The 55,211-nt window shown below is 35.0% G+C and overlaps 2 protein-coding genes and 6 long non-coding RNA genes across 8 annotated transcripts; 7 read left to right on the plus strand and 1 right to left on the minus strand.

Moving 5' to 3' along the window:
* Window positions 1-14,501: 14,501 nt before the first annotated feature.
* Window positions 14,502-23,092, minus strand: syt4 (synaptotagmin IV). Its single transcript, XM_055051234.1, is given in 6 exon segments — window positions 14,502-15,759; window positions 15,972-16,092; window positions 19,977-20,300; window positions 20,387-20,583; window positions 20,586-21,002; window positions 22,857-23,092. Coding segments are annotated over 6 exon segments (1,413 nt in total). The 5' UTR covers window positions 22,891-23,092; the 3' UTR covers window positions 14,502-15,439.
* Window positions 23,093-24,937: 1,845 nt separating this feature from the next.
* On the plus strand, window positions 24,938-25,394 carry LOC129373165 (uncharacterized). The gene is made up of 3 exons (XR_008607321.1): window positions 24,938-25,022; window positions 25,117-25,226; window positions 25,346-25,394. It is a non-coding gene; the product is annotated as an uncharacterized LOC129373165 (long non-coding RNA).
* A 118-nt stretch (window positions 25,395-25,512) lies between these two features.
* LOC129373325 (uncharacterized) lies at window positions 25,513-26,236 on the plus strand. Its single transcript, XR_008607348.1, has 3 exons — window positions 25,513-25,580; window positions 25,730-25,783; window positions 25,886-26,236. It is a non-coding gene; the product is annotated as an uncharacterized LOC129373325 (long non-coding RNA).
* Window positions 26,237-32,311: 6,075 nt separating this feature from the next.
* Window positions 32,312-33,029, plus strand: LOC129373164 (uncharacterized). The gene is made up of 3 exons (XR_008607320.1): window positions 32,312-32,381; window positions 32,506-32,603; window positions 32,975-33,029. It is a non-coding gene; the product is annotated as an uncharacterized LOC129373164 (long non-coding RNA).
* Window positions 33,030-38,174: 5,145 nt separating this feature from the next.
* LOC129373297 (uncharacterized) lies at window positions 38,175-40,219 on the plus strand. Its single transcript, XM_055051176.1, has 5 exons — window positions 38,175-38,292; window positions 38,402-38,458; window positions 38,563-38,640; window positions 38,754-38,807; window positions 38,925-40,219. The coding sequence occupies exons 1-5, from the start codon at window positions 38,176-38,178 to the stop codon at window positions 39,279-39,281; spliced, it is 663 nt and encodes a 220-aa protein (XP_054907151.1). The 5' UTR covers window position 38,175; the 3' UTR covers window positions 39,282-40,219.
* A 4,216-nt stretch (window positions 40,220-44,435) lies between these two features.
* Window positions 44,436-44,966, plus strand: LOC129373322 (uncharacterized). Its single transcript, XR_008607346.1, has 3 exons — window positions 44,436-44,529; window positions 44,643-44,779; window positions 44,891-44,966. It is a non-coding gene; the product is annotated as an uncharacterized LOC129373322 (long non-coding RNA).
* Window positions 44,967-49,086: 4,120 nt separating this feature from the next.
* On the plus strand, window positions 49,087-49,502 carry LOC129373162 (uncharacterized). Its single transcript, XR_008607319.1, has 3 exons — window positions 49,087-49,185; window positions 49,280-49,329; window positions 49,425-49,502. It is a non-coding gene; the product is annotated as an uncharacterized LOC129373162 (long non-coding RNA).
* A 3,081-nt stretch (window positions 49,503-52,583) lies between these two features.
* Window positions 52,584-53,203, plus strand: LOC129373323 (uncharacterized). Its single transcript, XR_008607347.1, has 4 exons — window positions 52,584-52,659; window positions 52,744-52,846; window positions 52,984-53,037; window positions 53,125-53,203. It is a non-coding gene; the product is annotated as an uncharacterized LOC129373323 (long non-coding RNA).
* Window positions 53,204-55,211: the final 2,008 nt, after the last annotated feature.

The raw sequence follows: 55,211 nt of genomic DNA on the forward strand, positions 1-55,211 counted from the left end.
GAGTAACAAAAACTAGTGACAGACTGGTACAGAGTGAGCTATATGAAGAGAAAGGATGCACAACTACTCAGATGTGTAAATGTCTTGGTTTTATCGTGTTATATAGAAAGTCACGTCTTTGCGCATCTACGTCAAATTTGAAAATACCACAATACGTTCAGTAATTAATTTTTGAGTAAGGTGAGTTAAAGGCTCTTACTGATGATTATTGAATGTCTATACACAGCACAGTGTTCATCTGATAAACTGTTGTGCTTTAAAACAACTGGATTCCAAAGAGGAGATTTTACACGAACTCTGAAATAAATAAATAAATAAATTAAACAGTTTGTCTCTTCTCATAAAGGAAAAATGTTAAATGCTTAAATTTTGGTGGTACATCACAAACAAGAGCAATTACATATTTTTTAAAGAAACTTTCTCATGTGCACCTTGTGAATTATAATAACATTAGTTGATTTATTTATATCTCCAATGAGAAACACTTACCCAAACATCTTTAATCCTGCTGGAAGAAAATTGACTGATTATCAGTTGTATTTATGCTTAAGAGCAGCAAATTGACTTAGGAGGAAGAAGGGAAGCAACTAACACACTGATGTAGAAAAAAGGTTCATTCTACTTAGAAATATTTAAAAACACAAACTTTTTTTGATAATTTTTGCAGTCAGGAAGCCACAAATGTCAATGTCCATGTGTCTTTTCAAAGGCTTCTATATGAACATAATAATCCTGCAGAACTGATGTAAGGTGCCAAACAAAAGATAGATTAACAAGCAATATTTTTTTCTCTGATGCCATGTACTTTTAAAATAAGTCTGAAGCTCTTACTTACATAAAAACCACAATAATAACATGTATATGTATTTCTTTAGCTGTATGATAAAGTTGTAATTGTACAAGGACAGAGTATCAGTTGATCCTCTGAATACTGTAAGCAACTTGAGGCAGGTTTTAGAATACATAAATATATTACAACATTGAGATAACAAGCAAAACTAATGCTAGCATGTGTACCAATTTTCAGAAATTCCCCAAAGTCACTGAGGCATATAATTACCAAGGTTTTGCTCAAAGAATCCAATTTCTAAACCTAATGAAGCATGAGGCCAAGATAATATCACAAACGAGGAGCTGAAATCGCAGCCCATCTGGACATCGAGATGCAATTTTCACACTGTTTATTGCTGTGTGTTCCCAGAGGGCATCACTGAACAGGCTAACCATCTTCTAATCTTCCAACATTATCAGGATGTGGAGCCTGTGAGCCACTAAATTCTCACATAAGCTGAAGACTAAAATCAACAGAAAGGAGTAAGAACAAATATGCATTTTTAGAAAAAGATGAGAAAAGAGAGATGAGACAAGGAAAACAAGCACTGATTTCTGCTTGTTTCCATGGCAATTGGCATTTTTCTCACTGTATTTGCATATTCGCATAATAATACACACAACCTTTTATTCAATCTCACTCAATCTTATTTTGATTCTACCAGCACTTTTGACAATGTGCCTTGAAGTTTCAATGTAGCTCAAAGATACACTGTTTAGAGGCTATATATATATATATATATATATATATATATATATATATATATATATATATATATATATATATATATATATATATATAGATCTATATATATAGATATAGATATATATATAGATCTATATAGATCTATATATATATATATATATATATATATATATATATATATATATATATATATATATATATAGATATATATATATATAGATCTATATAGATCTATATATATATATATATCTATATATAGATATATCTATATATCTATATAGATCTATATCTATAGATCTATATATCTATATATAGATCTATCTATAGATCTATATAGATATATATATATATAGATAGATATAGATATATATCTATATATAGATCTATATATATATATTAGATATATAGATATATAGATATATATATATAGATAGATATATATATAGATCTATCTATATATCTATATATATCTATATAGATCTATATATATATATATATATATATATATATAGATCTATATATATATGCTACTAATATGTGCAACATATATATAACAGGGTGTCATGAAGACAGAAAGTAGATGGTTGATTTATTTGACAATAAAAGAACATATATTTTTGCAAACGTTTGACTGTAAGTAGAGGTTGTGATATCTCTTTTGTGACCAGCAGACTCTGTTTATAGTTCACTTTTCTCTCAAGTTTTAAAATGAACTGCCATTTCTATTTGAATGTCATCCAATTATAAACTTCCATGCAAAACAACCTTTAAAATGAAAAATAATCAGATAAATATTTGTTATTTTGAAAGTACATTTTAGCTCTTCCATGCTTCACTTGGAATGTGGATCTTTATGTAATTAGAAATTATGTATTTATTCTATATAATTGGGGAAAATGACACATTTTTCTTGCTTGAAAAAAAATTATAAATACTAAGTCTGAAATTTACTTCAAATCTACCTGCCTTTATGTTCATAATTCAGCGAGACATCTTTTGGGAATAAGGTACAAAGATAATCTATTCTTATCTTCAATAAAAACACTGAAAATCAACAAGGTTGACCTAATCCTCCTCTGAGAGAATAACTAATGTTTTAATTGGCACTTTTCACACAGAAAAACATGAGTTTATTCTTTTGAAGCGTGTTCATTCTCTCTTTTTATGGCATGTCAAACAACAGAGACGTGGTGCTCCAGTACACGCTGACCCTGTTTACAGCCATGACAATTATCATCCAATTTGGGCAATTTTTGAAAGAAATGAAGACATCCAATATGAACCCAATCAAATAAATTTACGTCATGAAGTAAAAAGGGAACAAACAGCATTGGAGGCGGTGAGTGATCGCTGAGTGTTTGTGACTCAACCATGAGCTCCTGATGCACAGCATGCAGAGCAGCTGAGTGGTGTGCAGATGACTGTCTAATTTGGCTGTGTTGTCTTTTTTTGTGTACAAAATCCTGCTGGAGTTGATGAAAAAGAGCTTCATACCAAGAACACAAAATTAAAACATGTCAGTAGCAGCCTTTGCTATATCATATGGTTATTGGACATTCTTTACAACTTTTCAATGGCCTGCTTGCTTCTTTCCATGGAAAAAATAACAACATAAATGAACACAAAGAGAAAATTGAACAATAAGTTCGCAGAGAAAGATGTAAGAAAGTATGGCTTCATTCGAATCTATGGATTTACATCTTGACTGTGTTGCAATTTGATCTTCAATATGCAGATGAAGAAACAGAGTCAAGAATATAAAAAATATAGGCAGTTAATCAAAAGTGAAATTTTATCTCAAACTGTTTTTTATGAGCCGATCAAAAGTTAAAGATGATTTTTAAAAATGTCTGCCTACTGGGTGGATGTGCTTCCCTGGGGATGTTTTAAAACTTGCTTTAAGTTTTGAAGATGCTACACAAAAGGTAGATTTACAATTTACATCAATTATTGTAAATCTACCTTGCCATGTTTCAGCAAACATTTTCAGTGAGTTTTAAATCAGGGCAACAAGTAAAATGGTCCAAAAGAATGACTTCATGAGATGGGAAGAGAAGACGTCCTTTGTCAGATGGGAGTTATGAACTGCAGCATTGTCTTGCTGAAACATCACCAAACAAAGACCCTCAGTCTTAGTCTCACCAGGCCCTGCACAGATTATGTTGAGATAGAGTTTTCCTTTTCACTGTCAAATCCATTCAGAGCAGGAGAAGTTTCTGCAAAGTAACTGACTTCAAAAAAATCAACTGTCCACTTTCGTTACAGGAAAAGCTCGTGGAATTGGCTGGGATTCCTTAGAAAGAAAAACTTTTGCCAATTCATAATCACAATTATGATGCTATTTTAACAATTTTAACATTTACCAAACTGGCACCTTTCAATCACTTAAAGCCATTTCAGCAGATCATTTTCAATTTTTCACTCTGCAATGAGTTAGCATAAAATGCTTGCATTAGCAAAACAGAGCTTTTTCTCATCTTAAATACCTCTTAGCAGCATCTATTTCACAATTTATAATTCATTCATTCATTGCTTACTGGATAGTTTCATTTGTTTATTTGTTGCACTTTCTCAGTCCCTTTAGGTAAAATCACTATTTCAGATTAATGTCACTAAGAATTATTTCTAGTTTGTAACAAGATATTCGCTTTAAGATTTTTTTTTTTTTTTTTTTTTTTGCACAGCTTCTATTGATACAATTTCCAGCATTCGGACTGTTAGGAGAGCAAGCAATGAATCTTTATTGTAGTCCTTCCTTGTGGTGTCCCCAAGGTGGATTCAGTTACGGCTTCCTAAAGCACGCCCTTGAACATAAAACCACTCTAAGGGACCTCCTTATGTGAAATTCATAAATGTTTAATGCACTGAAGAATAGCCCCTATTATTTTATGTATTACTGTAGGCCCCTGCTATCAACAGAGAGCTCTGATTTCACAGTCGGCTATGTCTTAAATTAGCCTTATGTTTTAAATGGGGATCATCCTGATTATGTCCCTAAAATACAAATCTATTTGTTTCACCTCTTAGTTTTTGCTGGAAGATGTTGCCAGCTTTGTTGCCCTATTTTTGGAAAGTTCAGTCCGAAAATAAATTGATCCAACCAAGGAGCCTCTCTAAAATTAATAGGCAGTTTCTACCTTTAATAATGTAAATAAGGTTCTAAATAAATAAAGTCACCGTCAGATGTAAAAAGACCAATCTAATTTAGTAATTCAGTGGCTGGCAGTGTGTCAAAAGTTGAGCTCTGAGTTGCTTTCATCAGCAATTTTCCCTGAATAGTTGCTGAAGAGCAGAAAAAGAGTCACGACTGGGGAAACGTGTTCATCCAGCCAACTTAGTTTTGTAATTAAATTATGATCTAGTAAAACCTTTGGTGTGTGGGAGCCTGGCTTTATTGACTGAAAGACATTATTCAGGGTTCATCACCTCACAATATTCTCTGTTAGTAACATGATGCTTGTGTTTCTGACAGTATCATGACCTCCAGCATCAGATCTCTGGAAAAGCTATGTGTTCCATATCACCATTATTTGTGCAACATGTAAAGCTAAAATGGGTTTTGTCAAAGAAGCGCTTGAAGTTACATAAATGATTTAATTTCTTTTTCCTGGAGACCTCACAAAATATCTTCTGATTTCCATAAAATTTCTTGGAATGTTTTTTAATAAGCACTGATTAACTGAGGAAGTAGAGATTTTAAATATCTAAGATTTAACTTTAAAGTTACAAAATCAAGTAATTTCAACTAATGTATTGTATATATTGTATTATATTGGAACTTTTTCAGTTTACCATCAGGATCTACTAATGCTACCCAAGCACATGGCTTGCTGTCCACAAAAAGACTCCATATTTTAAGAAGTTTAGGTGAATAATTTTATAAAGAAGGGCAGAAAATGATTGAAAGATTAAAAAGAAAGCAAGGTTTTGGCTTTACCTTCTTTTGCTTAAGAATAAAAGTATGATATTGGCTGTGGCTTTTGACTAAAAACTTGAGCTACAGTAGATAACCTTCTGTAGAAATAACCAAGACATATTAAGAACATTCCTTCTGAACTCTTCCACATTTAGTTGTATTTTGCTCCTAATGCAGGAGAGTCAGAAATAGTAAATGATTGGGAAATCCATATTAGTGAATCAACTTATCTTTAACAAGAACATACAGTCTTTGCACTTTCGGGTTTCTTTGTGCAGCAGTTTTCTCCCACTAAACCCCACAGCAGTTGCCTATCAATTTCCCTCCTGGAGTTCTCAGCCCAGACCAATCCTCTAAAATCCAGGTTAACTGGAGAACAATGCATGGAGGAGAGTCGATCAGTGGTGTCAGCCCGAGGTTTTAAATTACAAGAGCCATAAAAGAAATACAAGCAGTCAACCAGAGTCGATTTGTCAGCTCAGTTTCCTCCCACTTAGGCTAAGAGTATTGGCTTGGTAACAAAAAGAGAAAGATAGAAAATAAATATCTGTAAAGCTAAGAAGGCTGAACAGTGTTCCTCCACAGTTCATTTCTTGAGAGAGCAGAGCTGCTGTAAGCCAGGTGATCAAACTGGAAGCCAATTCTTTCATTTCAATGCAAATGTTGTGCAGGCACTCGCAGCAATGTGCAAGCTAATAGCCTGTTTAACACAAGCACAAATGTGTGCCTGTTCTCTGTGGGAGCCAACATTATGGTCAGATATTTCTCATCAGCTGCTTCCTTTATGGATGGCAGAAGATTTGTCTTAGCATAAAAGAGGCAGCAAAGCAGAGGAAGTCAGAGCGTACGTTTAAAACTTTTGATGTTTTGCACAAAGGGGAAAATAAAACTCAGCTGTAAAAAGGATTGTAATCTCAATATTAGAGAAACTTCAGATCCTTTATAATAATTTATTCATAGGCCATTCAGATAAAAACAAATTTGATCAAGTAAACTCATAAACCACAATGGGAGCTGGTCATTTTTCTCCTTCCATGTTTCATGTTTTTCTGAATCCTATTTAATTCATGCACAACATTGGTTGATCCAAAAATGGATCAACCAATGGATAACATTTTACAAATATATTGTTTTTCTAATTAATACATAATGATTTCAAGTGAACATTTCTGCAAATTTTCCTGGTTAGCTAATAAATAAAATCATTTACACTAGTATGTTGAGCATATTTTTGTATAACTGTGTCCATTTGGTGTTTTATTGTCTGTCCTGTGTAACTCTGTGTTGACCTATAATGGATCGGTGAAGTTATGGCCCTCCCCCAATGATCGCTGCTAATGGGAACCAGGTCCTTGCAAAGACCAGCAGGGCGTTTGGGTTTTGATCATGATGTATGATCCCTTTGAGCTCCCACACAAAAAACACTGCATTGTGTGTGTTTGCATGTTTGTTTGCGTGAGCATCTCCATAGTAAGAATTCACAAGACATATTTTGTGAACAAAATCCTTTGTAGTTTTTTATGTGTGGATCAGAAAAAGCTGGTTGCAGTAATGTGCTGAAAAATCTGACAAGAGACAGAAGAATGAAAAGAATGAGTGACACTGATGGAAAGAGGTTTGATCTGCTCTGTGGTTTTGTAACAAGGTGGAAAGTGGGTGTGTGTGCATGTGTGTGTAGAACACTGATACTGGCAGGAAGGAAAGATATCTATTTTCAAGAAGTGCACTCAGAGCGGCTAACAGAGAGAGATAAATAAAAATGAAGAAATGCATGATGTTAAAAATGTAAAGGCGAAGGTAAAGCAGGAAGTAAAGTAGAGAGTGTGAAGGAGAGATCAAAACAAACTGCCTCCTGTTTTCAACCGTTTTCCCAAAGGCCGTAAAATGCATCTTAACAGCTTCAGAAAATTGAACTCGTCCACCTTCTCTGCAGACCATCAACAACATTTTCCCCAAGCCTTTACAACAGATTGTGGAAGGAAAGGGTGATGAAATTGAAGTGTCAGGCTAGAAAATTTCATGAAAGAAACTAATTTGTTTTTCAAAGATAAATGTCTATATTTTTGTCATTCGATGTCAATTTCTTCAATGATATCAAAAAGAGTTTAAAATTAAGAGATATTTTAGCAACAGAAGAAACACCAGCTTTAAACAAGGAAATGTACATTGTACTTTATATTACCTGGATTTATTCACCTTCATTTCATCCCCATAGACAAATTATTTCTCAGTGTACTTAATAATTGCATGTAAAATTATCTCTCTTTGTAATCACAGAAAATAGTAACATCAAATGTAATTTGGAAATTCTCAAATATAATTTTAATTCTTTCCAGAAAATATGTTTACAAATTGTGTGGACTGTGTTTCTTTTCCAGTCTTGCTAAAAGAGGGATTTTATATTATTAGATATTACAACCTGTAGTCAAATCAAGGGGCCATTTTTAAAATCAAATCAGTGCTTTTTCGAATATTTTTTTCAGAAAAATATCAGGTGTAAGAAACAAAGTGACAATAGTACCAAATGATGAAAATGACTGCTCAATTATATTGTAGAGCAAACTCTACACAGTACAAGTTGAATGATAAAGAAATAAAACAATTTAACTTTGAGAAATGATGACCTTGTGGAAAATCAGTCAGAAATGACCGTGCTATGAAGAGACCTAAAGCAGAGCTCTGGATAGCAAGTTTTTATAAACTGTTCCTTGAACAAATGACTTCAGTAGATTTGATGCAGAGGAAGGAAGGCATTCCATCCAGATTTTGTGCCATGGTTTTATTTGGAGGTTTTATTCTGAGGTTTTTTCTTTGAGGGAGGATATGAGAGAGTCTACTCAGGCTAGCATCAGCAATTTTGTCCTGACCTTAGTGTCTGGGGATAACAGGTTCGTTCCCTGAGGAACTCCAAGTGTCTTTTCCATGCCCTGCAAAATGTCCTTCCAATGGGCTAGAGTGTGTGGGCAGAACTAGACACAGTGTGTATGGATTCATATTGAGATGTTGCACTGCTGACATTGAGGTGACAGATGCTGATTCATGCAGTTTCTCTGACTAGTTGAAATTTGTAGACGATGCAGAATTTTAAATGGCAACAGTCTGGCACGGTTACACACTAAAATATCTCCGTATGGTTCCACTTGTCTTACATATTTGACACAATAAAGGCATCATATTGATTTGACATATTGTATATTGTTCTATGTATTGCTTTCTACTTCATCCATCCAGTTTGTTTTACTTGAAAGTCTGTGTTATTTGTACTTCAACAGAAACAATTCTGCTTCTCTCTGATTCCTGAGGTGTTTTCTCTGCAGGCAGAAAGCATCAGGGATGCAAAGTGAACCCAGGAGACCACCTGCTGTCATCACGCACAGCCTCATCTTTTCACTCTTGTTTCTCCCCTTTTTTTTTCTTTCTAAAGGGCTTCGCATGCTTACACAGTAACAAGTGCATTCACATTTTTTCTCTTTCCACCAAAATTTAATTGCCCCATCCCTCTAGGAAGCTTGGAGACAGTTTGTTTAGAGCTGAGGACAGTCAGACAATGAACAGCTTCCCAGTGCAGTTAATGCCAACCATTTTTTACAGTGGACACTTTCTGCTCCTCCTCTGTTCTCGAGCGTTACAGAGCGAGTCTCCTGATCCTCTCCACTATTGCTCTGCGTCTCCAACAATCTCCAGACTCTACACTGGAAGCACCACGGGACAGCGTTGTCATGACAGCGAAGGTGAACCAAAGACGTGTGGAGAGAAAGGCGTCGGCTTTTAAATCTTTCTGTTTGTGCATTTAAATCACACCCAGACACAGCGGACTCTTGCTGTCTCTATTATTTTTTGCTGCCACTCTCAAGGATACGCACCTGTGGCCTTCAAGCTGTTGCTGTGGCAACAGACATGCACACTCGCCTTGATTGCTCTTTGGTTGTTAAGTCTCAGGTTGAGCCTTGATTGGCTGGAGCGGTGCAGGCCATAATGCTGTCTGCATTTCTCCACTGTTAGAAAGAAGACGTTCACAATATTCATGTCAAATTAAAAAGATACTGTATGAACAATGTGATGTATTTGCAGTCATCTTCAGTCATTTATAATGAATTGTATTGTGTCATATTTACATATATTTATTTGGTTGTGTGGCATAAAATATCTTTGATTTAGTTTTTGGCATCATTATTTTTGTCCTGTTTTAGTCCTTTTAATATTTTATTTTCCCCACTGGAGTGTTTCTGTCTCCATTCTCTGCTTCCCACCTGTATCACTTGCCTCTCGCTCTAAATTCGATCACCAGCTTTGTGTCTTTCCATCATCTCACCCAGGACATACCATCCTCAACTATAATTGGGGGCTTAAACTTATTTTTTGTCATCAGTAATCTGTTTGCAAATCCCTCTTGTGACCTTTTTACCCAGCCTGCTTGGTGCTCTTCAGACATGTCACATGTCTGCCTGTGAAGTGAAAACTGAGAGACCTGTCTGCAAGAGGACTTAGTTTTTGTAGAAAACGAAATAACTAAGTAAGAACACGCCAAATGAAAAAAAGAGTAACAATTATGTTTGTAAGCATGAAGACGCAACTTCAAATTAGGAAACTTCTCTACTGTCAGATGTCTGAGAAAGATCATGACAAAGTTGGAAGTTGGAAACTTTTTGCAGGGTGAAAAAAACTTACAGGTTTACATCTCAATGCCGCTTTGTAGACAAACAGCTGTAAACGGGATAGATGGATGTTTATTTCGCTTTGACTTTGTGTGGATAGGGTTGAAGTGTTTTCTTATGGGAAGTAATGAACAAGAAGGTTACTGAAAATGTTTTCTTTCAGTGAAAAAATGTTTGGATCTGAGATTCGTCATACTAATGCTAGTGGCAATTAGAATTTCACATAATAAAATCAACTCCACTGCACTCTCTGTTTATGGAGAATAAAACATATTTATGCTAAATGGTTTATTTCCTAAATATTTTCTTTCCTATTCGGCTTAATGACAATGTGTGAATTAGTAATATGTATACTTGATTAATTAAAGTAAAACTGAGAGGGAAAAAATCTTGTAAACTAATGTAATGATTTTTCTTATAGATTAGCAGAAAGGATCCATCCTCATGTGAAAGATGAATATTTAATTTATTCTATGGATTTTCTGTCATTTTTTGTCAAAATATGCTTAAGGTGGACTTATCACAGCACTAATCAGTAGGCAGGAAAAGCTCCCGGTTTTCTTATGTGACTAGTGTTAGCACCCACTGTTTTTAGATCCACTTAATGTTATGCTCAGTTTAAACCACACGATTTCCAATCAGTGTTGCTCCTGTGGTTTTTCTAAAAACACTGTAAGAATCTGTAGACAGCTTGATTTCAATCTTAAGGAAAACGAAGGCATCATTTATGAACTTCCTGGCATTGTGGGTAGCATGCTGTGCAGACCCGGCTTGGAGCTGCATTCCTTTTGCTCACCTGTCATCTCTGATACATTGGCTGCAGACATTGATGGCATTTTTGAAAACAGCTTAATCTGAGGTCACTCAAATTTCAAATGTATCTCAAGCACAATTTCCTTTCTATTCTAAAACTGATAATAATATGACTTGTCAATTGCAGCTTATGGTGCCAAATCACTTCAACCATAATCCTTTTGTTATCAATGTTTTACTTCTCACACCTTCTGTATTTTTGAAGACAGATATTTTATTTTTAAATCACTAAGTTATATATTATAGCATACGCGGTGTCAGAATCTGCTAATTTCCATTCTAACTAAGCACAGAAGCAGCTGAATAATTCTCCTGTGCAGGGCTGTTAATCACTGAGACTGCCTGCTGTTTGGCATGAAAGCTTGCAGACATTCAGCCTTTCACTAAATAGAGCTGGCTGCCTCTGCCAAATGATGCTATGTTCACATCTTTTAAGCTATTTTCTACTTGTTAACTCTACCATACTCTGAAATTAAATATAACACATTTTATTTAGTCCTTTTTTTCCACATGTAATCTTCTTTAACACATGAAGCATATAGGACTCCGTCAGAAAGTAGCATTGATTTCTCCCTGTCAGCCGTTTTCCCTGTAATGGCATCTGTTTCCCTGTGCTCCCTGGATCTGACTCACAACCAGCCCCAGTGACAAACTAATGAGGTAATTAGCTCTGCTCTATGAAATAATGTGAATATGAATTCATACAAAATGATTGTGGAAATTGTAAAAGCAAAGATCAGAGTTCTTTAAGACATCCTAAAATATTTTTTTTAGATTAGTATTTTTGCGTAAGTAAGCACACAGCACACACTGAACACATGTAAAGGACTCAGTGACAGTAATTGTCTACTTGGGTGGAAGTCTTTTGCATGATGACTCATCCCCACCATCCCCACAATGCACTGGGATGAATCTCAGACACAGAGAGAGACGGATGAATTTAAAAAGGAGCTCACTGGAAAATTACAACAGCTCTGGAGGGAAGGACAATCATGGCTGTGACTCAGTCAGTACTGAATCTTAAGTGTTAGCCTCAAAGTTGATCTTCGAGGCTAACGCTTATTTTTGGCACATTTTCTGGAAATACATTCCTGGTTCTAATATTAAAGCGACGGAAAGCAGTTGCACACATTTGCATTTTGCTCTGCTGGGTCGTAACTCGGTTGTTGGCTGAGCTTTAAAATTCAAAAAGAAGAAATGAGGAGCTGATCAAATTAATGGCATTTAAGCATTTAAGCAGGCTGTTCATCAAATGAGCAGAAGGTTAAAACTGTTTGCCCTTCCCCAAAAAAAACAACAAAAATCTACATGGATTAGCTAAAAATATTACTCTAGGAATGCAATTGTTTCCTCTAAGTTGGTAGGAACATAATGTTTTAATTTATGTTTCTTTTGGAATTGTCAAATAATAATAGATACATCTAAAATATATGTCATTGTCAAACAATCTGATATATTAATGTCTTTCTTCTTGGATCTCAAAAACAATTCATATTGAATGAACAGCACTGTCCTGTTCAAAATATGGCAATAAATCTTCCAAAGTAGCAAAATGTAGTTTTTTTTTTCATTATCTGTAAACGACCCTTGATGGATGGATCACTTTGACAATATCCTCTTTAAAGCCAGGAAATTGCACTGACCAGGAAGTGACAATATGTAGATAGGTGTAGATAGGAATTGCCTGGGTCCCATTACACAGCCATGTAATATGGTTGTCCTAAAAGTTCCTCAATCAGAAATAATCTACATCTTACACAACTATTTAAACATCTCTCCATCCATTTTTATTATTTCCTTACACCTGTTGAATTTACCTTTCTGCTCCTGATGTTAGATAATTGCTTACAAATTGATGTGCATGTTGAAATGAGTCAGAGGGTGTCTGTTGATACGTCCGATTTATTTCAGTGTCTGCATCCCTGAGGATGCTCTTTACTTTAATCCCAGGGGATCAACAGCTAACTGCCTTCTGGTCAACCACATTTCCACCAGCACTGCTTCTACATACACCTGACTCACTGACAGTTGTCAAAGTGTTTGCGTGTAAATGATGCCAAGATGGCATTGAAGCCACTCAATAGTTCAGAAGACACAGTGCCCTTTATTTCCACTGTGTGGTTTTCAATCCGACTGTGAATATGTCATAACTAACAGCAAACTGTAAACATCTTGACGGTATAATAAACTCACAATGCAGGGTTTGAAATAGGAAATGGAAAAAATAACACTTGGTCATGGTTTGATGTGAAACGACTTAAACCTTTCAAAAGAACCAGAGGAGTTTTCGGAGTATGCCACTGACCCACGCCTCAAAGAAAGGGTCTGGTAGGAAGATAGGAATATATATTTTTTAGCATTATGAAATGAATGTTGAAATCTTATGAGTTTAACACAGAGGAAAAATGCTGTGAAATGATGATGATTTATGGCTTATATTAGATTTTAATCCCAACTAGAACTTTCTCTTCTCGTCGCTGGACACAAGATAGATGATGTAATAATCTATGCAGTTTGTAGTGAACAAATTACAACATGCAATTCCTTATTGATGATAGTTTTATTGCTGAAAGTCAAACCTCCCTGTCAGCCACTCAGAAACCTCAGCTGGCAAAATAGCTGCACAATTCAGTGAATAACTATAAAAGAAACATTTGGGACTCTGTTGTTTACAGGGCAATTACCTTCTTTTAGTGCCAATTCTGTGTTTGTGTGGAAGGAAGTACCTTAGAGAGAGCACACTAATTTACTGCTCGCAGTTTAGAGCATTCGGGCTATTGTATCAAAAGATGTCTGAAATGGAAACAAGAATCAGAGTGGAGGCAGAAAGAGTGAGAAATTCTGAGAATAACAGGAAAAGAACATTCTCATTTTCTAAAGTCCGCTATGAAGCATCTGATGCAACTCTGTGCAAGTCCAAAAATAACGAAAGTCGGAGTAAGATGATGATGACGAAAAAAGATAGGATGAGAGAAAGACAGGAAGAAAAGATGCTGAGACAACTGTACTTTCACTGAACCACTTAGCTGATATTAAATTCAGTCCCAATGACTTCATCCTGGAGCACTTAGACTCAGAGGTTATTACATCATCGACCTGGAAGTGGTCCCCGTGATGTCATCTTTGTTATGAAGGTTGATACAAAGTACAAAATCTGTACAGATTGTGTAATCCATTATGGATTTAAAAAGACCTGATGTGAAGTTAAGTACAATAGATCCTGAGAAATAATCCTGTAACTACATAAATGTGAACTCACACAACTGTATTTCTATCCATATTAGGAGTTTGCATTGTCTTCTGTTTTTTTGTTTTTGTTTTTGTTTTTTTTAGTAATTGCATTTATGCATAATCCAGACATTTTCCATAACCTAAACATTACTACTATATGTCTAAATCTCAAAGAAGCACTTCTTCTTCTTATGGGACCCAGGCTTTAGGACCCATAAGAAGCAGTCGTCCCCCATATATAGTGATCCTAACAGTGTGTGAAAAACAAGACTGCACACAGAAATGCATGCACACTTTTAACACTACAGGGAGTAAAGTTCAAATAAAAACGTCAGACTCATGATTTTTTTGTCAGAACTTGCCATATTTTATATTAAGTTACATACATTTACATTTCAGCTCTCTTTGTGCTCACAGTAACAGGAACAAAACACCTATAGTAAACATTATGTGACTTCCATCCACACACTCACAAAGCTACATCACTGCATACATCCTCTTCTGGAAAAAGACACATACAAACACGCTCACACACATAAATGCCTCCGCAGCTACTCCACTGTCCCCAGTGCACTCAGTCTGTTCCAGTCGATTCGTAAACCACCTAATTTAGGCTCGTATTTCTCTCTCAGTCATGATATATGAAATAACACTTAGACCTAAACTGAGGTTTTGCAAATCAGCAAGAAAAAAATAATCAGTGTGATAAACAAAAACCATATTTTAAAACGAAACATTGGCATTATAAAATGATCTTTAATAGTCCACCTTTGTACAGCAGTCTTGGTTCTTTCTGATATTCATATGATGGTCTATTGGTTACTATTTATAAGAGGAAGAGCTACAGAGAGACGTAGAATGAGCAGAACTAGATGTAGAAGAAAGAAAAGTGTAAAAGCAACATTTGAGACATTCCGCGCTGCAACCTTGGACAGTGAAAAGTTGTTGTTGCAATAATGATAATGTTGCATGTTTACACAGGATTCTCAGTGGCAGTCTTTGGGATTGTTTAAAGCTTCAACATCCCCCACCTTCCAACAGAACACTACAGATAACTGGTTTAATGAATGATTGCAACGTGACATCAGTTGAAATGTGATTTCCTCTATATAAAAGTCCACTCCCTTTTTTTTTTAAATAACCCTTCACCTAACCCACTTCATTCCCAGTTAATGTCCAATCAGTACTGGCCAATGGGACGCCACATCCCTCCAGTCCTCAATTCATCACTTTCAAGGTTGTATCAGTCCAGCTATGGGTAACAAAATCAACAAAACCTCAGCTGTATTATTCCTCTGACATGGTATGCCATTTGGCAATCTGGCGACGCGGGTGGTCGCAGATCTCTCTCCAGTGCTCACCGGCCGTTCCTGCTGCCGATGTGCCCAGCACCAGACGGCCAATAACGGTGTTGAGGTTGCGTGAAGTGCCATTGTCTGAGTCCATCAGAAGCAGCTCTACGCTGGTGTCCCTCAGGCCCTCTTCGGAGGGCAGATCAAACACAAAGAGCTCGTTAAAGACCGGGTTGGGAGAGCATTTTTTCACGTGGGTCTTCTTCTTGCATATGCGCTTCTTTCCTTGGTACATATTCACTTTGACGTATGGATCTAGAGAAAAAGGAGCAAAAGAGCTGTTGATAAATTGCAAAGAAGCAAGAACAGCGTTGGAAAATATCCATCTTTGCAGCAGCTGACTAGCGCCCTGTTGTTCCCCAAACAAAAAGTTTGGTCAAAGAAAGTCTTCCTGCAAACTTTCTTATCTGTTTCTGCAAACAGGTATCATTTTAATACTAAGATGCTAAGATAGAAAGTCTACATACCGGTAGGGCCATTGTTTTCAGTCTTGGGAAGATGCCGAGCTTTCAGGACTACCACAGTCAGAGTGTTGGTGGTGGATTGGTAGCACAAGGACAGCAGCAGTTCTCCTCGACCCAACGACTTCTTTATGTAGGGATTGGGAATGATTAAAAAAAAAATCAAAGGTGATGGAAAAGATGGAAGGTATGAAAATGAAAAGAGGAGATAAAGGACAGGAGAGTTTTGGTTAGCACTTTCAAGCAAGACTTTTCCAACAATTTGAAAACCAAAACAAGGGAAAATTAGTTTAATTCGTATTAGGAAGTAAATCCACTTATCTTGACATTCATGTCTCTATAGAAAATAACATTATAACTACCGGTGAGTGTGAGTGTGTCAGCTTCCCTTTAGCTGCCAAAAAAAATCCTACAGGTCGACCAATAGTCTCAAGCAGACCCCTGAAGTTGTGTTGTGACATTTATTAAAAGAGCTGTGAGGCTGTCTCCATGAACCACAAACTGCAATGCAGTCTGAAACCTTTCTACCAGAATTACCAACTCACTGATGAGTCCTATGATGAACAGACTCTGTGTTGCATCACCTGTCCAAATCGAAAATATACTTGTGCTTTTTGTGCTTGTTTTTTAAAGGCACGCCCAAGTAGACGACTATCCAGAAAATCCATTTTCCACTTGTAAATTTGTATGAAATAATTGCTGACTGTCTAGTTTTTAATGTGTGGAGTATTCAGTTTGTTTGTAGTTCATAAGAACTATTTGAGCTACTGTTCTTCGTTGTTCTATAGTTACGTTCTTACCTCCACTAAACACACTCATTCCTACATGTAGACTTGGTAAATAAGATATAATAATTACGTTTGTGAGTTTTGATTCCCTAGAAATACTGATGACTAAACAGTCCTCCTGGTAGTTAGCTTAACATCAGAAACATTAACAAATACTGTAATCTGGTTTGTGGGAAGGAATCCATTTTACTGCTAGAAATTTTGATTTTTTTTCTAGAAACTGTAAATATTGGTACTTTATAGCTAATGCACACTTATACAAATTCAATAACCGACAAGTAAACCCGTGCTGTTGTTTTCACTGTAGACAACCCATCAGAGGTAAACGACATATTCATTTTCTTTTATGTGATACATTATCAGATCTCAATAACAACATGTTTTACTGATGAATCCCTCATCTTTTTTATTTGCAGGGCGTTTCTTTCCCTTCCTCTCCACACACATCTTTATCCACACCCAGTAGACGGGCGCCTTAGCTGCTGCCATCACATCTAAACTGGATTTCCAACCCCTGAACATTGTTGCCATGGAAATGAAAATTTAACAAAGGCAACTTCTATCCCTGACATAAAATTTCGATCCCAAAATACAAACATGTTTGCTTTCATCTGGATTACTAAAACAAACGTTTGTTGTTTCGGGTCTACCTTCATCCTCTAAAGGAGATTCTGCTCACTGCATGCTGTCTTGACTCATTGCACTCATGTGTGCTCCCATCCACCCACACAGAGCAGAAAGACAAAATACCTCCCCCACAATGAGAATCATCACATTGCCTCCAAAGAGCTGCATTCCACCAGCTATATAACATGTTGATTAAAATCGCTGGATGTAAAAACCTGCTTTTGGCAACTCTGCATTGATTGGCTGCACTGCTGTGCACCCACGCCCAGTCACATGAGGCAATGGGACACATAAGCCCCACAGACAAAGAGCCACCACCCTCCTAGCAAAGAAATGCCTCCTGTCTTACAAAACATCATGTAAGAAACTGCTATGATGCCCATTTTTTGTAAATTTGATGATAAACTACTGAATCATGCAATTGTTTAGTTGCATGTATTATCTTTTGTGCAGCAGATTTGTAGAATTGTTCATTTTTCTCATCTTAGAAACAGACCAGTAAGATATGCACAAAATAAACATCTTTTGTGAAACACTAATGGGAAACATCAGTGAAAACAAGGATTAAGTTAATTAATATTTTTTTGATGGTGAAAAATATGAAGTGAAAATAATTGAAGGTGGACATTAAAATCAATCTTAAGATTCTGACCCATATTTCTCAGCCCTTTCAAGATTTCAGGATTGTATTTAATTAATATTATTATCCTTAAAAAAAAAATCCCTTTCTCTGGGTGTAGATTTATCCATTCAATTATTCTAAAATGACCATGGATCAAATCTGTTGGAAGAGTGCAAAAATTGCACCAAACATATAGTTGTGATTACAGTTATACTAGACATTCTTATATTTGGTCAAAAATGTAAATTATTATTATCTAAATACATTTTTGTTCTTATGAATAAGAACAAAAATGTATTTTACTAAGGCCTATTTCCTGTCATAGTCTTTGGAGAGCTACGGTTCCTTAAATGAACTCGGCAAAATTCATGACATATCTTTATACGAAAAATTCAATACACAGGAAATGAGATGTTATTTCAATGTAGTTCTCTCGGATGCCAGGAAAAGGCAGAAACAGAATCCAATAGTCGGCTCTCCAGAGATTTATAATGAGCTCAATACATTACAGGGAAAATAATAAAGTGAAGAATACATTATTTTGTTCCCACTCTGACAGTATTAGTGTCCTAATTATATTGTTCTGTTTGGACATAAGCATAATTAGGCACATGACTATGTATTCAAATGTAGACATTTTCTGGAGAAAATTGCAGCAATGAGTCTATAGAGTAACACACTTGAAAGTGTTACTTCAAGAAATCAATGGAGAAATCAGGTGAATTTGGGCAAAAAGAAGAAAAAAAACTACAGAAAAAGCTAAAGAAGAAAACTCTGTGGCATTTTAATTTGTCTGAACTGAATGCAGCACATCCCTCAGCAGCAGTATCAGGTTTCAAATCCATACCTGGGATGTTGCAATAGATCTGTTTAGTCTCTACGGAGAGATAAGCCTCCTGTTCTTCCTTTACCGCTGACTTCATTTAACATTAACTCTTTGTTACCAAAGACAAGACTCTGACAGTGGAAATCCTACAGAGTATCTGAATTAAATAAAATGCCACTTATGCTGAATGTTTCTAATTTAGGATGAAGGTTGACAGTCTCTTGCATCAAAAAAGCTTTGGAGGAATCATTATAGGGTCATTTGCACAAAGAACAATTTCATTTAATCCAAAAATATGCACCCGTGCAAATCTTTATTTTAATAAATGACAAATAACTTAAATAGTTACTCAAATAGTTTTCAAATATGATTTTAGGGGAATCAATTTGGTTTGATTTTGCCATTTTCCACCAAGCTTCTTTGCTGCAATGATTTTTATGATGAATCGCTAAATTTGGATTGCATTATCTAACTAATGATTTTTTTAAAAAACAACTTCAATGACCTTCATATCTATTTTCCTAAATGGTTTAGTGCTGTTCAAGTCTGAGGCCTGAGTGGGAGGTGGCTGGGTGGGGGTTGGCCTGCAGCATCTGTCAGCAGTCAGCAGGCAGAAGAGGAGGTGAATCCTGGAGAGACTGTCAGACTCTTTCAGCAACAAACAACCAAACGATGAACGGTTTGAATTGGGTGAGGAAAACCTCCATGACATTCGGTTAGATGAAAACTAGAAGATGAACTGAAGAAGAACATCCAAATCAGGAGCTGTTTCTGCAGTTCGTACATTCCCTCCCACAACCAAAAGCTATTAATGTTAAATATAAATATCCCTTAAGTATGTATGAGTTAGGATGTGCTGTGGTGGCACAGGGGTTAAGCACAACCCACAGTTTGATTCCTCTCTTTGCGACCTTTTCTGCATATCTTCCCTTACTCTCATAACCCACTTTCCTGTCAATTAACTGTCAAATAAAGGCCACTAGAGCCATAAAAACCTTTCTTAAATAAAAGTATGGAAGAGTAGCTGTTTGTCTTATGATGAGTTCAGGGTGTCCTCTGCCCCTCGCTCTCTGACTACACCCCACCCTATAAGGATTACATGGGTACATAAAGTATGAAAGTACTTCCACTTTTGTTCCACATCTTACCTTAACATTCTTCTTGATAATCTCTCTGCTCATCAGGACACGCCCCTCCGACAAGTCGATTCCAGACAAAGGTACGAGGGTCTCTCCAATGACCTCGTCGCGAGAGAACCGATCAAAGCTCAGGACCATGAAGTGAAGGGACAGCTCGGACACTCGAGCCAGTGGGATCCCGTAGAAGCTGAAGGTCTCATCGAAAGCCGGGTCCAGAGTCTTCCGAAGGACTCTTGTTTTCACCCTGTGCTTCTTCTCCGGCAGCAGGGTCAGCTTGATGTAGGGGTCAGACGTAAGTGACTGCTCATCGGTTGGAGTCAGACCATGGGCCTCCTGGAGAAAATGTATAGATGTTAAGACAAGATTTTAGCATGAAAACACTCAGAAAGTTCCCCTAAATAAATATGAATGTGTGTTACCTTGATGTGAACAATGAATGCCTTCCTCTCTTCCTGGTACTCAAGAGAGAAGTGGAGGGTCCCTAGACCACCCTCCTTTTCGTCTGCCTGAGGCCTGTCGACAGCTGAGGTGGGTGCCTGGCTCGACGGTGCGCTGGATGGGGAAGATAGGTCGCGCCGTTCCATCGCACCAGGTTGAGTGAAGCCTGTTTGTGGGAGGGGAGCTCCAGGTCTGGGGAGCTGCGCACCGTCTGGTGGTGGTGGTGAAAAGGTTTGGTGGTAAAGTTTCCGTTCAGATCCCGCTTCTCAAGATCAAGGTGCAGGGCTGATCTGGAACCATTTGGAGTTGTGGCGGGTTTACCAGTACTGGGACTCATTGGCGTAGTTTGGCAGTTTCCATTGACATCTGTTTTGGCGGTGTCATTAGTTGTTGAGGTTGTGGCTGCCGCAAACTTCTTTTTGCCGCTCAGGCTCTCTGGGTAGATGTCCACGCCTTTAAGCATGTGCACAAACTTGTAAGGGGGCGTCTTCTGGGACTTGGTGGTGTTTTTGCGCTGGCAACAGATCCAGGCGAAGGCTGATGCAGTGAAGACAAGGCCGAAAACACTCACCACAGCAACACCCACAGGCACTGCCACTGTGGAGGAGTTTGGAGAAAGGCAGAGGAAGAAAAAATGAAGAAAGTGAAAAGAAAAGGGTAAAATTTAATAAGAAAACACACTTTGAAACAAAGCAGCATCTGCAACACGAGCCACTATGATTGTACTGTTGCACTAAAGCAGCTGAATAATTCTTCTTCTTCTGACACACCCTGCAGCCTGGAGTCAAATGAGGATGAAAACAATGCAATCTGTTCAACAAAGTGTTGTTTTTGTATTCCAGATTTGCTGGTAATACATGAACAGAAACTGCCAGAATCATAAATGGATGACCTGTGACTCCAGAGATACGAAAATAAAGATAATGGTTGCTCAGAGACATGTGTGAATTTCAACAGCTGGGAAGGTCATTTTATTTTACCCCACTGCCATTTTGTACTTTTGTTCTTTTGGTCATATCATAGCTGACATTTTCATGTATGAGACAGAGTAGCCTGACATTTGACCTGAGAAATTTATTAGACTTTTTTTGCACAGCTTTTTATTGCTTTCTCAGAATGAATGAGTCGCTGCTGGTTTTCTAAAATAGCAAAGGAAGATTTCACAATATGTCATTTGGAAATGATTATAGTCATTTATTTTCCTTCCACTCAAAAGCAGGGGTAATTTTGACAAAATGCTACAGGGCAAGATATTACCACAATTATAACCACAGTCATTTCTCTCAAAAGCCTTTATGTCTCACATGGTATCGCTATGGTGACGTTGAAGGGATATTTGTCGCTGTGTGCTTTCTTTGTTTTGTGTGGCTGAGCTCTGTCTCCAAGGCCGTCGCCCTCTCATGCAGCCAGATTTAATGGCTTGATTTCAAAAGAGAAAATGCAGTTCATTTCCCACAATTAGGAGGGCGACCCGGTGCAAAAGCACTCAGATTAACCCATCTAAAAAGAGAGATCAGATTGAGGCGCGGGGGTGGTGACCAATCACTCAGACGCTTGCCTTTTTCCTCTGCCTACAGCTAATGTGTTAGATCATTTATTCAGGTTTTTTTCACACATAATAGACGCCATGGCATGGTTAATGTGATATTAATGTGACAGTGCAGCTCAAACAAAATTATGACAATAAACAGCTTTTCATTCTACATTACACCTGTATTAATAGACTCTCCGGTGCCATATATATATATATATATATATATATATATATATATATATATATATATATATATATATACATATATATATATATATATATATATATATATATATATATATATATATATATGTGTGTGTAGAAAACTAAAGAGAGACCTTCTGGATAATTTAAATCGCACCACTTGTATTAATATTTGGCCTGTACTCCTGTGTGGGATGTTTTTTGAGGCTGTAATGACAGACAGATGGACGAAACACTGGGAGGGCTGTAATGCATGAGGACATAAAAAATAATAAATAAAACAGCTGTAATTTTCAGGTTGTACTTCTACTAGGAACACTCTAAATCTGTTAAATTCATAAAATCGAAATTGGTCGATTTTTTTTTTTTTTTTACTTTCATTAAATAAAAAGTAAATATGCACTTTTATTAATACCGTCGGAAACATAACGAGTATTTATTAATTTACCAAGGATAATAGGCAGCATTTAAAAAATATATGTTTGTAGATTTTTTTTAACATCGATTGACTTTAGAAATGTAATTTTCATTCATTTGTACATACTCAATTGTAGTCTAACTCAATAAATCATCTCAGTACACAATTAATGATTATAAAATTAGCTCTCAGTGTTTAAAAATGACGAAGTTTTAGTCAGGGATTAACGTGCATTTTAACTATTGTTAATTCACACCACAGACAGACTGACTCCATCATCAGGGTAAAGACTCACCGGGCTGCGCTCCGTCCTCCAGCATTGGGGCCATTATCGCTGTCCAAGGTGCTGAAAGCCGGTCTGTTGCCTCCTTAATTGTCTCACAGCGAGATCGATCTCGGGGTAAATCTCGTTCTGATTCCGTCTAACAATACAAAGGCTTGTTTTTGTTTCTTCTTCCCAGGGAGAAGGATGCTCTGTTCGCTCAGCTGCTGCTGTTACTCTTTGATGCGTGAGAGCGTCTCAGAGCGGCAACACCCCGCTCTCTCTCCTTCCGGCTGCTCGTTTTCTGGGTCTCTCTCCCATCTTCTGCTCGCATCCTCCCTCCGCCCCTCCCATTCCGCTGAGCTCATCAGTGCTGACGCAGTGGTGACGGAGGCTGGCTGCGCAATCAGAACCCCCGGTGAAACGGCACAAAGAGCCTGCCAATGGCGCCTGATTGATTTTTAGGAAATGAGCGCTGTCAACCTGTTTCAGCATCCTTCGCTTCCTGTATGTCGGTTTGTCTGTTTTGCTGAGATAGGACGGAAATAAGACATTTCCTGATATGTGTTTATCTAGTCACTGAGCTTCTAATTTGGAATTATCCAATTGTATGTAAGCTAAAAATCCAACTTCATTCAAACACTTACTTGCTTAAGTGTATTCGTATTTGATCTGGCACATGCAAATATGAGCTGTCTCCCATTTTTGCTTCAACTCACTGGCATCCCATACATTTCAGGATAATTGTCCAAGTTATTTTTAATGTTTCTTCTTACCTTACCTGTCTGAGCTGCTGCACCATTATACAACCCTCAGCTCACTCTGGCCCCCTGATCAGATGCTCCTGATTGTGACTGAAATAAAAGGGAAACTCAGAGAGGCCTGAGCTTGTGCTGTGGCAGTCATCATTTTTCATGCTACATATAGCAATTGTATTATGTGGTTGTTGTTTTTTTTTTTGTTTTGTTTTGTTTTTCAACTTCATGGCTGGTTTAAAAGTATTTTGTGTTTTAGTATTATATATGTGTCCTTAAAATGGCATTTATAATGTTTATTTTGCAAAGCAATTTTGTCCTTTTAAGTTAAGGTGCTTTTGAAATAAAGTTGAACACCAGATGTTTTTTATTTCGAAGTGTATTTACATCAATGTCTTATATTTTATCCTTTCAGGTTCAGAGGATAAAATATTGGCTAGGTTTTGTATCCACTATGATGAGCTATTTAGTCATTTTCTGCTTCTATTTTATACCTTTAAAAAAAACACCCATGAACTTAAATCATAACACACAGTTTATTCTCCACTGTATGCCATTGTTGATATTGAGTGTGGTCCCTGCTTCTGACTATGTTACAAAAATGTTCAAGTTCTAATTTAATAAAATACTGCCCCTTGGTGTTCATGGGAAAAAATGCAGGAATGTTAAGAGGCTGCACATTTAAACTTTGTGTCAAAAATTCTGAGCCAGTTTTTCTGTGTGGAGTTTTCATGTTCTTGTGCACAGTGGGTTCTATCCAAATACTCAAGCCACCATTCAAAACAGGCATAATATTTCGACTTGTGTGGGAAATAACAGGTAATAAATTGCCTGTTATTCAGATATCACTGGAGATGCCAAAATCCTTTAGTTCATATTTTCATCTGTTAACATTATTACACATTGTTGCGAAATTACCATTCATTTGTCAAGGTCAGAGGTCACTCTTACTTCTAAATTTATCTCCTGTATATCTCTTTCTTGTCCTATAAGCTGAATCATCCACAGCCTTGTTCTGATTTTAAAAACTCTCTCTGAAGAAAGGTTGATATTTTAAGGAATAATTGCAATTAAAGTTAAGATTAGATGCAACCTACTTTTTTATTTGCCTGAATTTTAATTACTTTGGATTAATATAAACTGGATCAAAATGAACTTTACCTTGCTGGATTTGATGTAAAAGTGACGATTGTGTCTACAAATTATTAATGGATTGTATTTGATTGTGTGCATTTTTGTGAGTGTTCAGCTTTACTTTAAGCTGAAATGTTATGTAATATGGAAACGGAAAGTAACTGAGAAAAGAGGAACGATAACCAGCTGTATGCACATATGTTTTATAAGCTGAAGTAGAAGGGCTGATTACACATAACTTGCAGGGAGAGAAAGGAAATAATAAAGGATCATTTTTACCATTCCTTCTGTTAAGTGACTCTATAATCAGGTAAGATATTTTCTTCTTTCAAAGATTAAATTGTTTAATTTACTATTATTATTTTTATATGCCATGGAAATGTATTTATTATTATCTTTTACAGATATAAAAAAAAGAATGGTTGGATTCCCATTCATCAAATCTGTGTTCCTGATCCTACCGCTGTTGTGTTTGGTTTGCAATGCAGATATACCGTTATTAAAAAGAGGTCTGGTAAGTTCTCTTTTGGGGTTAACCATTGTTCTCCAAGCAAAATCATACACTCATTTGTATTTTCATTATGATTTTTATGTGCAGTAATTACAACAATCTTTCTTTGTGGTACATTTCAGGTCAAAACAATGGACAACCTTCAAATAATGTTAGAGTCAGCTGTTCAAGGCCAAGTGAATATAATTTATTAATTGTTGGCAGATTCTGGATGTTATTTTAATAGTGTAAAGTTTGACTTTGTTGTGATTTATTATTTTTTTTTCATTTTCTCCTTCAGAAAGAAAACAAGACAGAATCGAAGCAATGTCAAAACTTTTGGATGAAGCAAAGTATTTGACAAATATGGAACAATTGGTATGTATGTTTTGATTAACATTTTTGGGCAGAATCAAATATATTCTTTCTTAGTACTTTCATATTTCATATTTTCTTTTAGTTTTTATATGATTTAATGTCATTTGTTGTGCATTGCCATACTAATGTATGTATTTGGTCAATTTCAGAAAATATTCTTGCAGGACCTTCAGGAAGCTGCAGATGAAGCTCGTGAATACAAGGTAGTTCTTTTGCCACTTAAATAGATCAAAACTTAATTTGTGGTGAACAAAAGCAATTTTTTAAAATTGTGTTGATGTTTGTAATTTTTTTTCTTCCCAAAGACGCTTGTAAAGTCCAGCCTTGAAATTCTCAGCAAAGTCCATGAAGAGAACATGAAAGTACTTCATCCTGAACTTCAACAAATGAAAATGTCACAGGATCCATCAGTTTATCAAACTTTTCTTGCATTTGAAAGCCTTAAAAAAACAGTGATGACTTACTTAGACCTAAAGGACAAAGTTTTTAGTGGAGGAGCAAAAGATACTGCAAAAAATCTGCATTATGTTTTGAATGTTTTAAGATCACAAGAACTTGATGATGGACTGTAAAAGTTTTGATCTCTGTTGTGATTTTTATCTGTGCCTAGAAGCTTCAAATTTAGTTTAGTCATTCTTTCCCATTGTTGGGGTGATTCTTAGTAATATATCTAAAATGATAAGATAAACTTTTTGTTTTCAAACATTATTAATAATAAAAGCTTTTGCTTTCATTACTGAATGAATTATGTTGATTTTCCTAATGAGTCTACAATTAATAAAAAATGTTTCCATCAAACTGGTCTTATGTGAAGTATTGTGTTGTTCCTGACTGCATATTTGTATTTTTCAGAAAAACTTAGTGCAGCACAGATTCATATCTTTCTATTTAAGGAAATGAGTCTGCTGCTACAGACAAGCTGGTTACATTTTAAATGAGACAAGCTGTGTTCGATGTGAGTTAAGCGTCTCTCCAGTAGAGGTGTGGTTAAATCATCTCTGATGACTCTCTGACAACTCAAAAGTGGAAGTAAAGCTAAACCGTTTTGTTTAAAATTCTGAATGTAACAGAATAATTCACCAAGTCTGACCGGCTTCTTCTTCTGTGCTGAAGAAAAGCATCCACACTGCACGATGCTTCAACCACTATATTCACATTGCCCTGGTCAATCACATAACATCCCAGCAATGTTGGCAAAAAACAAAAAATGTCAACAGATGCATACATTGGCAAGGTACTGTACACAAACAGTGTTAGTAGCAGCAGCAGCATCGTCTGAAAACAGATTTGTGGTGTCTGGTTTCAAGGCCACCAACAGTCTGACAGATCAACTGATTCTGGTCTGCAGAGGAATTTTTTTTACAAAGGTCAGATGACAAAAATGTTCATTGTTTTACTTTCTGTGCTTGGCAGAACAGTGTGATGAAAAATCAAACAAGTTTAGTTTTGATCTGAACGACTGTAGCTTTAGTTGCATGTTAAGCATTGTCCGATCAATCTGCCAGCTTAGTTTTAGGAGCTAGTACTCTATTTCTTGTTGAAAAGTTTCTTTAGTTTATTTTAGTTTTGTTTTATGTCACTGTAGCACTAGAAACTACACCAAAAGTACTGAGTAAGATTTTGTGTTTTTGCATAAAGGAATTAGCTGGCACTGTTTCTGCTTTCAGGATTGTGACACATTTCTTTTTCATTTGATGTTTCCTTCAATGTTTCACAAAAAAATTCTGGGTATATTCCAGAATCGGAAAAAGGCTGGGTCAGACCCAGACGCAGAGCTGTGTGCTCCAATCAATTCAGACACAAGCAGCCCTGGCTGGGGGAGGAGACAAGAAGAGTATTAAAATCATCTTAGAGTCCAAGTACTCTTATTCAACACCTTCATACGACAACTTAAGGTATGTCATAGAAATCCACTCTGTAATGTTGAGTGTTGAGAAGATATCTATATTCTATTTGCCACAATAATATATGTATACTGTATATCTATATCAACAGTATGTATGGTGTGATGCGAGCAGCAGTCATGTTCAGAAACAGGAAAGTGGTTCATGTCAGGAGACTGGTCTTCATTTTTACTCTGCTGGGTCTGCTCTGCCCTGCAAATTCATGGATAGACATGGACCAGCTGGTAACATGTTTTCTTTGTCTTGTTTCATATGTTTCAACAAATGCATGCATTCCTTGTAATCTTGCAATATTCACTTTGGATTTGCAGAGAGAGATGAAGAGAATGTTGAGCTGCTGAAACGAGAAGCATGAGGAGAAGCGTGAGTAAGACACACAAAGTAAATCTCTTCGTTTAGATTCCTACAGCAACAAACTCATGTGTTATTTTTCAGGTTGATAACGTGGTAGAAATATCTTCAGTCCTTTGGTTCTTGAGAAGTCAAGACGACTACTGGATTGTTCCAATAAGATGCTCGAGAATGGGAGGCGCAAATTTCCAGAAATTGCTCAAAGCATCCAGAGTGTAAAGGATTTGGTGTTGGCTTCCAAACGTTTTGTGCATAAAGCCCTTCAAAATCAGGCTGAAAAAATCAAAGACTATAAAAATAAAATATCACAACTGGAAAGAATTATGATGAACCTGAAAGAGAGGAAATCTGAGCTGTAAAGCTCTTCTTGGTGATTCTGACTATAGAATTCCCCACTGAAATAAATGACTTTTTGTGATTTGAAAATGTCTTGCCATATTAAATATTTCTAAAATATTTGACTACTGTTCCTGCCTGTTTTCTTGTTTACACACACATATGAAAGAAACAAGTAAAATTATACAGTACATTTATCACACCCAATAATTCTGTGGAATGTTCTTGTTGAATTTTACGTGATCCACAAAATCAGGTTTTATTGTTTCAGTGTTTGCTCCATAGAAGGTTTCTTCTGTTTTTTTTTTTTCCTTCCACAATTTAATGTTTTACAATCTGACAAATATAATTCATATAATCAATAAATAACCAAATAGAATCTGTCTAACATGGAGTTGATTATTAGAAAAGCAAATATTAAATTACACTTGAATGCATTTCCACCTGTATTCTGTGTCCGAGATAATCGTATTTGTACGCAGAATGTTCACATTAGCCTACAACACAATAAAAAAAGAGTGTTGTTATCCTGGTTGGAGCTAGTAATAGAAAAAACAGTCTTGTACTAACTTGGGCTGGAAGACCACTCAGAGAGGAAGAAGCAATTTCCCCAAATGTCAAATAAAAAGTCTGATCACAGATGCAAAAGCTCTCAGGGTCAGAGATATGATAAGGCTTTCTGCAGGAGGGACTGGTGCACTCACACAACAGAAGAACTTCATTAGAAGAAGGACAATAAAAACCTTACATTTTTCCAGAATGTAGAAACTGATGTTATTTCCAGTAGCAATGGTTTTGTCTTATTTAATGTCAGAGGGTAAAAAAATACATCTTTTTACAGCTGTATTTAAGAAGAATACTTAGTCTGTACTTTAAAACAAGTCCTTCTCAGTGCTTTAAGATATTAGTTTGAAGTATCAACTATCATTTCTCTGCAGCCTAACTTGAAAAATGAAACTTGACAGTTTTGTGTGGTTATAAACACAAAACATGCTGGGACAAATGTGAAACTGTAAGGAGAGGAAGTAACTCCAAGAGGATATAAAAATGGTCGCGTTATTCCATCCAGTTCAGTTTCTCGTTGAAGAAGAAGTGTGACATTTCAGGTAAGTGTAAAATACAATACTACACCTCTATTACAACTACAAATTTTAACAATTTTATCTATTTTAAATTTACCTTCGAAACAGAGATGGCAGTGATACTTTGTATCGGAAACAGAGGAGCGTTTGGCACCAGAACCATTAAAGGCTTGTTCCTCGTTTTTATTCTGCTGAGCCTCTTTTGCTCCACAAGATCACAGTTTGACAAACAGCAGGTACATAATGTTTTGACTAACCTGGATATAGAAAAAAGTTCAATACTTACATTTTTGATGCAGTCTACTTCAACAACTTAACTAAATATATATTTTCACTGTTGATTTGCAGACTGAACTCCGTGAAACAATTCGAAACACAGAATCACTCTTTGTGAACCTGAAGGTTAGTCATAATGTTTTTATGCTTAAAAGTAACTTTATTCTTTTACTTTACAAGACAGTGGAAGAACTGACTATTTTGTGCACAGCTAAAAAAAAAAAAAATCATGAACTCAGTTTGTTTTTGAAAGGTTTCGGTTGTATTTTTGGTCAATGACACTAAATCAGATTTGTTCGATGTTCATGCTGCAATACATAAAATTGAAGGTGCTATAATTGTGTAATCATAATTTTTAAGATCTTAATCTTGATGTGCTAAATGATAAATCTATTTTCTTTCTCATCAGAGTGAGGAGTTCCATATTGAAGATTATCCTCTACTAATAGAAGAAATCAATCAGAAAATAAGAGAACGTGGGACTTTCTCAAGATTCAGGAAGAGGAGCAGGCTAAACTATAACAGAATAACAGCATCATTTAGCCTTTTGTACTGTATTTGTAAAATCATCCCAAATTATGTCTTAATAATTCTATCTTATTGACTCTCACTCTATCACTTATGATCAAAATAAATCGAGTGGACCTGTGGAGGTTTGAATGATGTCACCAGATGTTTTGTGGCTTGTTGGTCTCTGGAGTCTAAACCACTAGAAGTTCCTTCATTTTCAATCTGATGACTGATATCTGGACATTTTGTGGTTATGGTCATGTGACAAAAGTGCCCATAGTTGTACTTTCTGTATAAGACAAAAGAATGTCAAAAATATTGAATGCCACATTTTAACATTGTAACATTATGACAAATATTCTGAGAAAAATAGGAAATAACTAAACCTTTTTGATTCTGTTTTAAATTAGTATCTCAAAGTGCATAGGACGAGTTTGTGTGACCAGTTTTTCTTTCCAAGGCAGCACTGCCATCTACTGGTTGGTGCATCTATCGCTTGTTCTAATTTCCCACATTTCTTTTTAGATATTGTGACAGAACAAATAAGAAGCACTCTGTACTTTTACTCCACATGTTCCTAAGAGCATAACTTGAAACATTATTGAAAATGAAAGCTGATTGGTCTGTGAGGCTGTGAGGTCCCAGTTGTTGTTTAAGTCAAACCATTATCACATGCCACAGCAACTGTTTATAGCAGAAACAAAAGAAAAATAGTTTCAAACTGAAACTGCTGAGGCATTATTCATTTATTAGTTCTCACTTTAGCACAAGCTCCTCTTTTCAACAGCAATAATACTTGTTACAGTTCATTTTAAATTCAGGTAGTTTAATTAATACACATATGGCTTCAGATGTATATACTCAGCTGATATACCTTAAAGTGAAATTATTTTAATTTGTGGGTGTGATTTAAGGAATCACAGCCACAGCAACTATATCTGATGTCAGACCCACTGGAGGATTGTTTATGTTCAATACAGATCGCACCTTTATAATTAACAAAAATTACCTGGAGAACAATTACCACCTCTAAAGCAATCCATCATTTTTATCGTGTTGACTTTATTAAACAATTGTCAAGTTGTTTTTGTAACTTACAGGCTTAAGTTTTTGGTAAATCATATGAGGATATGAAAACTACATAACAAAAGCTTTTACAAGTTTTTAAACGTTTTGTGCTGCAGTTGTATTTCAAGGTACTTTCCAACATGATCCTGTAAGCTCGACTTATTTCCTGAATTGTTTTATGCCCTTTGTGTTTTATAAAGTTTTCAACACTATCTTTAGCAGAAGGTCAAAGTATTAAAATACACAAATGAGAAAGGAAAAACTATTTGGGTTAAATGTATGAAAGATTGGCGCTACTTACCAACCAAAGAGGATGCACTCTATTATACTGTATGATAAAGAACATAAGGGCATAATGATGATAATTTTACAGTGTCACATCATTTGTTGTTTGTTTTAAGATTAAATTATATAATTTTATTTTAGAAGGTAAAATTATCCACTTAAAAAAAATCTGTCTTCAAGAGAACAAGTCAATTCATACAGTCAGTTGTTTTCAAAGCAACACTGCCACCTATTGGTTGTTGTAAGAAGTAGGTGCACATTTCTCTTGTTCTGAAGTCTTAGCATTGTTTCATGTTTTTTGGGGGGGGGTTTTTTTATCACCTTCACTTAAAAAAAATGCTGTGAGCTTAACATGACCAACTTCCTCAGTTTACAGGCTGGTAATATACAATTGGATCCTGCCTAGTTTTTCACAGTAGACGTTTAGATAAGTAGCTCTTTTCATAGACATTTCTTTTCTGGGAAAGGAAAACTTATGGATTTCTAAATAAATGTTTCTTGAAAACAGGCCAAAAGCTAAAATATGGATTTAAAACTGATTTATGTGCATTTATTATCATATATTCCTTTATTCTTTAGTTATCTATTAATTAATTTATTAATATATAATATTTGATTTATCTATTAATAAATTAATAGATTAATCTACTAATTAAACTAATTGATTACTAGATTAATTAGATTAATATATTATTAATTAATAGATTAATCTATTAATAATTAATAGTTAATCTATTAATAAAATTAATAGACTTGGCAAGACTTAGCAGAGTTGGCAAAAACATGGAACATACTGAATAACTTGACATAATATTGAAAATGAAAGCTGAGCGGTCAGTGATGTCATAGTTTTTTTCCAAAGAGGAATGTCCCTGTTGGTGTTGGCATAACAGCATCATCACATGCCACAGTCCAAGAACCAAGACCCAAGAGGCATCATTCATTTCTCTGTGTTCGCCTTAACAGCAGCTCCTCCTCTCAAACAGCAGGTAAGATCTGTAACATTTTTAATTCAGATAAGCTTAAATATTCTACTAAAAACAGACATGCTTTCAGGTTGAACTCATACTAAAAAGTAAAATTATTTTAGAGTCCTGGTTGTTTTGATTCCAGGAATTATGGCTGCAGCAGCTGTCAAAGGATTGTTCCTCATCTTCTCTCTTCTGGCTCTGGTTTCTGTTATCAACTCAATGATCAGCAAAAGTCACCTGGTAAGTCATTTTCACTTTAATTTTCTTTCACACCTGAAATAATTAATCTCCATCTTTCAAGTGGAGCTTTTGAAATGTCTAATTAGAGATAAATAAAGAGTGCGTTTTTGTTTTAGTTTTGTTTTTAAAGACTGGTAATTGGGCTCTTTTAATAGGAAATATATAATTTTATGAACTCATTGATAGGTAGTGTTATAGTCCAAGTTATTTACAAATCATTTATTTCTATTTATTTGTTTTTAATTTCATAATCTTACAGTTATGGCAGTAACTCTTCAAACAGAGAGCTGTTTAAAGAGCATATCTGAGTTTCAGATATGCTGTTACAATGTTACCCATCTCATGTAAACCCTTATTTCCGAACATTTCAGAAAATAATTCAGGAATACTACGAGGGTGGACTGATGGATGCAGCTGATAAGAAGGTGAGTTAAAGCTTTTCTTCTATCATTTATTTAGTTTATTGTTAAGGTCAATGTAGTGGGTAGAGGAAAATTAAAAGCTGTAACAAACACACTGCACAGAATATCTGACGAAGATGTTTTTTCTTTTTAAAAGAAAGAGTTTGAGAACCAGCTGAAAGTTGCCTCGCAGATCTTTGAAGAAGAGCTGGAGAAGTTTCATCCCATGTTGAGTCAAGTGAAAGCTGCAACAGCAAACTCTACATCTCTGAAAGGATTCACGAGCTCCATCACCAACCTCTTGGTCCAAAAAAGGAAAAACTTTGCTAAAGATATAAAGGCACATCAGGAGGAAATTGATGACATTTGGAACTTTGTAAAAGCCATGAATTATGGCGAAGATTGGCTGTAACAGTCGTAAAACGTTTCTCTGTCACAGATGGTCAGTTTCTAAGCTCTCTTGTTTTTGTAAGCAAAGAACTGAACTGAGTGAAGAGAGTGTGATTATACAAATGGTTTTTGATCGGTAATCATTTTTGTCAATCATATTTTGGGTGCATAAAGCTTAAATTTGGTTAAATTTGTCAGTTTAGCAGTTTCTAATATCTTCAAATACCCATCTGTAGCTCTACATAAGTTTTGTTTTCAATTTGTTTTTGTTTTGTTTTTTTGTGAACTTCTTACATTTATATGGTCTGGATTTGCACTTTAACGTTTTGATTTTGAGCAACATAAGAATGCAATATTAACGTGATTTTTTTTTTTTTTTTGATGCCACAAAAGAGTTGTTGATAAGTAAAATTAGATAATTATTTCCAGAACGAAGTTCTGTCCAGATAATTATTTTCTGCAGAAGGAAAATAGCAACACTGATCACAGTAAAATGATCTACAAACTGGAGTTCCTCCTGCCATGTTGGGGTTTATTTTTTATACTCATCAGATACATTTAAATATGATTTTATCCATAAACAATTATTTTGATATTTTAGAAACAAACAGAACTCAACACAGTGGAAAATGTGAGGATTTTGGGATGAATATGTCATGTATAATTTTCAGTATAACTGAAATATTTGCATTAGAAAAACTTTTTTTCTTTTGTTGGGGTAATTGTTCAGTACCTTGTAAATGTATCCATACTCTTAGAATATGTTCAGATTTTGTCAAATTACAGCCTGAATATTTGTGGTTTATTGTGATTTTATGATGTACCAGTCAAATAAAGAGAATAACTTTGAAGTGGAAAGATGAAGTATTGTTTGAAAAGGAGTGCCACTCTTTGATGCAGCAACCAGGTATATTTTTGTCTTCCTGTTCCAGGTGATAACAGTAAGAGATTACTGTCAGCTTCTTACTGTTGATGTTGTAAGATCTGCTGTCAATTAGGAAATGTGCCAACATGATTTACTGTAACCGCGGGAATTATTTTCCATTCTGCGAAAGAGAAAGTGGTGCAGGCCACACTGAGCAGATCCGCTGTAGAGGGTTTTTTTTCTACTACTTTGGCCTTCTGCCAAAGACAACAGGGAATGTGTTCTTCTTAAACGTCCCAAACTCTTTTTCAAAAAGGCGTAAGACAATTAAAGGAATTCAACCTCAAAGGAACAGCTGGGGAAATACCTTGAAACAGAAGTGTAATAACAACTTAGTAAAACTCATAAAAGTTCTTGTCAAGTGGCTTCTTCTCCATCCATCCAGTTTCTCACACCCTTGTTCGTAACAAAGTTTCGAGGGTGTTGGTGCTGATCACCAGACGTCAATGTTCGAGAAGTGGGGCAGGGCAAGACGGGACGTGAGACAAGTAATAAAGATAAAGACAAAGATAAAGATTGTAGTCAGACTGTTGTGGTTTCTGTCACAGCTTCATCATGAGTTACCTTTAGTTTTACAGCAGAAACGAAAGAGAAATTATGTTAAAGTGAAACTCTTGAGGCAGTATTATCAGAATTGAATGTGCGTCATCTTGTCACATCTTGAGTTTTCTCTTCAGTAACAGCTCCTCTTCTCTCTACACTTCGGGTAAGACCAATGACTCTCTTAATTAAGACAAATTTCAGTTTTCTTTTCAGCAATAACCAAGTTAAGTGAATTTCTCATTATTTCCTAGGGTGTGTTTTCACTGCAGTCATGACCAGATCAGCTTCAGATGGAAACAGAGGATTGTTTGGTTTCAGACCAACCAATGGGCTGCTCTTCATCGTCACTCTGCTGGGCCTCGTTTCTGTAGCAAACTCTCTGATTGACACAGAACACCTGGTAAAGTGTTTAATTTTTGTTTATATATATTCACTTAAATTGGGTCTGAGACAAAACAAATTAGTAATAATCAAAAAATTGTGGACAACAGGGTATTTTGTTGTATTTACAGATAGAGTGGTGTTTTCACTGTGCACTTATCACCACTTAAAGTCTTAAACATGACTTAGCATTTTTTACAATTTTTATATTGTAAAAAATGCTTTTGCAGCTCTCATCCTGTAACATACAGCTCTTCATTTGCACATTTCAGAAAATAATTCAGGAGTACTATGAGGGCGGGTTGGAGGATGCATCTGACAAGAAGGTGAGTCATTGATCAAGTCTGAAAAGATTTTGACACCTTTATTAATAATTTCAGTATAAATCGTGACAAAGTGTCTCTGAAATTGTGTAGTACTTCTAATAAGTTTCTCTTCTGTTTCCCCTCCAAAAGAAAGAATTTGAGAACAGGATTAAAGTTGCCTCAATCGTCTTTGAGGAAGAACTTGAGGAGTTTCATCCCACGCTGAAGCAGCTGAAAGCAGCAACAACAAACTCTACGTCCCTGCAAGGACTCTCACGCGCCATCACAGATTTCTTAGTCAAAGAAAGAAAAGATTTTGCTGAATCTGTGAAGGCAAATCAGAAGGAAATTGATGATATTTGGAGTTTCATTAAAGCTCAGGAGTACGGTGAGGATTAGATGCAGCTGTTCTTTGTGGCAGATAAATGGTGTTTTTATAAAGTCTCTCTTCTCTTTATTGTCTGAGAAGGTTTCCTTTTTCATATTCATTATCTAAAGTTGCAATTGAACCAGTTTATTATGAATGCAAACACCTTTGACAGCCTGTGGGTATCTGATGTTTCATTCAATCCAATCACTCCACAACTCTACTGATTCTTTAAAAAAGCCACTTGAACCACTTTTACCAATTTTGCATCCTGCATTACATGGTACTTTAGCTAATTTGATATAATGATTTTGTTCTTCTTTTTAATAATGTTCTTTGTTCATAATTTAAGAATTTTATTTTGTTGTTTTATGAGAAGTTTGTGATTCTTTTCTGTTAAAATTGCCATATGGATAAACTTTGCATACCAACTTGATTCATGTTTGAGTATTTTAAAAAGTTTTGATGAAACTGATTTAAAACACTATAATGTCTTCTTTGTCCAATACCGATTGTCTGCATTTGAAAAAAAAAAACATAAAAGAAGAAAAAGAAAAATATGACTCCTGAGTATTTCCTGCAAGAGCTCAAAAGGTGGCAGTGTTGGTTATATTTCACAGAAATATCTTTGGCTGTAAGAGAGTCATATTGCCATGTTTATATACACTGCTCAAAAAAATAAAGGGAACACTCAAATAACACATCCTAGATCTGAATGAATGAAATATTCTCTTTGTCCTGTACAAAGTTGAATGTGCTGACAACAAAATCACACAAAGATCATCAATGGAAATCAAATTCATTGATGATCTAGGATGTGTTATTTGAGTGTTCCCTTTATTTTTTTGAGCAGTGTATTTAACTGAAGCAAATAGTCCTGAAGCTGAAACCACATTTGGCTTAATAACTTCAATCCTATTCAACCCCTGACAGATTTAGATTTGTATTTATTTTTTTACATAACTGAATATTAATTGGTGTCTGGTCCTGCACCCAGTATTTATCAGAACGTTACCCCAATTAAAGGTCTATCTTAAAATTCAGAAATGTTAAATGTGTCAGAAATATAGAAGAGAATTGGAGAGAATAATAAGTGAACATCCAAACTCCCAAAGGGAAATGCTAATTAGAGGTAATGAAAAGTTTCCACATTGCTTGTGCTGTTTATTTTTTGCAATTTATTTTTATTGCTCTTTTTCAAATGTACCACTTAACCAGATACAGGACAATTCAAAAATAAATCAGGGGCTTCAGACCTGGATTCCCGAGTCTACTGTGGTTAAGGGTATGAAAAAAAACTTTTTTATAAACTTTTTGTTTGTATAAATGTAACAACCTTTTCCCTACTGGCGTCAGGAGGTGCTGGTGCCTAACTCCAGCTAACATTCGGGCGAGAGGCGGGATACACCCTGGATATGTGCACCCTGCACATATTTCTCATTTACACTTTTCATTAAAATCAATTTGTTAAACTGAGAAAACAGATTATTTAATCAAATCTAATTATTTCAATTTGTCAAATAAAATAATTATTTTAAAAAACTAAAATAAATAAAAGCCTTGAGTTAACATTAAACAAAAAGGACACAAGAAAGTCAACTGTTAAAAAATATAATAAAGTCACTCTGCGACAGACTGTGTTGCCCAGTCTGCCGCAGGGCAACACAGAGACAGACATGACAAACAGCCATGCACACCTAGGGAGAATTTAGAGAGATCATTTAACCTAACAGTCATGTTTTTGGACTGTGCGAGGAAGCCGGAGTACCTGGAGAGAACCCACACATGCACAGAGACAATATGCAGAAATATTTACAACATTTCTTTCTAATGATGGTATATCCAACAAAAATATGTTTAATAATTAAATTTCCATTCTGTTTACACCTGGCTAGTGGCAAGGCTGATTTTTTTCTGTTTTCTTTCACTTCTGATCCTGCATCTTACATAAACTATCACTTTCTGTGTCAACATTGACAATGTGAGCAAGCCGGATGCGGCTCTCAGTAAATGTTTTTCTTCCTTCTAGGTGTTTTTTTATATACTCATGTTACGACCCCTGTGACTTGACCTTTGCTTTTAGTTTTAGCTGTGTTGTTTCTCCATTCAGTTCATCTTTGATGCATCTACAGGTAAGATCTTTAAGACTGGGAAGTTATGCATTTTAATTATGTTTTTAAGAAAATAATTTTATTCTAATTGGTAAGTATATGCATCCTGATTTGTGCTTTTTCTCCTGATTGATTCGATCACAGAAATAATGGCTGAAGCAAGACAAAGACTGGAGGCTCTGAGGTTCAACAAAAACCTTTTCCGAATCATTTCCCTGCTGTTTCTGCTTCACATTGGACAGTCACTGGATTTTAGAGATTATAGGGTAAACTGGCTTTTTCTTTAAATATTTTAACATGTTCTAACGTATATTTAGTTTATGTACAAAACGTTCATAATTGTTCATAAAATCTTGCTTTTGTCTTCCTTGTAAGAATGTTGAAAGCTTGGTGAATAACTTGCAGAAAGCAGAAGAATTAGTCACATACCTTGTAAGTTTCCTTTTTGCTCATATTTGTGCGACATATTTTCCTCATTAAATTAACAGCAAACAGAACTCAAATGTCTACTAATAAAGCTTTTTTTTCTTCATTAGAGAGAAGTACAAAGTGGTACTGAATTTATCTTAATTCTTTTGGATGAAGCAAAGTTTGTAGCAAACAAGAAGCATCTTGTGAGTAATATGGCTTTATTTTGTAGAAGGTTAACAGAGTAGTATTTTCTAAACACAGTCTTATATTAAATAACCATTTTTCAAATGTATATTCTTTCTCTGATTGATTACAGGAACTATTCCAGCCATATCTTCAAGAAGCTGTAGATGAAGCACACAAACAAAAGGTGGGTCAGCCTACCTTTATATTACTCAGATGTTATTTATTTAAAAGGTTCACAAAATATTTATAAAAATGTGAATAATAAGACTGTCTAAATGTTTTTTTTATATATTCTTAATAGGTCAAAATGTCATCTTTTACAATGGGCATGCAACGGATTTGCAATTTGATCATGAACACTGAATGTTACCTTAAAGAAACGAAAAAGTCAATATTTACTCATCAATCGAAGACAAGGTTAATTGAAGCCATAGAGCAACTCCATGGATTATGTGTGAGTTACGTAGCGTTGCAGAAAGACACCTTCAATGGAAAAACAAAGGAGACTGAAACAAAACTGACATGGACGTTGAATATTCTTACATTACGGAAGAAGATTCTCTTTCTTTATGAAATTAAACCAGTCGTGATACTTTGCATTTTAGCCCTTTGTTGGATGTGTTCCCGCATCTGTTCTTGTATATTTTCATACCTATAAATTGTTTCATCATGAACATATATTTTGTATCTGCAGTAAAGTTTAACTCTTTCTGAACTTTGCATGATTTAGGATTTAGGAGAAGGTTGTGTTTGTGTCTGTTGAACCATTTTTATGTTCATATACCTTTAATCACTGAAGAATCATTGTCACGACCTTCTATTTCCACCCACACTCTGGGTGGAAATAGGTGGCTTGATTTGCACGCACTTCCAACTTGATTGTTTTGTAAAACTATATATGATTTATTTCTTACAAAAGTAGAGACAAAATAATTTATAAAAATGTCTTGCAACTTAGTCAAAAACGAAAAATGATCTCAATTTGATGTTTGAAGCTCTAAAAAGTGGCCAAAAAATAATTTACAAAACCTTCCGTCAACACACCAGACATTTACCAAACAATAGACCTCCACCAAGCACCCGGTGTGTTGTTAATTACTCAAATTCATGGGAGGATCTAACAATTATCAATGTAATCTAAACAATTACAAATATAAAAGTTATTTACAAATTTTGGATCTAAATCAACTTAACTACCTTCTAACTTGTTTTTAACTACCCAAAGAAGAAGAAGACTAAATTGGTAGAAATTATAATTCACAAAATTTAGCCTAACATGGCCACAACAATCACTAAACTACATTTTCATGCTTCTTGGCAAAGGTTGCTATTTATTTTGTGGTAGCATGTTCACAAAAATAAAGATGACAATGTGTTATTTTGTGAAGTCTTCTATTTTTCTCTTATTCATATTTTTAACTTAGTAAAATACTTATTGCCCAGCCATAAAATTTCCTCACTACTAAATATTCTCAGTCAACTGTTAAGCTTATTAACTGCAATGGTTTCCATGGTGGTTTATATTACCTTTACATGCTTTACCTTTGATTTTCTAAATTACAACTTGACTTTTTATCCATCATAATTTCAATTTTGACTAACTGATCAATAAGTTAAATATTATTTTTGTTTTGTTTTATAATGTTACATTTGTTTTCATTTGTATAATAGCCTACAATGTTTTACAAAATTTAATCTGTTTCCAGTGTGATTTTAAGCCAAGGCTATTTGCTGTTTCTCATAGTTTTTCTCTTTATTATTATGAAGGTAAATAAATAAATGCTATTTGAATGTAACAAACATGTTTCACATAGTTTAATAAAAATAAAAAAAATAAAACATGTTTAAAAAAACTGACCAAAACTAGAAATGTATTGTTTACCTGTAGTCTTTGTACCTTATTTGCATGTTATTGTGAGGCTTTATTTAGTAATATTTATTCAAAATGTGCAGTCACATTTTCTCATTGACTATTTAGTTAAGCAAGTGATAAAAAATTATAAATATCAGACATTCTAAGTATGCAAACTGTAGAATTAAACTCATTTTAAAAAGAACAGGTGACTTAAGATTCCCTGATTTTGTTTGCTAATGTATATTGTTTGACTAAACCTTCAAACCATTTTGCTATTTAATATAAACCTACATAAGGATTTCCAGATCCTTTTGAGTTTACTTGTCTGTGCTGTGCATGACACACTCATGTTCAGGATAATGTAACTCATTACTAAAAAAATCCTATTTAACGTTTTTAATGTTGTTTTATGAAAAGTGAGGTTTTTTTGTTTAGTCTTACAGTTAAAGAAATCAATGCAAAAGAATCATTGGTTATACTTTCATTTAATCAATCACTTCATGTCATTGCTCACACCAACACTCAGAAACTGTACTGGAATTTATACATAACATCTCATTTAAAATGCACTTCTGCTTAGGAACAGCCTATTGATGCAGACAGAAATTAAACAAGCAGTTTTTTTGGTCTTAGCAGAAGTATTCTCCCAATGATAAAAGTTCTGGAGAGATTCTTTGCATTTTACAAGTCAGTATGCTCATCTGCTAAGTTTGTTACAAATGTCTCCAAATATGAGAGTGTGTCTTCATATTCCTTGACTTGTTCGGCTTCATTCTGAAACTTTTTTTTCAGAAAATCCTGGCTGTCCAACAGGAATCTTATTACATCATTTACTTGTCCACGGGGAAATATATGATCTGGTAATGACCAGCTAATGATCTGAGTTGCAAGGTCTATAATAATTGTCAGTTCTTCAAGGAATAAAGGAAGGAGGGCCATGTCCACCATGTTAAGAAGCTGAAACAAACAAAAAATTAAATAAATAAACTAATTAATTTATTTATTGCAACATTCCATTACTTTGTAAAAATGTATGTTCTGTATTTTTGTTTTACTTTTCTCATTGTTGCATCTTCTTGGAGCTTCTGAATATTGTCCTTCATTTTTTGCTAAAAATTCAGAAAGTAAATATATTAACATTTACAAAGGAAGTAAGATAAATAGGGTGAAAAAACAGCAAGTGTACATCATTATCTTTTTGAAACTGTGATTGTTCTCTAATTTAAAAATAAGAAGAAGTATACCAGGTCCTTCTTGCTTATCCATGAACCTGCAGGACAGAGCAGGCTGAGCAGAGTAATCATGAAGACAAAGTCTTTATATTTTCTGAGCCCAACCACCCATCTGTTTCTGAACGAGGACAAGGCTGTCATCCCGGCTCTGAATTTGCTTCTGAAACAAAAATATTTAAAAATGTATTTGACAGAGAGTCAGGTCAGAGGTAAAGCATTTATTTCCCATTACAGATAGAATGTGACAAAAAAAAATGTTTTACCAGTTTGTGTAAATGGGAGTTTAATCATACCTTGTGCTGGAGAGAGAGCTGCTCTACAGGAGACAGAAATGAAAGGAAGGACAATAAATGCTTTAGATATACCTGGATTGTCATCCACACACACACCCTCAGCATTTGATTGGATGTCATTTAGGTGAGTTATGCTCTTTTCATTTTGACTTGGAAGTAACAATGCTACTTAAAAGAAGAAAAAAGAAACAGAGACACCTAGAAAACAGAAACTTATCCAAATTACTTAAGATGTCCTTGTAACTGGAGTATATTTGAAATATTTCAGAAACTAAATTCTTGGCTTTGCAAACAAATTGAAGCACCGGCTCAGGAAATGCAGATCAGACAAATGTTTACATTTACTTTCCCCTGCTGTGAAAGTAAAGAGTGAACGTTGCAGGATGTGAAATGTTTGTCAAGGCTCTAAAATAATAGCTCCTCTGCTTTTGTGTGCAGTAAAAAAAATGGTAGCAAAAGAAAATGTAGTTCTTAGAAGCTGGAATGCTAAAAACTATTGTTTTAATAGTGCAATTATAGAGGAGGCAACTTAGACTGAACATGAGCTGCAGGAACCTGGAAATGTAAAGGTGTATTTTTCTGTTGTTGCTGTGATTAATTTTGCATTGGTTTAAAACAGCAATTTTAACTTAATGGAATGATTAATCCCTGCATTAGTGCAAGATTCACTTTCACTGCCTGTTTTTTAGCATTTCATTGACTTTCATTGATCTTTGTTTAGCAAGTTGGTTTCTTGTAAGTAAATGATGCGACTTTGCAATTTATGAAGATGAGAGAATACTTTGTTGCATTTGACCAGATGGTTTTAACCTCTGACATTCCAGCACACCAAAGTGGGGTTGGTTAGTGCCTTATAATTTGCAGAGGTCATAGATAGGACTCAGTAAAGGAGGCATCCAACATGTAGCCCTGTCATAAGATGTGGTGAGTAGCGGTGAGGGAGAAGCAGCAGACCCAGGTTGCAGTGAAATGATGGCTTTAATGAAAAATTATCCAAAAGAGGGGAATAATGAACTCAAAAATCAACAAAGCATCTATAATTGAACAGAGAAAAAGAACAGAAAAAGAAAGAACAAGAAATAGCCTCATAAGGAGACCGCTATACTGTCAGTTCTCGCAGTATGTCTCCTCACCATCCACACTGATAGAATACTTACCACGTTGGCTGAGTTGCAAGATCATAATAATTGATAATTATTAAACGTAATGTTGCTACAGCAATTTCTACAGCAATAATCTCACATATTCCAGCAATAATCTCACATATTCCAAATATGGCGAGGCTCCATTAAAAAAATACAGGTATCAAAAATGCCAAAACTTAGAATTTGAAGTTTGTAGAGATTATGGTATGTCCCTTAAATAAGGAAAACGCACAACAAGGCTCAATATGCCATTACCTGTAAGATTCAATTGTTCAGCACTAATGTTGGTAATTGTCCTGCAATGGCACCGTCCAGTCCTAATGTCTCCAGCACATGTTCAGTGGGACGCTCCAGCGCTCAGCAACTCCTTCAGACCAAACTCCTTCGCACGCTTTGGATCCTTGATGGTCGTTTCTTGTCCATCCGCCGTAGTAATCCTTAACGTCGCCGGGTACGGTCTGAGGCCGTCGCGGACTCCAGCGCAGCTGCGGAAAAGTTTCCTTACTTCGGTAAAAAAGCGGCGCGATGTTTACTCACAGCTTGGATGAAGTCCGGCAGGATGCGGATATTGTCACCATCAGCGGTTGTTTTCGCCCCAGCCTCTGCTGTCTTTTTCAGAAGCAATTATTTTTAGTAGTGACATTTAACCACAAACGCGCTTGGTGGCAAATCATCTTGTACTGGCTTTGTTTGGAGAGTCCGGTGCACCCTGTCCAGAGTCATATTGCCATGTTCAAATATTTAACTGCAGCAAATAGCCCTGAAAGAGAAACCACTGTTGGAGTATTACACTGAATGTTATCCAGCCCCATTCAGGTTTGTAATTATTTTATTACAGCAATTGAATCTTAACCGGTCTCTGGTCCTGCACCCAGTATTTATCAAAACTCTACCCCATTTCAAGGTCCATATTAAAATTCAGAAATGTTAAATGTGTCAGAAGAGAATTGGAGAGAATAATAGTAAGTGAAAATCCAAACTTCCAAAGGGAAGAGAAAAACTAATGAGAGATAATGAAAAGTTTCCACATGGCTGTTTAATTTTTTCAATTTATTTTTATGGCTTTTCCCCCCCAAATGTATTACTTAAAGAAAGCACTATACAAAAACATCTGGGGCTTTAAACCTTGATTCCCAAGTTCACTATTGTTTAGAGTATGAAAGAAAAACTTATTTTTTTGTTTTCTTTCGTTTTCGTCCATTAATAATGTGACCAAGGTGGATGTGGCTGTTGGTAAATGTTTCTCTTCCTCCTGTGTTTTTTTTATTTTCTCATGTTGCCACCCATGTTGCTTGACTTCTACTTTCAGTTAGGGTAAGATCCTAACCCTAAACAGCTGTGTTGTTCTCTCCTATTCAGTTCATGTTTGAGTCACTCACAGGTGAGATCTTTGAGACTTGAAAATTTTGCATTTTAACTGGGTTTTCAACATTTTTTTGTTTTATTTCAATTTGTAATTACATCCATCACAATTTGTGTCTTTTCTCCTGGTAGATTAAATCCCAGAAATAATGGCAGAAGCAGGAAGAAGGAGGCTGGAGGCTCTGCGCTTCAATAAAAACCATTTCCGAATCATTGCTCTGCTGTTTCTAGTTCACATTGGACAGTCAATGGTTTCTGAAGATCGTCAGGTAAATTGGCTTTTTCTAGAAAGATTTAAACATGTTAAAATCTATATTTGGTTTATGAACAACAACTTCATAATTGTACTGACAAAATATTTTGTCTGTCTTCCTTTGAAGCTTAGGAACGAGTTTGTCAAAGACTGGGAGAAAATGAAAGAATTTGTCACACACTTCGTAAGTTTCCTTTTTGCTCATATTTGTGTGACACATTTTCACATTAGATTAACAACAAACAGAAATCAAACGTCTGCTAATAAAGTTTTAGTTTTTTTATTAGGCAGAAGAAAGAGGCACTGAATTTATCTTAACACTTTTGGATGAGGCAAACCCTGTGGCAACCAGGAAGCATCTTGTGAGTAATATGGCTTTATTTTGTCGAAGGTTAACAGAGTAACTGCAGTATTTTCTGAACACAGTCTCACAGTTTTCAAATCTACTTTCTTTCTGGTTAATTACAGGATATATTTCAGCAATATCTTCAAGCAGCTATAGATGAATCATACAGACAAATGGTTGGATAGTCTACCTTAATATTGATCAAATGTCAGTTATTTTAACAAAATATTTATAATTTATTTCCTTTTCTTTTCCTAAAGGTCGAACAATCATCTGATATTACATTGAAGATGCACGGTCTTCGTAAGATCCTGGATGATCCTGAACTGCATCAAAAGTCACCATTTTTTCATTCATTGCTGAAAAAGTTAATTAAAGACACGGAGGAACGCCTTGAAGTATATAGGATTTATTTAAAGTTAAAGAGAGACGTCTTCTACAGAAGTTTAGAAGAGATTGACGGAGAACTGACAAATACTTTGAATAAATTCAAATACAGGAAGAAAATTAACTATCTTTTTGATAATTTACCAGTCTTGTTTGTTTGCTTATTAGCACTTTATTGGATGTGTTCCCGCATCTGTTCTTGTATATTTTCATACTTATAAATTGTTTCACAATAAACTGACATTTTGTGCCTGCAGTAAAGTATAACTCTTTTAGAACTTTGCATGATTTAGGTCTGGGGACAAAAGGAGAAGGTTGTGTTTGTGTCTGTTGAACCATTTCTTTATGTTGATTTAGTCATATAACTTTAATCACTGAAGGATCACTAAACTACATTTTTATGTTTCCTGGGAGAGGTCATTATTTATTTTACAAGATGTGGTAGCATGTTCACAAAAATAAAGATGACAATCAATGTGTTTTTTGTGGAGTCTTCTTATTTTTACTTTATTAAAATTTATATTGCTTCTCAGCCTCACTACTAAATATTTTCAGTGAACTGTTAAGCTCCTTAACTGCAATGTTTCCATTCTGGTTTATATTACCTTCACATGCTTTACCTTTGATTTTCCAGATTACAATTTGATATTTTATTCATCAGAATATCAATTTTGATTAATAAGTTAAAAAAGTTGTTTTATTAATGTTATGTTTGTTTTCATTTATTTAATGTAATGCTTTACAAAATGGAACTTATTTCCAGTGTGATTTTAAGCTAATTTTATTTTGCTGTTTCTTATCATTTTGATTGAGTTTTTATTTATTTATTAGTTTTTCATTTTACAATTGAGGCATATTATAACTAGGGCAAATAAATAAATGCCATTCGACTGTAACAAAAATACACATTTTACATCACTTCATAAATAACAACAGAATAAAAACATGCAAAAAACACAACTGAACACTGAACTAAAAATGTAATATTAGTCCGTAGAGTCCCTGTGCCTTATTTGCATGTTATTGTGCAGGTTTATTTAGTAAAACTTATTCAAAAAGTAGGTTCACAATTTCTCATAGTATACAACTATAAATATGAGACATCCTAAGTATTGAGACTGTAGGATTAAACTTTCATTCATATTTAAAAAGAACAAGTGACTTAAGATTTCCTGATTTTGTTTTTAGATGTTTACTGCTTCATTGAAGCTTCAAACCATTACTCAACTCCTTGCCACTTAAAATAACCCCACATAAAAGTCTGAACTTTCCATTTGCTACAAAACAGTTATTTTTCAATTTGATAATCTCATAGAGAACAAAGTGTTACTCATTATTAAAAAAAAATAGAACATTAACATTTTTATTGTGGGTTTATGAAAAGTGTGTTTTGTTTGTTTGGTTACACAGTTCAAGAAATCACTGCAAAAGAATAATTGGTTTTACTTTTATTTAATCAATCACTTTATTTAATTGCTCACACCAACATTCAGCAACTGTACTGGACATTTAGACACAACATTTAATTTAAAATCTACTTGAGCTGAGCAGGGACTAACAGGCTATTGATGTAGACAAAAATGAAGGTCAGCAGCTTCTTGATTTTAGCAGAAGTATTTTATAAAATATATAAAATAAAATAAAAACAAATGGCAAAGAAGATTAATATTTCTGGGTAATTAGGTTTCCTAGAAATAAAGGTTCTGGAACCAGGTTACACATTTTAAAAGTCAACATGGTTCTCTTCTAAGTTTGCTACAAATGTCTCCTTATATGTGAGTGTGTCTTCATATTGCTCCACTTGTTTGGCTTCATTCTGAAACTTTTCTTGCAAAAAGTCATGTGCTGCGGCCAGGAACCTTCTCATGTCCTTTAAGTCTTTAGCGGGATATAGATCACTTGATAATAACATTTTAAGTATTTCACTCTCAATGTCTAGAATATCCATAGATTGGTCAAGGAGTAAAGGAAGGAGGGCCATGTCCACCTTGTTGCTAAGCTGAAACAAACAAAAATTCAAAGAAATAATCAAATTAATTCATTGTGCATTCCATGACTTTATAAAGATTTGTGTTATCTATTTTATTTACTTTTCTTATTGCTGCATCTTCTTGTAGCGTCTGAATATTTTCCTTCAATTTTTGCTGAAAATCCAGAGAGGAAAGATACAAACATTTACAATGAGTTGCAAAGGCAATAAAATAACTAGGGGGGAAAAAAACAACAAATGTACATTACAAGCTTTTTAAAACTACAATTTTCAAAGATAACAAGCATACCAGTTCCTCCTTGCTTATCCATGAACCTGCAGGACAGAGCAGGCTGAGCAGAGTAATCATGAAGACAAAGTCTTTATATTTTCTGAGCCCAACCACCCATCTGCTTCTGAACGAGGACAACGCTGTCATCACGGCTCTGAATTTGCTTCTGAAACAAAAATGTATATATTTGATAGAGAGTCAGGTCAGAGGTAAAGCATTTCTGTTATGATTTTGTCCTGTTGAAGATAGAATGTGACCATTGTTTTTTTGTTTTTTTTACCAGTTTGTGTAAATGGGAGTTTAATCATACCTTGTGCTGGAGAGAGAGCTGCTCTACAGGAGACAGAAATGAAAGGAAGACAATAAATGCTTTCAATATACTTGGATTGTTACGCGCACACGCACACACACCCTTAAAATGTGATTGGATCACATGCTAAGAGCTAAGAGCTCTGCTCTTTTCAGTTTCACTTTGAAGTAACAATGCTGCTTAATCCAAATATGAAAAACACACAAAGAAGAAAAAAGTAAACTGAGACAGCTGGAAAACAGAAATTTATCCAAATTACATCAAGTTGTTTAGAAACTGGAGTATATTTGAAATTTTACAGAAACCAAATTCTTGGCTCTGCAACAAACTGAAGCACCGGCTCAAGAAATGATGACCAGACAAATATTTACAGTTGCCAGCAACACCTTGGTGAAGGTGAAGAGTACACTTTGCAGGATCTAAAATGTTTGCCAGAGCTCTAAAATAATTGTTCCTCTGCTTTGTGTGTGGGTTAGAAATCCCTTAATTTATTGTGATTATGTGGCTCCTCTGAGACATCAGATGTTAGTTGTTACTGGTTACCAAACTAAATATATCTTCAACTTTCTAGTTATTAAGGCTTTAATGTTTCTTTATGGTGTCTAATAAAGTGCCAAATGAACACAATGACAGTTAATTAAGTGTCTTATTTTCTCTTTCACCACTGAACCTGATTCTTACATAAACTGGATAGTTTTCTGTCAACACTAATAATATGACCGAGCCGGATGCAGGTATCAGATGTGTTTTTCTTTCTCACGGTCCTTCCCTTTCTCATATTACAACTCACATGACTTCCCTTTTGCTTTCAATCTTAAAAGTATTGTGTTGTGTTCTCTGATTCTTCATTCAGTCCACCTTTGATTCACCCACATGTAGGATCTGTAGATGTAGAAAGTCATCAGTTTTAATTAGGTTTTAAAAACTTGATTTAAAAAAAATATATATATTGAATCCATTACAGTTTGTGGGTTTTCTAGACTTCTTAAGTATTTTAATCCCAGAAATAATGGCTGCAACAGGACAAAGACTGGAGGCTCTTAGCTTCAACAGAAACCTTTTCCGAATCGTTTCCCTGCTGTTTCTGCTTCACGTCGGACAGACACAGGATTTTCAAAGTGAGCAGCTGACGTTTACGTGTTGTGGTTAATGTATAATACCTAGATAATTGCAAATTAATAAGTGTGGTATTGTGTTTCTTGTAAATTCTAGCACAATTGATGAATGGCATACAAAGAGTAAGAGAAGGAATCAGAGTCATTGTAAGTCTTTTTGCTGCCTGAAAAATTCTCTATATTACATGAATAGTAAACAGAGCTCAACTGTTTTCTGCTAAAATAATTTTTTTCTTTATTAGATTGAAGGTGAAAGTGGTACTGAATATATCCTAACACTTTTGGATGACGCAAACTCTGTCGCAAACAAGAAGCAGCTCGTAAGTAATGTGGTTTTACTTTGTCGAAAGTTAAAACAATGACAACTGCATTGCCTAAACACACAATCTTATCAATAAATCAATCAAATTTTATTTGTGTAGCACATTTCAGCAGCAAAGCATTTCAAAGTGCTTTACATAATAAACACAAAAAACACACAGACATGCAACACAGAATCAACAATCAAAATCTAACTCTTAAAACTCTTATTAAATATCTAACCAGTTTTCATTTCCACATTCTTCCCCTGATTAAATATAGAAAATATTTCAGCAGTATCTTCAAGAAGCTGTAGATGAAGCATACCGACAGAAAGTGAGTCAGTCTGCCTTTATATTAATCAAATGTTAGTTATTTATGAGACTAACAAAATATCATGTTAAAAAAATTGTAATACTAAAACTATCTTTTGCTTTTTAATCCTACAGGTAGAAAAAAAGCTGAAATTACAGTATCTGGACAACTGTTTCATATGATGATCCCAGAATATTTAGCTAAAATGCAAACTCTATCCAAACCACTGGCGGACAGCATGGAGCATATGTTGGAGATATTTAGAAATTACCTAAAGCTAAAGAAAAACATGTTTACACAGGAAACAAAGGAAACAGAGACCAAACTGGAGGATGCACTAAATAATTTAAAATCCCGGCAAAACTGTCATAATCCTGTTGGAGTGAAGATAATACTCCTGTTGCTGTTTCTTTGCATAGTAGCTGTATATAAGATATGTTACCGGATAATTACTTGGATAATACGAATATTTTAAGATATATACTCATGTAGAACTTGAACGTTTTCGGTCTGTTGGAGTTCCAGGACGAGATTGTTTGTGTCTGTTAAACCATTTTTGTGTTGACTTATTCATTTGTCTTTAATCAATGTTCTGTTTTAAGCCTGAATTATCTGGGTGAGGTCATTATTTCTGTTAATATTCTACCAAATCTCAAAAAATTTATAAAAATGATGCTTGATGTGATTTTTATGGTGTTTGTTTCTTTGCGTATTTTAACTTTCTGAGTCCGTAATTGGAATAAGTCATACATTTTAAAGTGTGAAGTATAATCTAAGATTTTGTTGTAAATCAGATTCATTCATCTTTTGCCCCATGAGAGTGAAAATTCACACATTAAATACAGTTTTAGCTTTCAGTAGGGTTTGAATAAAATCACTGAAAAAGTAGTATTACTCATTCTTTTATTTCACAAGTGCATGTTTGTCAAACACTCAGCAGGCTTTCACACATAGCATCTCATTTAAAATCTACTTCAGCTAAAGAATTATCTACCAGTTTATTGAGGTCTTTTTATTATCGCTCACCTCTTTTTATTGTTCTTTAAAAGCAATAGAAGTGATTCAGACATTTTATCAGAACTGTTTTCTTAACCACAGTAAACAGACACCAGGTAGATTTATAGTTCTGGGTAATTAGTTTTCCCAGGGATAAAGTTTTTGCTACACATTTTACAAGTCAGTATGCTCATCTGCTAAGTTTGATACAAATGTCTCCAAATATGCGAGTGTCTCTTCATATTCCTTGACTTGTTCGGCTTCATCCTGAAACTTTTTTGGCATAACTTGCTGGCTTTCCACCAGTAATTTCTTCAGGTCCTGTAGTTGTTCAATGGGAAATTGAAGATCTAGTGACAACGTCTTAAGAAGTTCAGTTGAAAGGTCTGTAACACGTGTCACTTCTTCAAGGAGCAAAGTCAGTAGAGCCTTGTCCAACTTGTTTTCAAGCTGAAACAAACAAACACAATGATTAAGTCATTGCAGCACTCCATGACTTTATAAAGATGTGTGCAGTTTTTTTTGGGGGGGTTGGCTTTTTTTACTTTTCTCATTGTTGCATCTTCTTGCAGCGTCTGAATATTTTCCTTCATTTTTTGCTGGAAATTCAGAGAGGAAAGATACAAACATTTACAAGGAAAGAAAAGTAACAAAGGGGAAAAAAAACAAGTGTACATCATAACCTTTTTGAAACTATGATTGTTATCTAATTTAAAAATAAGAAGAAGTATACCAGGTCCTTCTTGCTTATCCATGAACCTGCAGGACAGAGCAGGCTGAGCAGAGTAATCATGAAGACAAAGTCTTTATATTTTCTGAGCCCAACCAAGGACAAGGCTGTCATCACGGCTCTGAATTTGCTTCTGAAACAAAAATATTAAAAATATATTTAACAGAGAGTCAGGTCAGAGGTAAAATAATTATTTCCCAAAAATTTTTTTTACCAGTTTGTGTAAATGGGAGTTTAATCATACCTTGTGCTGTAGAGAGAGAGCTGCTCTTCAGGAAACAGAAATGAAAGGAAGGATAATAAATGCTTTGAATATACTTGGATTGTCATGCACACACACACCCTCAGCATTTGATTGGATGTCATTCAGGAGAGTTATGCTCTTTTCAGTTTCACTTTGAAGTCACAATGATACTTGATCCACATATGAAAAACACAAAAAGTGGAAAAAAGTAAACTGAGACAACTGGAAAATAGAAATTCATCCAAATTACATTAAGATGTTTTTGGTCACTGCAGATCAGACAAATGTTTACAGAAGGTAGTGTCTCCTGCTGTGAAGGTAAAGAGTGAACGTTGCAGGATGTGAAATGTTTATCAGAGCTCTAAAATAATAGTTCCTCTGCTTTTGCAGTTTAAAAAAAAAGCAGCAAAATAAAATGTAGTTCTTAGAAGCTGGAATGCTAAAAACTATTGTTTTAATAGTGCAATTATAGAGGAGGTAACTTAAACTGAATATGAGCTGCAGGAACCTGGAAACGTTAAAATGTATTTTTCTGTTGTTGCTGTGGTTCATTTTGCTTTGGTTTAAAACAGGAGTTTTAGCTTTACCACCAGTGTTTACAGAATGATTAATGCATGCATGACCATTTTTAAAAGTCATAATTCGTTTCATAGGTTAACATCAGCATACGTCCATTTTTTTTAAGTCTGCAAAAAGCAAAAACGTCAAAATCCCATTGAAGGATGTACGTGCCAGTAAATGAAAGCAAAAATAATAAATGAGAAAACCAGCCCTTGGTTTCTGTTTTTTTTTTTTTTTTTTTTTTATTGTCACAGAAGACGAGCAGCTGAACGGACCGGTCTGCCACAGCGAAGGCGAGGAAAGGAAGCTTTAATAAATCAACTGCAAAAAGGTATGACAATAAACATTAAATATGTATTTGTGTTTGTAAGCACTTGTCAGTTGAAACACTGATGGCAGCTGTTCTCTCATCTAGAAGCAGATCAATGGTTGCCTTAAGAGTTAAAGTTGTTTTCCTCATGTTCGTTCTGCTGACTCTGCTCTGCTCTGCAAGTTCTTGGATTGACGACGACGAGCTGGTAAACTTTAATTTTATTAAAATAGACAAGTAATTTGAAAAAAATTTTCACATCAAGTCAATCTTGAATGCATGCTTTGTTGGTTATTGGTTTTACTTCTGATTTTAAATATACCTTAATAATCTCTCAATTTGCAGAGAGAAATAAGAAGAGACATTCAGAAATTGCAACATGATGCCGCCAGGAGAAAAGTGAGCAAAACAACCTCAAAAATGAAAATCAACACTTTTAATGTTACCTTGTTTAAAATGCTGCTGATGTTTTTATTTTTCATTCAGGCAATTAACACGATTGACCTTAATTTCATTCCTGAGCTTGTGGATGATGTCTCACAGATATTGGACAGTTCGGTGGAAACGCTGAAGGGAATATTCCAAATTTGTGCTAAAACTCATAAAAGAGATGATCGACTTCCTGGAGCAAATGAAAGGTTTGGCCATTAAAGAGCTGCTGAATCAAGCTGCAAACATCAAGAACTGCACAGAGAAGCTGACACAACTGAAAACACTTGTAACAAACCTAACAGACAAAAAAAATATGTAAAAGTTATGTTTATATAATATTTACATAGTGTGTCTGCTCACTTACTGAAATGATTTCTCTTTTATAAAATCCTCCTGTGTTCTTCAAAATTACCAACAATAAATTTTATCCAACTTATATTCAGTTTCATGTTTCTTTCCTAATGCAACCATAAAACACTAAACCACACAAGCTCTATTTGAAGCTTACATAGTGAGATGCCCGTCAGAAGATCTATAGTTACTTCCTCAAAATGGTTCAATGTATAATTACATTTAAATAATGAAAAAAAATCCATGAACTGAAGCATAGTAGAAGTGGTGAAAAATTGGTTCTGATTGCAAAAAAAAAGTGCTTATTCAGAAGAGTTTATAGAAACTAATTTAAACAGATCACAAGATGAAGCGACATGGAGTAAAGAAAAGTAATTTATTTGCTTTTTTTTTACCCAAAAAAATGTATAATTGTCACACAAGTCTTACTACAGCATTTATACATTAGAACAAAAAGAAATAACTTCCAAATAATTACTTTTGTTTTTATTTGGGCTTTAGGGTTTTAACTAATCTGTGTACACAATAAATCATTAATTAAAGAACATCAAACAGTTAAACAAAAAAAAGTTTTAAAATCTAGAAATTTTCTGACTTCAAGCATCAAGTTGTAAAGTATTTTGTAATTTTTAAATAAACATGATTTACTCAAACATAAAGCCAATCTTGCCATTATATATACTGAATTAAACAGAGTCAGGAAGCTGTCAGTGGTTACACATCATGTAGATCCTGTTGAGAATTTAAAACATTTGAAATGTAATTCAGATTTTCTTCAGTGTACTTTTCTCCTTCAGCAAAGGCCCTCAGTCTCAGCTCTAAGAAGGCCTTCACTCGTCTCATGGCTCGCTCCACCACCATCACCAGTCGCTTTGCTTTTGGATCTGTTTTTGATCCCCGTTTCACGACTTCCAGACTGGGATGAAGCTCCTTCATCTTGTATTCGAACTGTTCAATAGAGGCTGCAATTCTGTACTTCATTTCAGTCTGCAGGAAGACAAAAGAAGTCCGATGTTTTACAGTAAGTAGAGTTTTTGATTTGTGATTATGATAAAAGTAACATAACCCACCTCTTGTTCAAACGCTTCATTCACTGCTTTCCTGAGGGTCTGCTTGAATGTCTCCTGAAATTTACCAGAGAAAGAGCATTTGTGAGAATGTACTTTGTTTACATTTAGTAAGAATAAGAAATTTGGAAAGAACTGAGACCCAAAAGTTGTATGTCATATTGTGTGGAGGCCTGGGAACCCACACATAAACAGTAAACAATATACTTCTTATACAGAAACAAGGCACAATGGTTATTATTATAACCATTATAATTATTATTATTATACCAAGCCAATGTTTATTTAATCTGATCATTGTCATAAAATGTTGTGATTTGGTTCATTACAAAACAATGCAAGTTACAAAGCAACAAAATGTTTAAAAAATAAATAAGAAGAAGGTATTTTGCTGTTGTTTTCATAAAAATCTTCGATGACTGAATCAAATCAAAACTAAGTATGAGTGGCCACTGATCAAAAAGATGATTCACAAATTGTACATGTGACTTTCGACTAAACCGTTTACATAATTCATTTAAATAAAACTTTACCAGATCTTCCTCGGTTTTCAGTGACCTTGCATCATCCAGAAGTCTTGAGAGAGTTTCAAGCCTACTTTGTTCTTCTTTCTGAAGGTACAAAATAAAACTTTTAAAATTACAGAAATGTTTTTGCTGCTGCTGTTGCACTAGTTTATACACATTTCACTTCACATCAAAGTAAAGACACAACATGCACAGC

The sequence above is a fragment of the Poeciliopsis prolifica genome, unplaced genomic scaffold, assembly GCF_027474105.1.
Source record: "Poeciliopsis prolifica strain line A6 unplaced genomic scaffold, Auburn_PproV2 SCAFFOLD032, whole genome shotgun sequence".
Taxonomy (NCBI): domain Eukaryota; kingdom Metazoa; phylum Chordata; class Actinopteri; order Cyprinodontiformes; family Poeciliidae; genus Poeciliopsis; species Poeciliopsis prolifica.

What these genes read in the sequence shown, in the direction of transcription:
- LOC129373297 (XM_055051176.1), top strand. Translation starts at nt 38,176, where the DNA reads ATGGCTGAAGCAAGACAAAGACTGGAGGCTCTGAGGTTCAACAAAAAC. An exon ending in TGGATTTTAGAGATTATAGG is followed by an intron (nt 38,293 to 38,401) that starts GTAAACTGGCTT and finishes CTTCCTTGTAAG; the next exon opens with AATGTTGAAAGCTTGGTGAA. An exon ending in ATGAAGCACACAAACAAAAG is followed by an intron (nt 38,808 to 38,924) that starts GTGGGTCAGCCT and finishes TATTCTTAATAG; the next exon opens with GTCAAAATGTCATCTTTTAC.